General features: G+C 41.4%; 1 pseudogene; it reads right to left on the reverse strand.

Annotated features, from left to right (window-relative positions):
* Positions 1–27441: 27441 nt before the first annotated feature.
* LOC127690851 (glyceraldehyde-3-phosphate dehydrogenase-like) lies at positions 27442–56461 on the reverse strand (annotated as a pseudogene).
* Between the last annotated feature and the right edge of the window lie 15628 nt (positions 56462–72089).

Genomic DNA, 72089 nt, shown 5'->3' on the forward strand with positions numbered 1-72089 from the left:
GGGAAAGACACAATCAAATAAGAGATACACTGCACAACTCTAAAAGAGCTAGAAATCACTTCCCAAAACTGTGGAGGAGAAAAAGCCTCAGGATATTGCAAAGCCACAGATTTCCAAACTGATTCTGAACAACCAGTCCTATTGACATGGCTTTTGAAGGGAACCACACGGATAGATGCTCCTGGTCTTCCAACATTGGTGTGTTTTTTTTTTTACATGAAGTAATAGTGAAGCATGCCTTTCTACCCACTCATATTCATAACTAATAGAATCTGCCATTCAGCCATCACCCCTAAGCCCCAGCAAACAAGCCAAGGTCACTCCCCCTCATAGCTGTCACAGCTTTCATTGCAAGAAGTAGATTTGAAACACTGAATTATTTGATCAAACAACTGACTTTTCCCTAAGTAGTATTCCAACTATGAATTTGCTTTTAAGATAAAGAAATATGAGTTTTCATTTAAAATAATAACAATAATAATATGAAAGTTTAGAGCCATCCGAGAATAGAAATTGCTGCAATTATTTGTTCTCCTATTCTAGTTGCAAATGCACTCTAAAACTATTCTTTGTAGGAACTAAAAATAAATGTTATTTTTTAAAGATTTTTTCATGACACATTCTTACCAAATAAATGCAGAAGCAGAAAATATAAAACATGTTAGAGAATTACATTTCTTCCATAAAAGCAAATGACTAAACCAGTAATCATAAGTAATTAGAACAAAACCAAACCACAGGAGAATGCTCAGAGCTTGTAATAGTTCATCTCCACTGCCAACATCTCTGAATTGAGAATCATCTAGACCCACATCTCCAGGTATAGTTATGAGGGAGTTCCCAGAAAGATCTAATTTGAAAAATCCACCCTGACTATAACTAGCAGCAGATTGGGATCCCGGGCTGAATACCAAGGATAAAATGCATCTATCATTCAACTGTGGATACAATTTGACAATTGCCTCATGCTTCTAACCACCAAGACTTCTCTACTCTGATGGACATCTCCTCAAACTACAAGTCAAAATTATCCATCCTTCCTTCATTGTTTATGTCAGGTATTTTCTCAGAGCAAATGAAAAATATGTAACTTAACACGGTGCTTATAAAGAATCAAAAATGTAATCTCAAGCCCTACACATTGTATATATAGCACCTAATTTAGAGAAAGCCAGTTTTGTGTCTTATTGGGAAGTGACATAATCTTATTGAAAGCAAGAATCAATACAGTTGGATCTGTAAACAAATTTAGCCTGCCATCCATGTTTTGTAAATAAAGTTTTATTGACACAGTATTTTCATCTTTCAGTGCACTGCCAATGGCTCCTGCTATACAGCCACAGTTCTGAGTCCTGGTGACAGAAACTGTCCTGCAAGGCCTTAACGGGTGCAGTCTGGACTGCAGCCAGTAAAATCAACTAACTACCATTCTTCACTTTTTTCTGCATTCCCCCAAGTCTATTCCCCCAGTTTCATCCCCAGCTCTTCAGCAGACCACACACGGTGGCCTTCTCCTTCCTCTCTGCCTCTTACTCTCACTGATCATACAGATCTTCCTTTTTAAATCCCTTTACACCACTCATTGCTTTATTCTATCTCCACTCCAATAATCACTCCCTAGAAAGCTGTAGGTCACTTTGGTCAGCCAAGCAAGTAGGCTAATTGAAAATTGTCACCTCTCCCTCCATTCTTCCAAGTACAATCCTTCATTTTCTTCCCCAGCTCTATAGCAGACGTTCGGCTATGACCTCTCCTTACTCTCTGCCCCAATTCCCAGGAGGACTAAGCTGATCCTGGTGGAGCACCCTGATTTTCTCCTTCCTGTGGATGCCCTCAGTAACTACCTGCCTATTCCTAAGTGTCAGCTCCCAATACCTAGAACCATGCTTTACCTGGAACCACCCAGTAGCCATACCTATGAGAATCCCAGAAGAATTTTCTCACAGGTAACAAACAGCCACCACACTTTCTTAGGAACCAGAGAGGGTAACAAAAAACAAGGAGCAAAACATCCACCCAACAAAGACAAGACCAGATATCCCCACTAGAATTGCAATCTTCTTAAATCCAAAAGCCTGGACAACATCATCAAAACATAGTTGCTAGCTTCCAGGACAGTGTGTCCCCACTAGATGACAACAACTGTACCACAGCAGGCCCTATATCCCCACATAACTGAAGGACAGGGAAAAGACCTTAAAATGGCCTTTGTGAATATGATTGAGGTCCTTAAAGAGGAAATGAATAAATCTCTTAGAGAAATCTTGGAAAACACAAACAGACAAATCAATTCACATGAAAAAAAGAATCAAGTGAAAAAAAGAATACACAAACTAAAGCAAAATCTGAAAATGAAAATTTTAAGAACGCAAACAGAAACCTCAGAGACAAGATTGGAAAGAGAAGATCAAACATTAAAGACACAGTTGAAAATATGGATACTTCTACCAAAGAAAATGGTAAATCTAAAAAAATCCTGACCAAAAAAGATCCAGGAAATATAGAAGACTATAAAAATAACAAATCTAAGAATAAGAGGAGAATAAGGGGAAGGAATCAAATGAAAGGCCCAGAAAGTATTTTCAGTAAAATCATGGAAAATTTTCCTAACCTAAAGAAGGAAATGCCTATCAAGATACAAGAAGCATACAGAACACCAAATAGATTAGACGAGAAAAGAAAGTCTCCTCACAACAATAATATGAGACACTCAGTACTCCCAGAGCACCCAGGGACAAAAACCATCAACCAGAGAGTACACATGGAGTTACCCATGGCTCCAGGCACATAGGCAATAGAGGATGGCCTTGTTGGACATCAAAGGGAGGAGAGGCCCTTTTGTCCTGGAAAGGCTCAATGCCACCGTGTGAGGGAATACAAGGACAGGGAAGCAGGAGAGGGTTCATTGGGCAACAGGGGGAGGGGAGACAGGTTATGAGACTTTTGGGGGGACCAGGAAAGGGGACAACATTTTAAATGTAAATGAAGAATATATCTAATAAAAAAGTAAAAAAAAAAAACATAATTGTTTATATACTTTAAAATTAAATTCATATGAGGCGGCTTTTGTCTGCCAGCCCGCCGGGATGGGGCCCCGAATCCTGCCCAGGGAGCCGAAGCCTCGAGGCCATATCACTGCCTGCAGGGACACAAAAGGATCACTAGGTACTGTAACACACTGAGCTTTAGATTTCTGGTGGTGCAAACCGCCAGGGGTCTGCCTGCACTCAGGAACTAAGCACATAGGCGGTTCATCTGCAAGCCAGTCCATCGCAACACCTGTGTCCTATGTGAGAATCAACAGAGGGAGTGACCCCCACCACAACTTCTTCCCTCGATAACAGAGCAGACAGAGAACACCTGGTTGACCTTGACAACCTAAGTATAGCATTGCTTGAGGCAATACTGAGAAGGGCTCCAAAGACACAAAAGAGGAAGCCATCATATCAGTAATCTGTGCCAGAAGAAACACAGTCTTCCAGTGGTGCAGAGATAATCTTAAAGATCCATAGTAGGTTGAAGCACCAGCCAGTGACAATAAGACCATCTAACTCCTGGGAGAATCAGATGGCTAAAGGCAAACGTAGGAATGTTACTAACAGAAACCAAGGCATTATGGCAGCATCTGAACCCAATTCTCCAACATTAGCAAGTCCTGGATACCCCAACACACCAGAAAAACAAGATTTGGATTTAAAATCACTGGTCATGATGCTAGTACAGGAACACATGAAGGACATACTTAAAGAAATTCAGGAGAAAATGGATCAAAAATTAGAAGCCCTTACAAGGGAAACACAAAAATCATTGAAAGAAATTCAGGAGAATACAAAAGCCAATAAGGAGGAAATGCAAAAATCACTTAAAGAAATACAGGAGAACCTTGATCAACAGGCAGAAGTCATGAAAGAGGAAACACAAAAATTGCTTAAAGAATTAGAGGAAAATACAAACAAGCAAATGACAGAACTGAGCAAAAATTTCCAGGATCTAAAAACAGAAGTAGAAACAACTAAGAAAGCACAAAGGGAAACAACTTTGGAGATAGAAAACCTTGGGAAGAAATCAGGGGCCATAGGCCCAAATATCAAAAACAGAATACAAGAGATAGAGAAAGAATCTCAGATGCCGAAGATACCATAGAAACCATGGACTCAACAGTTAAAGAAAATGAAAAATGCAGAAAGCTTGTAACCCAAAATATCCAGGAAATACAGGACACAATGAGAAAGACAAATCTAAGGATTATGGGTATTTATGAGAGTGAAGATTTACAACTTAAAGGGCCAGCAAATATCTTCAACAAAATTATGGAAGAAAACTTCCCTAACCTAAAGAGAGAGATGCCCATGAATATACAAAAAGCCTACAGAACTCCAAACAGACTGGACCAGAACAGAAATACCTCCCGTCACATAATAATCAAAACCCCAAATGTACTAAACAAAGAAAGAATACTTAGGGCAGTAAGAGAAAAAGGGCAAGTAACATATAAAGGAAGACCTATCAGAATTACACCAGATTTCTCACCAGAGACCATGAAAGCTAGAAGATCCTGGGCGGAGCTCATGCAGACTCTAAGAGAACACAAATGCCAGCCAAGACTACTATACCCAGCAAAACTCTCAATTACTATAGATGGAGAAACCAAGATATTCCATGACAAAACCAAATTTACACAATAGCTTTCTACAAACCCAGCCCTACAAAGGATAATAGGGGGAAAGCACCAGTACAATGAGGGAAACTATACCCTGGAAAGAGCAGGATATTAAGCTTCTTTCATCAAACCCAAAGAGGATAACCACACATGTATAAAATTAAAATAAAAAATGTTAGGAAGAAATAACCACTACTCCTTGATATCTCTTAACATCAATGGACACTATTCCCCAATAAAAAGACATAGACTAACAGACTGGTTACGTAAACAGGACCCTACATTTTTCTGCATACAGGAAACACACCTCAATGTCAAAGACAAAAACTACCTTAGATAAAAGGCTGGAAGACAATTCTACAAGCAAATGGTCCCAGGAAACAAGCCAGAGTTGCCATTCTAATTTCAGATAAAATTGACTTTCAACCTAATGTCATCAAAAGAGACATGGAAGGTCACTACTTGCTGGTCAAAGGAAAAATCCATCAAGAAGAACTCTCAATCCTGAACATCTATGCCCCCAATACAAGGGTGCCCTCATTCATAAAAGAAACTTTACTAAAGCTCAAAGTACACATTGCACCTAACACAATAATTGTGGGTGACTTCAACACTCCACTTTCACCAATGGACTGATCAGGAAAACAGAAACTAAACAGGGAGACAATGAAACTAATTGAAGCTTTGAACCAATTGGAGTTAACAGATATATATAGAACTTTTTATCCCAAAGCAAAAGAATATACCTTTTTCTTAGCACCTTATGGTACCTTCTCCAAAATAGATCATATAGTTGGTCACAAGACAGACCTCAACAATATAAGAAGATTGAAATAATCCCATGCCTCCTATCAGATCACTATGGAATAAAAGTGGTCTTTAGTAACAGTAAAAACAACAGAAAGCCCACATACACATGGAAACTGAACAATACTCTACTCAATGATACCTTGGTCAAGGAAGAAATAAAGAAATCAAAGATTTCTTAGAATTTAATGAAAATGAAGGCACAACATACACAAATCTATGGGACACAATGAAAGCAGTGCTAAGAGGAAAACTCATAGCTTTGAGTGTCTCCAAAAAGAAATTCAAGAGAGCTTACACTAGAAGATTAACAGAACAACCAAAAACCCTGGAACAAGAAGAAGCTAATTCACCCAGGAGGAGGAGAAGACAGGAAATCATCAAACTCAGGGCTGAAATCAATCAAGTAGAAACAAAGAGAACCATACAAAGAATCAACAAGACCAAAAGCTAGTTCTTTGAAAAAATCAACAAGATAGATAAACCCTTAGCCAGACTAACCAAAGAGCACAGAGAAAGTATCCACATTAGCAAAATTAGAAATGAAAACGGAGATATTACAACAGAAACCAAGTAAATTCAAAAAATCATCAGATCCTACTACAAAAACCTGTACTCAACACAACTGGAGAATCCGGAGAAAATGGACATTTTCTTAGACAGATACAAATTACCAAAATTAAACCAGGATCTAATAGACCATCTAAACAGACCCATAACCCCTAAAGAAATAGAAGGGGTCATATATAGGCTTCCAACCAAAAAAAGCACAGGACCAGATGGTTTCAGTACAGAATTCTATCAGACTTTCAAAGAAGACTTAACACCAATACTCTTCAAACTTTTCCACCAAATAGAAACAGAAGGAACACTACCCAACTCCTTCTTCGAAGCCACTATTACGCTGATACCAAAACCACACAAAGACCCAACTAAGAAAGAGAATTTCAGGCCAATTTCCCTTATGAATATCGATGCAAAAATACTAAATAAAATTCTTGCCCACCGAATCCAAGAACACATCAAAACGATCATCCACCATGATCAAGTAGGCTTCATCCTAGGGATGCAGGGATGGTTCAATATAAGGAAATCCATAAATGCTATCCACTACATAAACAAACTCAAAGAAAAAAAACCACATGATCATTGCATTAGATGCTGAAAAAGCATTTAACAAAATTCAACATCCTTTCATGCTAAAAGTCTTGGAAAGGACAGGAATTCAAGGCCCATATCTAAACATTGTAACAGCAATATACAGCAAACCAGTAGCCAGCATCAAACTAAATGGAGAGAAACTTGAAGCAATCCGACTAAAATCAGGGACTAGACAAGGCTGCCCCCTCTCTCCATATCTTTTCAATATAGTTCTTGAAGTCCTAGCTAGAGCAATTAGACAACATAAGGAAGTCAAAGGGATACAAATTGAAAAGGAAGAAGTCAAACTATCACTAATTGCAGATGATATGATCGTATACTTAAGTGACCCTAAAAACTCTACTAGAGAACTCCTACAGCTGATAAACAACTTCAGCAAAGTGGCTGGCTACAAAATCAACGCAAGCAAATCAGTAGCCTTTATATATTCAAAGGATAAGCAGACTGAGAAAGAAATTAGGGAAATGACTCCCTTCACAATAGCTACAAAAGGCATAAAGTATCTTGGTGTGACTCTAACCAAACAAGTGAAAGACCTATATGACAAGAACTTCAGATCTCTGAAGAAGGAAATCGAAGAAGATCTCAGAAAATGGAAAAACCTTCCATGCTCGTGGATTGGCAGGATTAATATAGTTAAAATGCCCATCTTGCCAAAGGCAATATACAGATTCAATGCTATTCCAATAAGAATCCCAACCCAGTTCTTTATAGAGCTAGAAAGAGCAATTCTCAAATTCATCTGGAATAACAAAAAACCCAGGATAGCTAAAACTATTCTCAACAGTAAAAGAACTTCAGGGGGATTCAATATCCCAGATTTTAAACTCTACTACAGAGCAATAGTGATAAAAACTGCATGGTATTGGTACAATATCAGGCAAGCGGATCAATGGAATAGGATTGAAGACCCAGAAATGAACCAACACACCTATAGTCACTTGATCTTTGACAAAGGAGCTGAAAGCATCCAGTGGAAAAAAGATAGTCTTTTCAACAAATGGTGCTGGTTCAATTGGAGGTCAGCATGCAGAAGAATGCGCATCGATCCATTCTTATCTCCTTGTACCAAGCTCAACTCCAAATGGATCAAGGACCTCCACATAAAACCTGACACACTGAAACTAATTGAAAAGAAACTGGGGAAGACCCTGGAGGACATGGGCACAGGGGAAAAGTTCCTGAATAGAACACCAATAGCTTATGCTCTAAGATCAAGAATTGACAAATGGAACCGCATAAACCTACAAAGTTTTTGTAAGGCAAAGGACACCGTCAAAAGGACAAAACGTCAACCAACAGACTGGGAAAGAATCTTCACCAACCCTAAATCCGACAGAGGGCTAATATCTAATATATACAAAGGACTCAAGAAAGTAGAACCCAGAGAACCAAATAACCCCATTAAAAATTGGGGTACGGAGCTAAACAAAGAATTTTCACATGAAGAACTTCGGAGAGCTGAGAAACACCTTAAGAAATGTTCAACACCATTAATCATTAGGGAAATGCAAATCAAAACAACCCTGAGATGTCACCTCACACCAGTCAGAATGGCTAAAGTCAAAAATTCAGGAGACAGCAGGTGTTGGTGAGGATGTGGAGAAAGAGGAACACTCCTCCACTGCTGGTGGGATTGCAAGATGGTGCAACCACTTTGGAAATCAGTCTGGTGGTTCCTCAGAAAACTGGACATGTCACTTCCTGAGGACCCTGTTATACCACTACTGGGCATATATCCAGAGGATTCTTCAGCATGCAATAAGGACACATGCTCAACTATGTTCATAGCAGCCCTATTTGTAGTAGCCAGAAGCTGGAAAGAACCTAGGTGTCCTTCAACGGAGGAATGGATACAAAAAATGTGGTATATTTACACAATGGAGTACTTATTCAGCCATTAGAAACAATGAATTCATGAAATTCTTAGACAAATGGATGGAGCTGGAGAACATCATACTAAGTGAGGTAACCCAGTCTCAAAAGATCAATCATGGTATGCACTCACTGATAAGTGGATATTAGCCTAGAAACTTTGAATACCCAGGACATAATCCACAAATTAAATGATGTCCAAAAAGAGTGGAGGAGTGGCCCCTGGTTCTGGAAAGACTCAGTGCAAGAGTATAGGGGAATTCCAGAACAGAGAAGTGAGAAGGGGTGGATGGAAGAATAGGGGGCCGGAAAAGGACTTATGGGACTTGCGGGGAGTGGGGACCCAGAAAAGGGGAAATCATTTGCAATGTAAATAAATTTTAAAAAGAGAGAGAGATTAGGGAAGAGTGAAAAAATTAAATTCATATCCTTTTCTTGAAATGATAACATCAATTGTTTATAGACAAGTACATAAATAGATGACAAACTTTTCTGTCTTTTGAAATGGGCAAAGGAACAGATGAGAAACTGACAAAATTAGCTTCAGAGGCTTAATAAATGTAAGAGCCAATATTTAAGTCTTAGTTAAGTATACCCATTTTTACCTGTTTTTTAATAGTTGGTGTTTCAGGGGTAACAAATATAATATAATACTTAAATGAGAATTGAGAGCTGGAGAAACGAACATGGCTTGGGAAATTTGGGGGAAGGGGGAACCATTATGAACAACTTCAGCAGATTATGGTGAGAAAAAAATAAGAGGAAGGACGAGGCCATAATGTAATGCTGCCAGAGAATCAAAAACACATGAGACAATTTAAACTTAGTAGTATGTAAGAGGCAGGATAGGAGCAGAAACAGCTGGAAAAATTGCCTTCGTTAAGATAGAGAAATAAATTAACAGAGACACCAGAATGACCACATAGGGAAACAGAAGAAGGAGAAAGTCAGTAACACCAATGATGAAAATGACTGATGTTGGACATCAGTTACTAAGCATAAACCATTCTGACAATAGAATTTTACATTATTATAGACTGAGTACTACTTTCAGGGGCATTGCCATGAAGCTGGTCTCATTCCAGTGTTCAATGCACTCCCTAGGAATACTGGCAAGTGATTTCCCTCACGGGTTAATTCTCAAAAAAAACAAAGAAAGAAAGAAAGAAAGAAAGAAAGAAAGAAAGAAAGAAAGAAAGAAAGAAAGAAAGAAAGAAAGAAAGAAAGAAAGAAAGAAAGAAAGAAAGGGGGAGGGAGGGAGAGAGGGAGGGAGGGAGGGAGGGAGGGAGGGAAGGAAGGAAGGAAGGAAGGAAGGAAGGAAGGAAGGAAGGAAGGAAGGAAGGAAGGAAGAATGTCTCCTCACCATATAATGATCAAAACACTAAGTGTTCAAAACAAAGAAAGAATAATAAAAACTGCAAGGGAAAAAGATAAAGTAACATATAAACTAAACTTATTAGAATTACACCTGATTTCTCAATGGACACTTTAAAAGACAGAAAGGCCATGACAAAAGAGACCACAGATGCAAGCCTAGATTTTTATACCCAGCAAAACTTTTAATCACCATGGATGGAGAAAATAAGATATTTTGTCTTAGAGCCAAATTTAAAAAATATCTACAAACCCAGCCCTACAAAAGATGCTAAAGGTAAAACTCAAACCTAAGAAGGCTAACTGCAACCATGAAAAGCAAATCAAAAGAGGGTAAACACATACTAGCATGGATAGACACAATCACACACACACACATAACACCACTACCGCCACCACCACCAATAACAACAACAGCCAAATAACAGGAATTAATAAACACTGCTTATATCTCTCAACATCAGTAGACTCACATCTCAAAAACAAAAACATAAAATAACACAAGGGGAGCAAACATGAGATCCATACTATACATCCAAGAAACTCACCTTAGCATCAAGGACACACATTATCTCAGAGTAAAAAGACTGAAAGACATATTCCAAGCAAATAGACCTAAAAAACAAGCTTACATAGCCATGAAACAAAAACTAATTATAAGAGATGGGAGCACTACATACTCACCAAAAGAAAAAACAAAGTCTACCAATATGACATTGCAATTCTTTTTTATAATTTATTTATTTTTTTATTGAATATTGTCTTTATTTACATTGCCAGTGATAAAACCTTTCCCGATATGCCCCATCCCTTAAGACCCCCAACCCCTCCTCTTCCTTCTTCCCCCTGCCTCCACATATATGCTTCTCCACCCAACACACTCCCTCCTCCCCCAACCCCTCGGTTTCCCATTGTTCGGGCCTCTGTTGAGGCTTTACCTGACGAAGGACTGTTCCTCCCACTGATGCCCAACAAGGCCTTCCTCTGCCACATTTTTGGCTGGAACCATGTGTGCCCCTTGGTTGATGGTTCAGTCCCTGGGAGTCTTGGGGCATCTGGGTGGCTGAAATCATTGTTCTTCCTATGGAGCTGTAAACCCTTTCAGCTTCTCTGGACCATCCACCAGCTCCTCCATTGGGGAGCCCAGGCCCAGTCCAGTAGTTGTTGTTAGCATCTGCCTCTGTATTTCTAAGACTCTGGCAGTGCTCCTCCAGAGACCACCGTGGCATGCTCCTTTTGGTATATAATTCTTGTCATCCATAGTAGTGTCAGGGTTTGTTGACTGTTTATAGGATGAATCCCCAGGTAGGGCAGTCTCTTGGTGGCCTTTACTTCAGTCTCTGCTCCACACATTGTCTCCCTTATTGCTTCTGTGGTTATTTTGTTCCCTTTCTTAGAGGAAGAAGCACCCTCACTTAAGTCCTCCTTCTTGAGATTGGTGAATTGTAACTTGTTTATTTTGAGCTTTGGGGCTAACATTCCCTTATTAGTGAGTGCATACCATGTGTGTTCTTTTGTGACTGGGTTGCCTCACTCAGGATGACACTTTCTAGTTCCATCCATTTGCCTAAGAATTTCATGAATTTATAGTTTTTAATAGCTGAATAGTACTCCATTGTGTATATATACCACAGTTTCTGTATCCATTCCTCTGTTGAGGGACATCTGGGTTCTTTCCAGCTTCTAGCTATTATAAATAGGCAGCTATGAATGTAATGGAGCATGTGTCCATATTACATGTAGGAGCAACTTCTGGGTATATGCCCTATATAGCTGGGTCTGCTGGTAGTACTATGTCTGATTTTCTAAGGAATCACCAAACTGATTTCCAGAGTGGTTTTATCAGCTTGCCATCCCACCAACAATGAAGAAGTGTTCCTTTTTCCCCCACATCCTCTCCAGCAACTGCTGTCCCCTGAGTTTTTCATCTTAGCCATTCTGACTGGTATGAGGTGGAATCTCAGTGTTGTTTTGATTTGCATTTCCCTGATAACTAAGGATGCTGAACATTTCCTTAGGTGCTTTAGAGCCATTTGAGTTTCCTCAGTTGAGAATTCCCTGTTTAATGGGGTTAAATGTACCCCATTTTTAATAGGGTTATTTGGCTCTCTGGAGACTCACTTCTTGAGTTCTTTGTATACATTAGATCTTAGCCCTCTATCAGATGTAGCATTGGTAAAGATCTTTTCCAATTTGTTGGTTGCCATTTTGTTCTATTGACTGTGTCCTTTGCTTTACAGAAGCTTTGCAGTTTTATGAGGTCCCATTTCTCAATTCTTATTCTTAGAGCATAAGCCATTGGTGTTCTGTTCAGGAACATTTCCCCTGTGTCCATGTGTACAAGATTCTTCCCCACTTTCTGCTCTACAAGCTTCAGTGTGTCTGGTTTTATGTGTAGATTCTTGATCCACTTGGACTTGAGCTTTGCACAGGGAGATAAGAACGGGTCAATTTGCATTTTTCTGCATGCAGATCTCCAGTTGATGCAGCACCATTTGTTTAAAATGCTATCTTTTTTCTACTGGATGTTTTTAGCTCCTTTGTCAAATATCAAGTGACCATATGTGTGTGGGTTCATTTCTGGGTCTTCAATTCTATTCCATTGATTTTCCTTCCTGTCTGCATACCAATACCAAACAGTTTTTATCACTACTGCTCTGTAGTAGAGCTCGAGGTCAGGGATGGTGATTCCCCCAGAAGATCTTTTGTTGTGGAGAATAGTTTTTGCTATCCTGGGTTTTTTGTGATTCCAGATGAATTTGAGAATTGCTTTCAATATCTATGAAGAATTGATTTGGGATTTTGATGGGGATTGCAGTGAATCTGTAGATTTCTTAGGCAAGATGGCCATTTTTACTATATTGATTCTACCAAACCATGAACATGGGAGATCTTTCCAACTTCTGAGACTTTCTTCAATTTCTTTCTTCAGAGACTTAAAGTTCTTGTCATATAGATCTTTCACTTGCTTTGTTAGGGTCACACCTAGGTATCACATATTATTTGGGACTATTGTGAAGGGTGTCATTTCCCTAATTTCTTTCTCCTCTTGTTTATCCTTTGAGTAGAGGAAGGCTACTGATTTGCTTGAGTTAATTTCATATCCAGCCACTTTGCTAAAGTTGTGTATCAACCTTAAGAGTTCTCTGGTGGAAGTCTTGGGGTTGCTTAAGTATACTATCATATCATCTGCAAATAGTGATATTTTGACTTCTTCCTTTCCAATTTCCTTTCCTTCCTTTTACCTTTGACCTCTTTTTTGCTGCCTGATTGCTCTGGCTAGGACTTCAAGTACTATATTGAATAGATAGGGAGAGAGTGGGCAGCCTTGTCTGGTTCCCAATTTTAGTGGGATTGCTTCAAGTTTCTCTCCATTTAACTTGATGTTGGCTACCGGTTTGCAGTATATTGCTTTCACTATGTTTAGGTATGGGCCTTGGATTTCCAATCTCTCCAAGTCTTTTATCATGAAGGGATGCTGGATTTTGTCAAAAGCCTTTTCAGCATCTAATGAAATTACCATGTGTTTTTTTCCCCTTTAGTTTGTTTATGTAGTGGATTACATTGAGACATTTCCATATATTGAATGATCCCTGCATCCCTGGGATGAGGCCTACCTGATCGTTTTGATGCATTCTTGGATTTGTTTGGCCAGCATTTTGTTCAATATTTTTGCATCAATGTTTGTGAGGGAGATTGGTCTGAAGTTCTTCTTCCTTGTTTGGTCTTTTTTTGATTTAGGTATAAGAGTTATTGTGGCTTCATAGAATGAGTTGGGTAGTGTTCCTTGAGTTTCCATTTCATGGAAAACTTTGAAGACTATTGGTATTAACTCTTCTTTGAAGATTTGGTAGAATTCCCTGCTAAACCCATCTGGTCCTGGGCTTTTGTTGTTTGTTTGATGGGAGATTATTATTCTATTTCCTCAGGACTTATAGGACTATTTAAATGATTTATCTGATCCTGTTTTAATGTTGGCACCTGGTATGTATCTGGAAAGTAGTCAACTTCATCCAGGCTTTGAAAGCTTGTTGAGTATAAGCTCTTGTAGTAGGTTCTGATAATTTTTTGAATTTCCATAGTTTCTGTTGTTATGTCTCCCTTTTCATTTCTGATTTTACACAGACACAGGGTCTCTGTGCCCTCTGGTTAGTCTGGCTAAGGGTTTATCTATCTTGTTGATTTTTTTCAAAGAACCAACTCCTTGTTTTCTTGATTCTTTGTACAGTTCTTTTTGTTTCTGATTGGTTGATTTCAGCTCTAAGTTTATTTCCTGCCTTCTACTCGTCTTGGGGGTATTTGCTTCCTTTTGCTCTAGATCTTTCAAATACACTGTCAAGCTGTTAGTGTAAGCTCTCTCCATTCTCTTTTTGTAGGTACTCAGAGCTATGAGTTTCCTCTTAGCACTGCTTTCATTGTGTCCCATAAATTTTGGTATGATGTGTCTTCATTTTCATTAAATTCTAAAAAGTCTTTAATTTATTTCTTTATTTCTTCCTTGACCAAGCTATCATTGAGGAGTACATTGTTCAAGGTCCATGTGTATGTGTGTTTTCCATTGCTTTTGTTTGAGCTTGAGACCAGCCTTAGGCCATGGTGATCTGATAAAATACATAGAATAATTTCAATATTTCTGTATCTGTTGAGGCCCGTTTTGCAACCAATTATATAGTCAATTTTTGAGAAGGTACCATGAGTTGCTGAGAAGAAGGTATATTCCTTTGCTTTAGGGTAAAATGTTCTATAAATATCTGTAAGATCCATTTGTTCCATAACTTCAGTTAGTTTCACTGTATCTCTGTTTAGCTTCTGATTCCATGATTTGTCCATTTTTGAGAAAGGGGTGTTGAAGTCTCCCACTATAATTGTGTGGGGTGCAATGTGTGCTTTGAGCTTTATTAAAGTTTCTTTAATGAATGTGAGTGCCCTTGCGTTCAGAGCATAGATGTTCAGAATTGAGAGTTCGTCTTGGTATACTTTTCCTTTGACCAGTATCAAGTGACCCTTCTTATCTTTTTTGACAACTTTTGGTTGAAAGCCAATTTTATCAGATATAAGAATAGCCACTCCAGCTTGTTTCTTAGAACCATTTGCTTGGAATATTGTTTTCCAACCTTTGACTCTTATATAGTGACTGTCTTTGTCACTGAGGTGGGTTTCTTGTAAGCAGAAAAAGGTTGGGTCCTGTTTATGTATCCAGTCTTTTAGTCTATGTCTTTTTATAGGGGAATTGAGACCATTGATATTAAAAGATATTAAGAAAAAGTGATTGTTGCTTACTGTTATCTTCTTAGTTAAAGGTGAAATTCTGGTTGTGTATCTGTCTTCTATTGGGTTTGTTGAAAGATTACCTTGTTGATTTTTCTAAGGTGTGGTTTGCTTCCTTGTGTTGGTATTTTGTGGAAAGATATTGTGTAAATTTGCTTTTGTCATGGAATGTCTTGTTTTCTCCATCTATGGTAACTGAAAATTTTGCTGGGTATAGTAGTCTGGGCTGACATTTATGTTCTCTTGGGGTCTGTATGACATCTGCCCAGGCTCTTCTGGCTTTCATAGTCTCTGGTGAGAAGTCTGGTATAATTCTGATAGGTTTGCCTTTGTATGTTACTTGGCCTTTTCCTCTCACTGCTTTTAATATTCTTTCTTTGTTTAGTGCATTTGGTGTTTTGATTATTATGTGATGGGCGGTATTTCTGTTCTGGTCCAATCTGTTTGGAGTTCTGTAGGCTTCTTCTATGTTCATGGGCATCTCTTTCTTTAGGTTATGAAAGTTTTCATCTATAATTTTGTTGAAGATATTTACTGGGCCTTTAAGATGTAAATCCTCACATTCTTCTATACCTATAATCCTTAGTTCTGGTCTTCTCATTGTGTCCTGGATTTCCTGGATGTTTTGTGTTACAAGCTTTTTGCATTTTGCACTTTCTTTGACTGTTGAGTCAATGTTTTCTATGAAATCTTCCGCTACTGAGATTCTTTCTTCTATCTCTTGTATTCTGTTGTTGGTGATTGCATCTATGACTCCTGAATTCTTTACAAGGTTTTCTATCCTCAGAAATGTCTCACTTTGCGATATCTTTGTTGATTCTATTTCCAGTTTCAGATCCTGGATAGTTTTGTTCAGTTCCTTCACTTGTTTGTTTGTTTGTTTCTGAAATTCTTTAAGGAATTTTTGTGATTCCTCTTTAAGGGCTTCTGCATGTTGACCCATGTTCTCCCATAATTCCCTATGGGATTTTTGTATTGCCTCTTTAAGGGCTTCTACCTGTTGACCCAAGTTCTCCAGTATTTCTTTAAGAGATTCTTGTGTTTCCTCTTTAAGGGCTTCTATCTTTTCATCCATATTCTCTTGTCTTTCTTTAAGGGATTTTTGTGTTTCTACTGTTGACCCATGTTCTCCTGTGGTTCATAAAGGGAATTATATATGTCCTTCTTGAAGTCCTCCATCAACAATATGAGATATGATTTTAAATCTAGCTCTTGCTCTTCTGATGTGATGGAGTATGCAGGATTTGCTGTTGTGGGAGAACTAGGTTCTGATGGTGCCATGTTGCCTTGGTTACTATTGGAAATGATCTTGTGTTCACTTTTGGCCATCTTGTTATCTCCGGTGTCAGTTGATCTTGCTCTCTCTATCTTCTCTGTCCTGCTGGCCTGTGTTTCTGTACTCCTGGGATTCTTTTTCTCACCAATGCCCTGCAAACAGCTGGTTCTCCAGGAAGTATCAGGTGATGGGGGTCTTTCCTGTGGCAGACTTGGCAAGGGTTGAATGTCTTGCAGGCTACTATTTCTCAAATATTCTGTTGCTGGATTTCAAATGCTCTGCTGGTGCTGGTTCTCGAATGTCCTACTTCTACCAGTTTGAATGCACCTACTGGTGCCAGTTCTCGAATGACCTGCTCCTGCCAGTTCTTGAATGCTATGTTCCTGCCCATTCTCTAGAGAGTTTCATGAAGTAAGCTCTTCCTCATGTCAGAAGGTGCACAGGTCAAATAACCTATTCCTGCCAGTTCTTCAGAGAGTATCAGGAAGCAGGATCTTCCCCATGTCAGATGTGGCGCAGGTCTACCACATCCAATGAACTGGGGCAGTAGCAATTAACCTGATCCTGCCAGTTCTCTAGAAAGTATCAGGAAGTGAGATCTTCCCCGTGTCAGATGTGGCACAGGTCTCTAAGAGCAGGACTCCCTCTAAGCACAGGACTCCCTGCAGGTCAAATGCTCCCTTGCAGGTTATGTGCCCAGACAGCTGTAGAGCTGCCCAGCTCCTACGTGCAGAAGGAACCCAGGCAGACTGTGTCCCGAGTGATCATTCACTCTGTTGTTCCCTGGGTACCTGACTGAGCTGGCTGCTTGGTCACAGGAACCAAGATGGTGGCGACCTCAGAGTGCAGGACTCCCTCTAACAGCAGGACTCCCTGCTGGTCAGATGCACCCTTACAGGGTATGTGCCCAGACAGCTGTAGAGATGCCCAGCTCCTATGTGCAGAAGGAACCCAAATGGACTGTGTCCCAAGTGGTCTTTCATTCTGTTGTTCCCTGTGTACCTGGCTGAGCTGGCTGCTTGGTCACAGGAACCAAGATGGTGGTGACCTCAGATTGCAGGGCTCCCTGGACTTTGCAATTCTTAACATCTATGCTCTAAACACAAGGACGCTACTATAGCCTAAATATTGACCCTCACACATTGATCATGGAAGACTACAATATCACTCTCTCCCCAATACATAAGTCAGGCAAAAAAATGTTTGAGCTAACTGAAATTATAAACTAAATGGACCTAACAGATATTTACAGAACATTTCACCTAAAACAAAATTTTCTTTCTTCTCAGAACTGCATGGAACTTTCTCCAAAACTGACCACACACTGAGACACAAAACAAGCCTCAAAAAAAATACAAGAAAATTGAAATAACACCCTGAATCCTATGAGATCACCACTGGTTATAGCTGGTTATCAACTATAGATAAAAATTTTCCTCAAAAAATAAAAACAAAAGCAAAAAATAGGGTCAGATAGTTTTAGCACATAATTATACCAGGATTTTAAAGAAAATTTAATGTCAATACCTCAAAAAATCAGTCCAGTAGCTACAAATAGAAGGAACCCTACCCAACTAATTGTTATATAGTTACCTTGATACACAACCTTACAAAGACCCAACAAGGAAAGAGAATTACACACCAATTTCCCTTATGAACATATTTGCACATTTTTTCAACAAAATACTTGCAAAACAAATCAAAAATACTTCCAAGAACACATCAAAAATATAATCCACCATGGTCAAGTAGGCTTCATCCCAGAGGTACAGGAATGTTGAAACCTATGTAAATTGCTGAATGTAATCTACCATATAAACAAAACTGAAAGATAAAAATCACAGATGCAGAAAAGGCCTTTGACAAAAATCTAACACACTTTCATGATTTAAAAAGTCCTGGAAAGATCAGGGAAACAAGGAATAGTTTACACAAACCGATAGCCAACATTAACTTAAATGGAGAGAAATGCTAAGTGATTCCACTAAAATCAGGATCAAGACAAAGTTATCCACTCTCTCCATAACTATTCTGTACAGTACTTGAAGTCTTACCTAGAGCAATAAGACAACTGAATGAGATCAAGGAGATACACTTTGGAAGGGAAGAAGTCAAAGTATCTTCATCTGCATATTATATGATAGTACACACAAGTGACCCCAAACATTCCACTGGGAAACTCATACAGATGATAAATACTTTCGGCAAAGTAGGTGGATACAAAATTAACTCAAAATTCAGTAGCCCTTCTATATAAAAATAACAAATGAATTGACAAAGAAACCATGGAAACAACACCTTTCACAGTAGCCTCGAACTGTATAAAACATTTTAGGATAACTCTAACCAAGCAAGTGAAAGACTCATATGTTTAAAAACTTTAAGAAAGTGAAGAAATAAATTGAAGATCTCAGAAGATGGCAAGATTTCCCATGCTCATGGATCAGATTAACATAGTAAAAATGACCATCTTACCAAAATCAATCTACAGATTCAATATAAACCCTATCAAAATTCCAACACAATTATTCACAGATCTTGAAAGTACAATTCTCAGCTTCATGTGGAAAGACAAAAAATCCAGGACAGCTAAAATAAATTAAACAATAAAAAATTTGTTGGAGGACTTACCATTATCAATTTCTATAAAACTATATTAATAAAAAAGAAGCATGATGTCAACACAAAAGCAGACACATTTGTCAATGGGAGAGAATTAAAGGCCCAGACAGAAATCCGCATACCTATGGACAGACACCTGATTTCTGGGTAACAAACCCAGAAATACACACTGTAAAAAACACAAATGGTGCTGGTCAAACTGTATAACAGCATGTAGAAGACTGCAAATAGATCCATACTGATCACCCTCTCTAAAACTCAACTCCAAATTGATCAAAGACCTCAACATAAAAGCAGATATACTGAATCTGATAGAAGAGAAAGTGGGGAATGGCCTTGAGCTCATTTACATAGACTTTCTCTACAGTACACCTTTAGAGCAGGCAGTAAGATGAACACTAAATGAAATGCCATGAAACTGAAAACCATCTGCATGGCAAAGGACATCATCATTTGTACAAAGAAGGTTACAGAATGAAGAAAGGCTTTTTTTTCAGCAACTACAGATCCAATAAAAGGCTAATATTCAAAATATATAAAGAATTCAAGAAACTATGAACTAGATATGGAAAAAATAAGCCAATTTAAAATGGTGTATAGATCTAAATAGAAAACACAAATGGCTGACACTTTAAGAAATGTTCAGTGTCAGGCATACACCCAAAACATGCTCCAACATATAACAAGGGCACACGTTCCATTATGTTCATAGAAGCCTTATTTATAAAAGCCAGAAGCTGGAAAGAATGAAGATGTCCTTCAAGAGAGGAATGGATACAGAAAATGTGGTACATTTATACAATGAAATACTACGGATCTATTAAAAATTATGAATTCATGAAATTCTTAGACAAATGGATGGAACTAGAAAACATCTTCCTGAGTAAGGTAACCCAGTCACAAAAGAACACACATGGTATGCACTCACTGATAAGTAGATAATTGCCTGAAAGCTCCAAATACCCAAGATACAATTCACAGACTACATGAAGCTCAAGAAGAAGGAAGACCAAAGTGTGGGTGCTTCAGTCCTTCTTAGAAAGGGGAACAAAATACTCATGGGAGCAAATATGAACACAAAGTGCTGAGCAGAGTCTGAAAGGAAGGCCATCCAGAGATTGTCCTACCTGGGCATTCATCCCAGATACAGTCACCAAACTCTGACACTGTTGTGGATGCTAACAAAGGCTTGCTGAAAGGAGCCTGATATAGTTGTCTCCTGAGAGGCCCTGCCAGAGCCTTACAAATATAGAGTCGAATGCTCACATCCAACCATTGCTCTGAGCACGGGGGCCCCAGTGGAGGAGTTAGAGAAAGGACTGAGGAGCTGAAGGAATTTGCAACCCCACAGGAAGAACAATAATATCAACCAACCAGACCTGCTCCCCCTCCCCCCGCCCCCCAGAGCTCCCAAGGACTAAGCCACCAGCCAAGGAGTACTCATGGCTCTGGCTGCATATGTAGCAGAGGATGGCCTTGTCAGACATCAATGGGAGGAGAGGTTCTTGGTCCTATGAAGGTTTGATAGATGTACCAGTGTAGGGGAATCGAGGGTGAGGAGGTGGGAGTGGATGGGTGGGTGAAAGAACACCCCCATAGAAGCAGGGAGAGAGGGGATAGGAGAGGGGGGTTCTGGGAGAGTGGGAATCAGGGTAAGGGGATAACACTTGAAATGTAAATAAATAAAAATAAAATAAAGAAAAAAGAAATGTTCAGTGTCCTTAACTATCTAGAAATGCAAATCAAAACTACTTTGAGATTTCATCTTATACCTGTCAGGATGGCTAAGGCCAAAACACAAGTGACAGCTCATGCTTCCAAGATTGGGGAGCAAAGGGAACACTCATTTGTTGCAGGTAGATGTGCCAACTTGTCCAGCCATTACAGAAATCAGTGTGGAACCCACACCTGACAGTGCTTGGGTGACCAAGAACCTGAGCGTAGATAGTCCAAGAATCTAAGGCAAACCAAATAATACCGGCCTAAAATAAATATATAGTAATAAAATTACTCCTAATGCTATTCTGCTGTACTCATAGATCAGTGCCACATACAGCCCTCATAACAGAAGCTTCCGACAGCAGAAGGGAACAAATACAGCGACCCACAGCCAGACATTATGCAGAGAGACCTTGAATCGCTCAGCCTTAAATGGGATGTCTCATTCAAATCCCTCCCCAGCAGGGATCAGGAAAGCCTGTGGAAGAGGAGGTGTAAAGAATGTAAGAACCTTCTTGAGTTCTTTATATATATTGGATATTAGCCCTCTATCTGATGTAGGATTGGTGAAGATCTTTTCCCAATTTGTTGGTTGCCGATCTGTCCTCTTGATGGTGTCCTTTGCCTTACAGAAACTCTGTAACCTTATGAGGTCCCATTTGTCAATTCTTGCTCTTAGAGCATACGCTATTGGTGTTCTGTTCAGAAACTTTCTCCCTGTACCGATGTCCTCAAGGGTCTTCCCCAGTTTCTTTTCTATTAGCTTCAGAGTGTCTGGCTTTATGTGGAGGTCCTTGATCCATTTGGATTTGAGCTTAGTACAAGGAGACAAGGATGGATCAATTCGCATTCTTCTGCATGCTGACCTCCAGTTGAACCAGCACCATTTGTTGAAAAGGCTATCTTTTTTCCATTGGATGTTTTCAGCCTCTTTGTCGAGGATCAAGTGGCCATAGGTGTGTGGGTTCATTTCTGGATCTTCAATCCTGTTCCATTGATCCTCCTGCCTGTCACTGTACCAATACCATGCAGTTTTTAACACTATTGCTCTGTAGTATTGCTTGAGGTCAGGGATACTGATTCCCCCAGATTTTCTTTTGTTGCTGAGAATAGTTTTAGCTATCCTGGGTTTTTTGTTGTTCCAGATGAATTTGATAATTGCTCTTTCTAACTCTGTGAAGAATTGAGTTGGGATTTTGATGGGTATTGCATTGAATCTGTATAGAAGTTAGACTCCAGAAAACCGAACAACCCTATTAAAAAATGGGGTACAGAGTTAAACAAAGAATTCTCACCTGAAGAACTTTGGATGGCAGAGAAGCATCTTAAAAAATGCTCAACTTCATTAGTCATTAGGGAAATGCAAATCAAAACAACCCTAAGATTTCATCTTACACCAGTCAGAATGGCTAAGATTAAAAATTCAGGAGACAGCAGGTGTTGGAGAGGCTGTGGAGAAAGAGGAACACTCCTCCACTGCTGGTGGGGTTGCAAATTGGTACAACCACTCTGGAAATCAGTCTGGCGGTTCCTCTGAAAACTGGGCACCTCACTTCCAGAAGATCCTGCTATACCACTCCTGGGCATATACCCAGAGGATTCCCCACCATGTAATAAGGATATATGCTCTACTATGTTCATAGCAGCCCTATATATAATTGCCAGATGCTGGAAAGAACCCAGGTATCCCTCAACAGAAGAGTGGATGCAAAAAATGTGGTATATATACACAATGGAGTACTATTCAGCCATTAGAAACAATGAATTCATGAAATTCTTAGGCAAATGGATGGAGCTAGAGAACATCATACAAAGTGAGGTAACCCAGACTCAAAAGGTGAATCATGGTATGCACTCACTAATAAGTGGTTATTAACCTAGAAAACTGGAATACCCAAAACATAATCCACACATCAAATGAGGTACAAGAAGAAAGGAGGAGTGGCCCCTGGTTCTGGAAAGACTCAGTGAAACAGTATTCGGCAAAACCAGAACGGGGAAGTGGGAAGGGGTGGGAGGGAGGACAGGGGAAGAGAAGGGGGCTTACGGGACTTTCGGGGAGTGGGGGGGGGGCTAGAAAAGGGGAAATCATTTGAAATGTAAATAAATTATATCGAATAAAAAATAAAATAAAATAAAATAAAAAAGAATGTAAGAACCAAGGGGAATGGAGGACACCAGGAGACCCAGGCCCTCAAGATCAAGATGATCAAAGATCGAATGGCCTCACAGAGCCTGAAGCAGCATGCATGGGGCCTGCGTGGGTCGGCACCAGGTCCTCTGTACATGTTAAGGCTTCCAGTTTAGTGTTTTCATGGGGTTCCTGAGTGCATGAGTGAGTGGGTTCCTGTTCCTTGTGCTTTCTCTTGGGCTCTTTTAGTTCTATTTGTTTTGTCCAATTTTAGTGTATTAGTTCTCGTTTATCACATTTTACTTTATTCTTATCCCTTAGATGTCTATTTGTCTTCTAAGAGAGACAAAAAGAGTGTATCTGGATGGGTCGGGAGGTGGGAAGGAGCTGGGAGAAGTAGAGGGAGGGGAAACTCTAATCAGGATATATTATATGAGAAAAATCTACCTTCAATAAAAGCAAGGACGAGTGCAATCTGGCCTTTGCTTCAGAAGTTTTGGTGATGCTGTGAGAATAATGCAACCCTTCTTGATCCAAATGTGCTTGAGCCAAGGCTTAAGAAGTGGGAAACTAACTCAACAGCCATCAAAAGCCAGTCTGACACAGTGGCCCTTGCGTTTATTCTCTCGTGTCAATGAAAGTTAAGACACAGGTCCTCCTGGCAGTAAGCAAAGGGAAAATAAGCTTCATTAGGAGAAGTTTTATAAAAAATAAAAACTAAGGAAAATGAGAGCAAATTTCTATGAGTGGACAGGGTTCCTAAGAAAGGAAAAGGCCACTAAGCTTCTTTGTCCATAGGCTTTGTTGTCGAACTATATATCACTATGTGGCCTGGACTGGACTGGAACTATCTAGACCCAGCAGGCCTCAGATTCATCAGACATCTGCCTGCCTCTGCCTCCTGAGAGCTGGAGCGTGTAAATAGTGTGTACCATCATGCCTGACTTTGTGTGGGGAGTTTTATAGCACTTGAAACTGAAACTTGACAAAGACTAAGCAATTTCATTAATTGAGCAATTACAGGGTCCAGGTTCTCTCTTGTTCCATGGTTCCAACCAGGGAAATGGCTGTGCGTGGCTCGTGTGTTGCCCATCCTGCTAAAGGTAACTGGTGCCCTCTATTTCTATAGCCTGACTCCTATTTTATTAGCTACTTGTTAGCCCTGGCTACCATTGCCGTTGTCAGTCTTGCATGTGCCTTGTTGACTGATAATTGGAATAAGTTGTCTTTCTTCTACGTTCATGTGACTAGCTTACAGTTTTACCATGGCAGAGAATTGATTCTTTTACAGCTTTCACGATGTAGCTGCCATCTTTCTTGGTTAGTTCATATTTAGTTCCTTGACTATGGACGGATCTGGGGGGATCTGTTTGGAACAGGTGGGAGTTTCTTGTTAGAAGCCACTCACGCTCACTATGGACCTTGGTACCATTAACTGTTGCAAATGATAGCATTAGAATGGCTAGAGTACCTCATATGTGTTCTGTTGAAGGAGGAAGATCATGGGAGGCAGTTAGAAGGCAGACAGCTAGCCAGCCCACACCACCTTTGCCTCTCAGAGCCTGTCTGCCTCATACCAGGTGAGTTTGGCCATCTCATATCTAGCTGCTAGCCTTCTTAATGTACTTTTTCTGGGACTTCCCAACCTAGCTACTTTAACCCTATGTTTTGTTTTAACCCTAGCATCTGTTTTCATTGCAACATCTGTGAGCAATTTGTGGTCTTCAGCATAGGCCCTTTTCCTTACTGCCTACAGTAAACTGGCTCCTGACTTATTTTAACTTCTAGAACAAATTCAAAGAAGATGGAAATCTGTATGTTTTTCAGCCCACAGTCAGTTAACTAGAATCAGCAAAAATGGTGGTGGGATGAGGAACCCTGATGCTGGGAGCACTGACCTCAGTGGGGAGTGGGCTTGACCATATTGAGGGAGATCACTGAAATCTAGGAGTCCTGAGATTGTGTTATAGCTGAGTGGCATAAGAATCCACTTACCTTTGCCTTACAGACATTTTCCAGTTTCATGAGGTGCCATTTACCAATTCTTGGTCTTAGAGCATGATCATGGTATGTTCTCACTAATAAGTGGATGTTTAAAAGTACAGAATACCTGAGATACAGTCCACAGAACTCAAAAAGATCAACATGCTGAGGTGCCCAAGTGAGGATGCCTCATTCCCACTTGGGAGGAAGAAGAAGGCAATCACAAGAGGAGAGGGAGGGGGCTGGAGAGATGGCTCAGTGGTTAAGAGCACCGCCTGCTCTTCCAAAGGTCCTGAGTTCAAATCCCAGCAACCACATGGTGGCTCGCAACCATCGGTAACAAGATCAGATGCCCTCTTCTGGAGTGTCTGAAGACAGCTACAGTGTACTTACATATAATAAATAAATAAATAAATCTTTAAAAAAAAAAAGAGGAGAGGGAGGGAGGAAACTGGGAGGGAAAGCAGACAGACAGGGGGTGAGGAGAGAGAGGGGAACCTGATCTGGTGCTGGGTGAGGGAAAGGACTGAAGCCCTGAGGGCCATCAGAAAGAATGGAAATAGGCAACCTCAAGAGATAGGAAGTTGGGGGAACCCTCCAGAATGTACCAGAGACCTGGGAGGTGAGAGACTCTAGATGACCTTAGATGAAATGCCTGACAATAAGGAGAAGAAACTTACAGAGCCCACCTCCAGCAAGAAGACAGACAGACCATCAAGTGAGGGAGAGGGGGGCATCCCACAGTCACAACTCTGACCCATAATTGTGCCTCTCTGAAAGAATTGCAGGGATGGAAATAGAGAGGAGCCTGAGGAAAAGAAGGTCCAGAGACAAATCCAAAGTGGGAACCAGCTCAAGGGGAGGTCCCAAGGCCTGACACTATTACAGAGGCTATGGAGCTCTCACAAAAGGGGCCTAGCATGACCGCACCCTAGAAGACCCAACACGCAGCTGAAAAAGTCAGATGCAGATATTTGCATCCAACCAATGGACAGAAGCAGCTGACCCCTGCTGTTGAATTAGGGTCGGCTAAAAGAAGCTGAGGAGGAGGACAAATCTGTAGGAGGACCAGCAGTCTCATTTAATCGGATCCCTCAAGAAGTCCCAAACACTGGACCACCAAACAGGCAGCATATACCAGCTGATATGAGGCCCCCAACATACATACAGTAGAGGTCTATGTTCATTCAGAGATGATGCACCTAACCATCAAGAGACTGGAAGCCCCAGGGAGTTTAGAGGTCAGGGTGGGGGTGGGGACATCCATGTGGAGACAGGGGTTGGGGAGGAGGTATGGGATATGGAACAGTCAGAGGGTGGAAGGGGGTGAGGAGGAATAAAATATGGAGTGTAAAAAAATCAATTAATTAATTAATTAATTTAAAGAAAAAGAATCCCCTTACCTCAATACAAACAACTCTGAGGGCCACACCTCAGTGCACACTCCACACTCCACAGTCATAATGGTCACCTGAGCAGCAACAGTGTGCTTAGAGCTATTCCTTCAAATGATCAGCACCACAAGGTATCCGGTGCCAATTGCTGAGTAGCAAACTGACCCAAACTACAGTGACTTAACAGCAATGTATCATCTCTATGGTCTGTAATTTTGCAGTTTAGGTTGCACTCTGTCAGGTAGTTCTCTGCACTTCTTGCCTAGGCTCAGATGCAGGTACAAGCCCTAATGAAAAAAGTGTCTCCTTGGGACAAGATTGCTATGATGTCATTGGCCAGAGCAAGTTCTATCACCAAGCACAGAGCGTACAGAATACCGAAGGTTCTGATCGAAGAGAATTCTATTGATTAGTTTGTGCCCAACCCATTATCCCGTCCTGCAGGACCTAGTTATTCAGGAGTCAAGGAGGACCAGCCTGAAAGAAAAATGGGCAAGAAAAGAGAGCGAGGCAAAGCAAAAAAGGGGTGTCTTGTCAAGGCCTCTTTAATGAAAAGCTGAACACCTGGTTTTGAATGCACCATGGGAGGAAGTAGGGAGGGGCTGAGGGGGGATGCTAAAGGCACAGAAAGAGGAAAGGTCATCTGGGGCAGATGCTGACTGCAGCTTCTAGCAGCTTTTCTGGAATGCTGGTTCTGCTTAGACAACCCCAGGTGTCCGGCCAAGATAAGGACCAGTTGATCAGCTTTGTGTGAAGGAGGTGGTTCAGCTGTAAACCACAAGGTCAGTGGACTCTCAAGGTGAGAGCTATTGAAAGTCTTGTTTCCCACAGTTTGGTCTCCCACAACCCCTCATACTATCTATAAGTGTGGCAGGAAAAAAAAGACAAAACTGGAAGCCAGTTTCCATATAATTGAGGAATCACCTTCCCTAGCATTACAGAGCTCATTTATGTTGGATACTATATTTGTTATCATTCATCCCTGGGGAGAAACTGTCCTCATTTTTTGGAGCAATGAACTTTACTAATAGTATTCAACAGAATAGGTAGGGCTTTCTAGACCCCTCCTGTTGTTATGGGGGTCTGAGATGGAAATTGTGAGGGAGATGATCAGTGTTGGGGCTGATTTGGGTCAGGGACTCCTCAGCAACCAAGGGCCTCTCTCTTGCTCTCAGTGTCCTTGCTGGGGTGGGTGGTACAGGGTTTTTGACTCCTTGCCAGCCATATTGGCCATGAGGTCCACTGCCCTGTTGCTATAGCCGTATTCATTGTCATACCAGGAAATTAAATTTACAAAGTTGTCACTGAGAGCAATGCCAGCCCCAGCATCAAAGGTCGAAGAGTGGGAGTGGCTTGTGAAGTCAGAGAAGACAACCTTGTCCTCAGTGTAGCCCAAGATGCCCTTTAGTAGGTCCTTGGCTGCCTGCTTCACCACCTTCTTGATGTCATCATACTTGGCAGGTTTCTCCAGGTGGCATGTCAGATCTGTAACAGATACACAAGGGGTAGGAACACAGAAGACCATGCCAGTGAGCTTCCCATTCAGCTCTGGAATGGCCTTGCTCACAGCCTTGGCAGCAACAGTGGATACAGGGATGATGTTCTAGGCAGTCCCGTGGCGGTAATGCCACAGCTTTCCTGAGGAGCCATCCACAGTCTTCTGAATAACAGTGATGGCATGGACCATGGTTATGAGCCCTTCCACGATGTCAAAGTTGTCATGGATGACCTTGGCCAGGGGAGCTAAACAGTTGGTAGTACAGGCATTGCTGACAATCTTGAGTGAATTGTTATTTCTTCTCATGGTTCACACCCATCACAAACATGGGAGCATCCTTAGAAAGGGCGGAGATGATGACCCTTTTAGCCACACCCTTCAAGTGAGCCCCAGCCTTCTCCATGGTGATGAAGACACCAGTAGACTCCACAACATACTCAGTACCAGCATTACCCCATATAATATTAGCAGGATATCACTCCCGGAAGATGGTGATGAGCTTCCTGGTGTTGACAAGCTGCCTATTCTCAGCCTTGACTGTGTAGTTGAATGTGCCATGGGTAGATTCATACTGGAGCATATAGATCATGTAGTTGAGGTCAATGAAAGAATTGTTGATATCATCAGTCTCCACTTCACCAAGTGCAGAGCAGAAGACAATCCTGGTTACCAGATGCCCAATATGGCCAAATCCATTCCCACACCTTCACCATTTGTCTACAGGATGGCACTGCACAAAAAGATGTGACTGACTCTGGAACAGAGAGGAGCAGAGAGCAATTGCCCTCATTTTCAAATGAGAAAACTGGGGCTTTTGCCACAGTTATTCAGCAAATCACTAAAGGAACTGGAATGCAACCTGATTTCGTGGAATCACAGAACAAACACCCAGCCATCTGAGCTGCTGTCTTATGTGCCCATTTGTCAAGGGCTAATGGCAGAGATGATGATGATCTAGAAAGGAGGACATGAAAGTTAAGAAATAAAAGTGGCTCACAGATAGCCCAGACTGCATACCATCAAGGCAGGGAAAGCATGCAAATGAAAACCAGCCTTAAGTCAGAAGTCCCCCCAGAGCTGCGAGAGTCCAGATGATGCTGGGCATGCAAAGGCTGCCTGCCCAATGCAAGTGCAAATGATTCAGGATCATCTCTGACATGATTCAAGGAAAATGCCAGTCATCTATACAATTCAGCTCTTGATGATTCTCAAGACCTGAAAGATACAGGGACAAAGCTTAAGATAAATGGTCAAGGGTTCGCAGCTCCAAGCAGCTAACACAGAGGAAGACCCACTTGGGCTGACTCTTCACTTGATGGTCTTCCTCTCAGTCTATGCCACATCTGTCCACTTGAATGTTTGTTGAGAGTGGGCCTCTTATAAGCCATGCTGGCCTCGAATTCACTATAAAGCAAAGATGATGTTGGACTCCTGACCTCCTACCTCTACCTCCCAGATGCTAAAATTATAGGTATTGCCACACCTGGTTTTACGTATGTTGGGTATCCAGCCTATGACTTTGGGCATGCTAGGCAAGCATGCTACCAATTAAGCCTCATTCCCAACTTGCTCTTTCAGAACGCTCTAAATTGCTTTCTGACCAACTGCTTTGATGAGATCACAGCTAAGAAGCTGGAAGGACAGATACTCAGGCTCACACAAAGGAAATGATAAGCTCAGAGAAAGTACAATCCTGGGAGAAGTGGGGTAGGACTGTGACTACTTAGGATGCTGAGATAGGAGGATTGCAAGTTCAAGGCCTGCCCAGTGAGTCTGTCTATGATAAAAAATATCTTTTAAAGCTGCAGATATAGTTCAGTAAAATCCTGACCTAACATCTACCAGTAAAGAGACAGAAGTTTTGTAGGGACTCAGGGTTCAATGGTAGAGCACTTGCTAGTAAGTTCAAGGCCATAGGTTTGAATTCCAAGAATTTATTTGGAAATACTCTATTAGTAGTAGCACAAATGTGCTAGCAGATTAGGGGTAAACAAAGCAAGCACTATCCATCACACTGGACTGCAAGTGCCTTCACTAGCCTCACTTGCATAGTGTGACTTGAATGGTTCTCAAAGTCAGTCTGAAAGTCAGGGAGTCCGGTGGGGATGAGAGTACAGCCCCAGGATGAAATGAAATGCAGTTGCTCAGATCTAGTGTAGTGAGTCCTGGGGAACTCTTGTGGAACCCACAGTAGGAAGTGAGCCTGGGGCCATTGCAAAAGGAATCTTGCCCTAGAGAATGGCTTTCGATCTCTAAGGAACAAGCCAATGACAGGCTGGGCAATGCAGCTTGGAGAAAAAAGTTAGCATGGGACACACAGCTGCTAGCTAATACAAAAGTTCACACCAAGGTCAATCACCAAGGCACTCTGGCTATGGCTTAAAAAGAATGCCTGCAGAGGCGTTAGTCAAGAATCCCAACTTAGACACATACCCACTAAATAAGCCCAGTCCTCGGCCTGCTTCCTTCAGGCCTCCAGTTCCAGTGGATTAAGGAGTGACATGTGGGGAGCCCAGTGGGAACTCTGGGCTCAGAGAAGGACGAGCCAAAGTGAAAGCAAATGTCTAAAATGCATAGAGTGGATTATCCCATCTCTGTACCGACTACATTTGCAACAGCTCTCTACATCACACCATACTGATTAAAGAATCTCTCCTTTCCACTAGCCAAGATAGACCATCCATTCTAAAGGGCTTAAAAGAACTGGTAACAGTTCTGAAAATGACTTTCAAGTTGATTCCCAAGTGCTGCCAGTGTAACACATCAGTTAACAGAAATATAAGCAGCTAATTTGAAAGACTGCTTAAAAGACAGTGGCAGTGAGTTTGCTCCTTAGGAAGAGAGGCTGAGTCCAGTGACAAAAAAATATCCAAGTGGTGGAGGATGCAGGCAGTCATAGATAGCAAAGGCAGAAGGTAAATAGAGAGTGCGCTGGTGGTAAATGGTAACAGGCAATTTTTAAAGGCTGGTGGGATGATACATTACTAAAATTGTAGCATATGAAGCTATTGTGGTGTGTGTGGTTAGTCCAGGGCAAGCCTGAAGTACATAATATGACTATGAGTGGATGGTGGGCTCAAAAAAGCTGCTACAGTTAGTTCAGTAGTGTTGCGATTGCTGGACACTAGGGAGCCTTCTGAAGAGAAGAGGTGTCTGTGGTACATACCAGCTGTTGTCTTCTGCCAGTGATGCCCACCCAGGAGGCAGTCAAGCCAAGGCACTCTGATCTTAGTGCAGAGGATGGGACAGTACTGCAGTAGGAAAGGCAGTGAATGCTAGGAAAGGTCCACAGGCCAAGACCAAGAATCTAAATTAAAAACTCAGAGAAAGACGAGCAGAAGGGAAATCATGGCTCAAAGTCTTCAGCTCCCCAGCGTAACTCCCTTGCCAGCAGTCAGATGTAAAGATGAGCCATCTTTACAGCACCATCAACAGCATCAACATGGACAAAACCACAGCAGGAAGCTCCGCAAAGACAAATCCCAGTGAACTTGACCTGAGTCAGCCTGTGAGCCTGATGAAGCTGAAAAGTAAGGTGTGATGGCCTGCACATGCCCAGCCCAGGGAGTGGCACATTACAAGGTGTGGCCCTGCTGGAGTAGGTGTGCCACTGAGGGTGTGGACTTTAAGACCCTCATCCTAGCTGCCTGGAAGCCAGTATCCTGCAAGCAGCCTTCAGATGAAGATAGAACTCTCAGCTCCAGCTGTACCATGCCTGCCTGGCTGCCACCATGTTCCTGCCTTGAGAATAATGGACTGAACATCTGATACCTATAAGTCAGCCCCAATTAAATGTTGTCCCTATAAGAGTTGTCTTGGTCATGGTATCTGTTCACAGCAGTAAGACCCTAGCTAAGATATAAGGACTGTGTTTTTAAAGATTTCCCTATTTTTTTAAAAACCATATAACTTTTAAATTGGACACATTAAAGGTATTGCATCCAGCCAGACAGTCAGCGCACACGCTTTTAGCCTTTAATCCCAGCAGTTGGGTGACAAGGGCAGGCAGCCTGGTCTACAGAACAATTTCCAGGAGGGCTACACAGAGAAACCGTGTCTTGAAATCTTGAAGAAAAAAAGATGGGTAACTGCATTCCATCATCTCTGAAATCCTGTCTTCTTCAAACATGAGAAAGTGAAAAGCATTACTGGAATTGTTTAAGCTCTTCCAAATGGGTAGATGGCCAATACCAGGTATGGGAGAATGGGAATGCAAAGTTAAAGCTGTCAAAAGAAAGCACAACTGTGAGACTTTATTGGTTTCAAATGTCAGACGGTCCTGAACTAGTTTATCATTGTTTCCTCTGAGGCATGAATTGTTTTTTCCCTTGAGTTTCTGCTGTGTGTCAGACTCTGTAGATTTGGGAGGAAAAGAACCAAACAGTTTTTAGATAGGAGTTTAACTACTCAAGTCCAGCAGAGATTTGTATCTGGGTGGAAGATGATGCCAGACTTAGCAAATAAAAATACAAGATGCCTCAGTTAAATGTAAATTCAGATTAATAATGAAAACATTGCACAAATATCCCAAATAGCACACAAAATAGGTATACTAAAAGAAAACCATGCATGTCTGAAATGGAAGTTCAACTGGGTCTACATTTTTCTGACAACAATAATCCAGGCTTTTGTTTTCCATCCAGAGACACTCTAGAAACAAGAGTTGAAGATTCTGGGCTCTGCTCAATTTACCAAATTTTTCTATCAGTTTTAGTCACAGGAGACAAAGCCATTCATTCTACCTAACCTTTACCAAGCATACCTCATGGAACCAGTACTGACAGCATTCCTGTTTCCTTGTAGAAACCATTGATTGGAGATGTAAATCTACCCTGTCATATTAACAAAGGGAATAAGCTAGTAAGATTGCATCAATAACTTCCATCTCTGTCTGCTCAGACTGCCATCACTTCCTTGTGGTGGAAAAGGAGGGGAAAAAATCAAGTTGTCATCTTAGAGCTAGGACCTAAAAACCTGAAGTATTCTGCTGGTCAACCTATCTGCAAGGCAGCCAGAGAAAAGGTTGTCCCACCCCAAGAGCCACCCTTACAGAAAAGAGGAAAGAACAGATAGAGAGACAGAGTTCTACATGAACTGTGACCATGCCTGCCAACTTGATGATTCTCTGTATAATGTCAATAATTTCCCTTGACTTCTGTATAAGGTAGAAAATCTGTCCTAGTTCACCTATCTTTTGGGCTAGGCCTCTTTCTAAAACATTCCACAGAAGAGAGGAAAGGATTGAGGAAAAATATAGAAATCACTTTCTCCAGGTAGAGCCTCCTGGCCTCCCTGCCCTGGTTGAGGTTGCACAGTGCTTTGGCCCCCACTTTATTCTGCCCAGCTGGGATAATGAAGGACAGCATCAATCTCAACCACAGAGTCTCCACATCCCTCTGTGTGACTCCATGTGTCCAGACAGGCAAGAAGTTCAGCCTGCACTGCCTAGGTAATGACCAGCTCACAACTCCTATAATGGTCCATCTGTTTCTTGTTTGTTCAGTCTTGGAAACGTCACTGTAATCCTCTTAGCATCATGCAGGCTACCTGAGTAGAGACCTCATCTGCAGATAAGCAACTGAAACCTTACCCAAAATGCTGTTCTAACTCGATGACTACACCCTGAGACCAGTGCCCTGGTTTTGAAGAGGCTGGCAGAATATCTTTTTGACACTTCCTGTATTAGCATTCTATGGTGAGTGGAGTTTCCTAAATGCTGAAAACAACTGCCATGACCAACTTCAAAACACCTTGCAGCTGTGAAGAAGTACCAGATACCTGGAGTCAGACATCTTTGGGTTTACATACTGTCCTATTAGTTACGTGGCCTAAAGCAAGATACTTAATTGCTCTGAATCTACATCTTCTCAGCTATAAAACATTGAGAGTTATAGTAGTATGCTATTTCTTATGAGGTTGTGTGGGAATAAGTGAGTATATATGTCTAATACTGTGGAGTGTGGTTTATCATGGCCCCCTATGAGAGATGAAATCCGTGTCTTCTCCCATTGAGTGCCAATGGGTTGGGAACCGCTTTGACACAACCACTGTGTATGGTCAAGAGACCAGATCAGAAAAGCCACTCCCATCTGACAGTTTTCTTAGGAATCTTTACTAAGGAGTCAGCTCCAAGGTAACAGGCTGGTCCACCAGGATGGCATGCTGGACAGCTGCACGGGATATTCAGAAGCAAACCAGGCAGGGCCCCAGCAACAGGTTAGTCAACAGCCTGTCTCATCAAAGCCCAGAAGAGCCTTCAGGAGGTGACAATTCTGCCCAGCTCTTTCTAGATTCATCAGGACCCTGAGCACCAGAGTGTCTGGACCTGGCAGTGCCAGGGTAGCTTACCACGCAGCCACAGGAACCAGTAAGGATTCCTGATTTGATCACCTCCATCATCAGGGACATCCTAAATCAAGCAGATGCCCCTCACCTCCCTGTTGTGACTCCTAGGGAGTGTCATAGCTCAGATCTACCCCCGCCAAGTGGGTCCCCAGCCTTCCTCCTCCGGGAGCCTGGCTCCTTTCTGCTTTCAGCTGGGCTTCCTGTCTGGATAAACTTCAGATAAACACTTTAAAATTCTGTCCAGGAAGCTCACCAGCCTGAACATGTGAATCCTCCACCGTCTGCACAATTGAAAACAAGTTATATAATCTCCACTTTCTTAGGGTGGGACTGTGCAAGCTGGAGAGGCTGGGTTGCTTGGCGTCTGGAGTCCCATTTTAAGTAAATAGATGAGGTGATCTGTGAAGAAGGCAACTAATGAAGAGGGAGAGGCAGGAGCCCTGGGAAGCTATTTCTGTCTCTCACCAAGCACTCCTGTCGCTCGGGTTGCTGTTTAGTTCTAAGGAAGTGGATTATTTTTAATGTTTCTGAACAGAGCGTCTCCATGGCATCCATTATGTCCACATGCCTACAACTTGGGCCCCAAGTCTGAGTTCTCCAAAGCACGGGGACCAGCCCAAGCTGAGCCTGGAAGCGTGTTTTTCTTGCAATCATTTGTTCTTCAGCTACTGAAGCTATTTCTGGAACTCAATCTCCAGTGGAAATGTTAATTTTTGTGTCAGCTTCACTCCCCCTTTCTGCTTTGCTCTGAACCAATATGCTGGCCCATCCTTCTAGGACAATCAATGTCTTTGGGGTGGCATTTGCATCTTCAGGGAAATAGGTACAGACCAGAGATAAGCCCCCACAGGCATCATGATTGTGGCTGTGTCTTGTTCCCTGTCCCATACTCTCAGATGACACTGTGCCTGTGGTGTAAGTGGAAAACACTTACAGATTTAAAAGTATTTCAAAGACATTTAGGATTTTGAAATAGACATAACAACTGGTGTGCATGCTAAAAGCTGAGCGTAGCAGCACACACTGGGGATCCGAGCACTGTGGCACTTGAGGCAGTAGGACCGACAGTTTTAGGTCTCTAAAGAACCTGTCTCATGGCCAACAAATGGCTGGTCCAGCTTGAGGCCCATTCAATGAGAAGGAGCCTGCGCCTGACACTGTCTGGAGGGTCAGGACCCAGAGGCTGGACAGCCCAAGAGACTCAGTTAGAAAATGATTCCTAATGACATTTTGTTATACTGGTAGATTGGTGGCTGGCCCAACTGTCATCAGAGAGGCTTCATCTTATAATGGACAGAAACAGATGCAGAGATCCACAGGCAGACATTAGGTCTCGGGTAATCCTGCTGAAGTCGGGGAGGAATGGTTGTCAGAACCAGAGGGATTAAGGACATTCCAAGAAAACCCAAAGAATCAACCAACCTCTGCACATAGTGGGTCACAGAGACTGAAGAACTGACAGCAAAGCAGCCTGCAAGGGGCTGACCGAGGCTCTCTGTGGACAAGCTACAGTCCTGTAGCTCGGTCTTCTTGTGGGACTCCTAACGGAGAAAGGGGACTGTCTCTGAACCTTTTGCTTGCTAAAGGGGCCTTTCCTCCTACTGAGTTCCCTCATCTAGCCTCAATTCAAGAGGAGGAGCTTAGTCTTACTACAACTTGATATGCCATGGTTGGTTGATATCCACCGGAGCCCTGCCCTTTTCTGAAGAGAAACAGAGGAGTGGATGGGAGAGGCACAGAGGAGATGTAGGGAGACTGAGAGGAGGGAGGGGAAACCACAGTCAGGATGGAAAAAGAAAAAAAGAAAGGAATGAAGGAAAGAAGTGAGGAAGAAAGGAAGGAATGAAATGAATTAAAAAAATAAATAAAAAGAACTTGCCCCTCCCAAAACTTTCTGTGGGCCCAGAGAGATGACTCAGCAATGAAGGTGCTTGACACCAAGTCTGACAGCCATGTTTGCTTCCCAAGACCCATGAGGTAGAAAGATAGACTGACCTCAAAAACTCCCTAAAATGTATGCTATGACATAAGTGTATATACACATGTACACACACACACACACACACTTAATTCATTAACTATATCTCACTCAGCCTATCCATGAACCTCACAAGTGTCTCAATAGAGTCTTATAGACACAAGAAGATGCCTATGGCTAAAGTGTAGAAGCTATAAATCAGAGTTAGAGACTTGCTGGAGAGATGAAACCCTCCAGATGCAATTGACAGTCCGTGAACATGATTGGTTGCATGGCTGCTTCTCTCTGTGCTCAGCCTGCATCTATTTTAAGTTTGGGAAAACTTATTCTAATAGGAATGTGTTTTCTTGCCACTTTGAAGCACCTTAAAGGGTAAAGGGTTTGTGTGCACTCACAGTTTGAAGTCTGCATGGCCATCATGATGGGAAAGACAAAGAGATATGGGTCCAACCCGAGTAGTGGGAGCTCAAGACAAGGCTTGCTGCATCTCTCAGGACAAAAACTCAAAGGGCTCAAGTTGAAGCCAGAGGAAAATATGACCTTCAGATCCCAGCCCTGGAGACAGATTTCTGCTGTATGGGTGCCACGTACCCCAAGTTCTACAGCCTCCCAGAACAGTGCTATCAGCTAGGAACTAAGTGTGCAGATGTGTGAGCCTGTGGATGGTCTGAAACTTACTTAATAGAGTGCTTGCCTAGTGTAGTGGCTGGTTTTGTGTGTCAACTTGACACAAGCTACAGTCATCAGAGAGGAAGTCTCAGTTGAGTAAATGCTTCCATGAGATTCAGCTGTAAGACATTTTCTCAATTGGTAATCAATAGGGGAGGACCCAGTCCATGGTGGGTGGTGCCATCCCTGGGCTGGTGATTCTGGGCTCTGTAAGAAAGCAGACTGAGCAGGCTCTGAAGACCAAACCAGTAAGCAGAACTCCCATGGCCTCTGCATCAGCTTCTGCCTCCAGGATCCTCCCCTGCTTGAGTTTCTGTCCTGAATTCTTTCAGTAATAAACAACAATGTGGAAGTATAAGCTGAATAAACCCTTTCATTCCCAATTTGTTTCTTGGTCATGGTGTTTTGTTGCAACAATGACTGACTAGGGCACCTATCATGCACAAAGCCCTCATAAACCAGGCATTTCTGTAATCCTTCCTGCTCAAAATGTGGAGGTAAAGGGTCAGAAATTCAAGATCATGGGAAACCAGCCTGCTTCCATCTTAGGCTTAGAAGACACCTCATGGGCTGGAGAGATAGTTCAGTGGTTAAGAGCACTGACTGCTCTTCCAGAGGTCCTGAGTTCAATTCCCAGCAACCACATGGTGGCTCACAACCATCTGTAATGGGGTCTGGTGCCCTATTGTGGTGTGTATGAAGAGAGCAATGGTGGTGTACTCATATGCATGAAATAAATTAATAAATCTATTTAAAAAAAAAAGAGGAAGAAGACATCTCATAGTAAAAACAAACTAGGTTCATTCTTGTTTGTGATAAAACCGTTGTTTCTCAAGGGCAGGGCTATGCCCCACCTGCAACCTCAACTACAAACAGTTCTGTACTGACTATTCCAGAACTGGGAATCATGTCTTTGTTTTAAAAAGTTGTTTATAGCCATCTTGTAACCCTACCTTTGTGACGACCACCTCATTATGACCACCTTGTCCTTGCTTCAGGAGGTCCTTAGGACTAGCTTGTCATGCTTGTGTTCTGCCCCTATAACCCCACCTATGTCACCTGACAAATCCCCCCATTTGGAAACCCCTACCTCTATCTTTCTCACATCCCATGCTGACCTCTCAACCCTGCCTGAGGAGGACGAGGCCTGTGTACACAAATAAAAAAGCTTGTTTTAATTGCTTGCTTTAATTAATCTGGCCATGATGATTTGAGTCAGTGGTCTTCTTCTAACTTTGGGAACTAAGATACTTTAGTTTGTGGGAACTAGAAAGAAAATCAAGTGGAAAAAGCAAATTTTACTCTCTTAGAGAACCCTTGTTAAGTTCCCAGCATAGACAGGAGAGTTCTCAAACATCTGTAATGGGTGATTCAGTGACACCTTCTTTGGTCTCCATAGCTATGATGGTTTTATTATGCTTGGCCTAGGGAGTGGCAAAATTAAGAGGTGCGGCCTTGTTGGAGTAGGTATGGCTTGCTGGAGGAAGTGTGTCATTGCAGGTGGGGGCTTTAAGACCCTCATCCTAGAGAGACCCTAAGGGATTTTCCAGTCCCACACCTCCTTACAGATTCCCCCTCCCACCTGGGGTCAAGGCAAGACCAATGTTCCATTCTCCACCCTCAGGAACATTCTTGAGTAAAAAATTCTCAGAAGCCGGGCAGTGGTGGCGCATGCCTGTAATCCCAGCACTTGGGAGGCAGAGGCAGGTGGATTTCTGAGTTCGAGGCCAACCTGGTCTACAGAGTGAGTTCCAAGACAACCAGGGCTACACAGAGAAACCCTGTCTCGACAAAACCAAATCCAAAAAAAAAATTCTCAGAATACTCACTGACCCTCTGGAAAGTCCCATGTAGAATTCAAATGTCTGTCAGGCTTACTAGCCTGATTTAAAGGTCAATATGTTTAGCCAATAAGTTTGAATTGTAACCTTGCTGATGTAACCTGTGCCCCTAAAAAGTATAAAAACTGCTTATAATAGCCATTCATGGTCGCCTTTTTGTCACTTGCCTGGGGAGACTGATTGAGGGTTGACCCTGACATCAGGGGGGAAAAAGAGAGAGAGAAAAAAAGACCCTCATCCTAGCTCCATGGAAGCCAGCCTTCTAGAAGACCTCAGATGAAGATGTAGAACTCTCAGCTCCTCCTGTACCATGCCTGCCTGGATGCTGCCATACTCCAGCCTTGATGATAATGGACTGAACTTCTGAACCTGTATGCCAGTCCCAGCTAAATGTTGTCCTTATAAGAGTGGCCTTAGGCATTCTGACTGGTATTAGGTGAAATCTCAGGGTTGTTTTGATTTGCATTTCCCTCATGATTAATGACGTTGAACATTTCTTAAGGTGCTTCTCAGCCATTCAAAATTCTTCAGGTGAAAATTCTTTGTTTAGCTCTGTATCCCATTTTTTAATAGGGTTATTTTACTCTCTGGAGTCTACCTTCTTGAGTTCTTTGTATATATTGGATATTAGCCCTCTGTCGGATGTAGGGTTGATGAAGATCTTTTCCCAATTTGTTGTTTGCCATTTTGTCCTTTTGACAGTGTCCTTTTCCTTATAGAAACTTTGTAATTTTATGAGGTCCCATTTATCAATTCTTGATCTTAGAGCATAAGCTAAAAACTCAGGAGTCAGCAGGTGTTGGCGAGGATATGGAGAGAGAGGAACACTCCTCCACTGCTGATGGGATTGCAAGTTGGTACAACCACTCTGGAAATCAGTCTGACGGTTCCTCAGAAAACTGAGCATGACACTTCCGGAGGACCCTGCTATACCACTCCTGGGCATATACTCAGAGTATTTCCCAGCATGCAGTAAGGACACATGTTCCACTATGTTCATAGTAGCCTTATTTATAATAGCCAGAAGCTAGAAAGAACCCAGATGTCCCTCAATGGAGGAATGGATACAGAAAATGTGGTATATTTACACAGTGGAATACTACTTGGCAATTAAAAACAATGAATTCATGAAATTTTTAGGCAAATGGTTGGAACTGGAAAATATCATCCTAAGTGAGGTAGCCCAATCACAAAAGAATATACATGGAATGAAGTCACTGATAAGTGGATATTAATTAGCCCATAAGCTCTGAATACTCAAGACACAATTAACATATCAAATGATTCTTAAGAAGAAGGAAGGAGAGGTCCCTGGTCCTGGAAAGGCTTGATCCAGCATTGTAGGGGAATACCAGGACAGGGAAATGGGAGGGGGTGATTGGGGAATGGGCAGAGGGAAGAGAGCTTATGAGATTTATAGGGAGATGGGAACCGGGAAAGGGGAAAGCATTTGGAATGTAAACAAAGAATACGGAAAATAAAATAAAATAAAATAAAATAAAATAAAATAAAATAAGAACACATGAGGTACACCACTATTTAAGAGAGAGAGAGAGAGAGAGAGAGAGAGAGAGAGAGAGAGAGAGAAAGAAAGAAAGAAAGAAAGAAAGAAAGAAAGAAAGAAAGAAAGAAAGAAAGAAATAACAAAGAAACAAAGAAAGAAACAAAGAAAGAAAATATAAATCCAGAGAGTACAGTGTGAGTCCAGTCCTGGCTGGAGTGTTTTCTAGCTGGGTGGCATCTGGTGGGATGTCACATATCTCCAGGACAGAATTCTCGGTTGTAAATTGGGAGGATTGGACTCTTGTTGTAACCCGGAAACCTTAGAAAACTCTCCTCCTTTCTAATTAAACCCCTGATTAAGAAGGAAAAAAAAAGAGTTGCCTTAGTCAAGGTGTCTGATCACACAGCAATAAAACCCTTTAAGGCAATGGCCAAACCAACTTTTTAGACAAAAACCATATCCTATTAAAATATGATATGAATAAAAAATTAAAAACCCTTAAAATCCATGAATCTGTGGGCTGTATGTCATATTACCACCAGGTGCACATGGTGCTGGGAAAAAAGAATTTGAAACCAAGAGACAAAGGCCTCCTAGCGATTTTGATGTTATTAATATTTTTAAAAGGCAGCAACCTAAGCAGTCAGACTTTGGTGCCCAAGGATACAGGGAAGCGAGGAAAAAAAAAAAAAAAAAAACTCAGGAATGCCACACTGGGAAGTCCAATTACACTCTCTGTATACCATATGTAAGCCGTACCTAAGGAGGCCAGAAGAGAGCATTGAACCCCTGGAACTGAGTTACTGATGATAATGAGCTGCCACAGAGGTGCTAGGAGTCAAACCTTACAGAATACAGCTGTTACATTCCAACAATGGGTGTTTACTCTCAGAGAAGTTGAGAACCTGGTAATTGATCCATCCATCTGCTGGGTGCCTGGACAATCCCATTCTGACACCAGGGGCCTGGAGGATTCCTGGAGAGCTCCTGGTCTTCCATCCACATCAGAAGCCCATGGGGCTAGAGAGATGGCTCAGTGGTTAAGAGCACTGTCTGTAGACATTGGAAATTAGCCCTCTATCAGATGTAGGGTTAGTAAAGCTCTTTCCCCAATTTGTTGGTTGTGGTTTTGTTCTATTGACTGTGTCCTTTGCAGTTTTATGAGGTCCCATTTGTCGATTCTAGTTCTTAGAGCATAAGCCATTGGTGTTCTGTTCAGGAACAAGATTGGTCCCCACTTTTTCTGCTCTATAAGCTTCAGTGTGTCTGGTTTTATGTGTAGATCCTTGATCCACTTGGACTTGAGCTTTGTACAAGGAGATAAGAATGGGTCGATTTGCATTTTTCTGCATGCAGACCTCTAGTTGATCCAGCACCATTTGTTAAAAATGCTGTCTTTTTTCTCACTGGATGTTTTTAGCTCCTTTGTCAAATATCAAGTGACCGTATGTGTGTGGGTTCTTTTCTGGGTCTTTACTAACCCTACATCCGATAGAGGGCTAATATCCAATGTATACAAAGAATTCAAGAAGTTAGTCTCCAGAGAGTCAAATAACCCTATTAAGAAAATGGGGTACAGTGCTAAACAGGGAATTCTCAACTGAGGAAACTCAAATGGCTCTAAAGCACCTAAAGAAATGTTCAGCACCCTTAGTTATCAGGGAAATGCAAATCAAAACAACACTGAGATTCCACCTCACACCAGTCAGAATGGCTAAGATGAAAAACTTAGGGAACAGCAGTTGCTAGAGAGGATGTGGGGGAAAGGGAACACTTCTCCATTGTTGGTGGGATTGCAAGCTGGTAAAACCACTCTGGAAATCAGTTTGGCAATTCCTCAGAAAATTAGACATAGTACTACCTGCATACCCAGCTATACTACTCATGGGCATATACCCAGAAGATGCTCCACATGTAATAAGGACACATTTCCACTATGTTCATAGCTGCCTTATTTATAATAGCCAGAAGCTGGAAAGAACCCAGATGTCCCTCAACAGAGGAATGGATACAGAAACTGTGATATATATACAAAAACAATGAATTCATGAAATTCTTAGGCAAATGGATGGAACTAGAAAGTGTCATCCTGAGCGAGGTAACCCAATCACAAAAGAACGCACATGGTATGCACTCACTAATAAGCAGATATTAGCTCAAAAGCTCAAAATAAACAAGTTACAATTCACCCAGCACAGGAAGCTCAAGAGGAAGGAGGACTTAAGTGAGGGTGCTTTGGTTCCTCTGAGAAAGAGAACAAATACTCACAGGAGCAATAAGGGAGACAATGTGTGGAGCAGAGACTGAAGTAAAAGTCACCCAGAGACTGCCCTACCTGAGGATTCATCCTATAAACAGTCAACAAATCCCAACACTATGACAAGAAACATATACCAAAAGGAGCATGCCATGGTTGTCTCCAGAGGGGCCCTGCTAGAGCCTTACAAATACAGAGGCAGAAGCTAGCAACCAACTATTGGGCTGGGCGTGGGGTCCCCAATGGAGGAGCTGGAGGCATGGTCCGGAGAAGCTGAAGGAGTTTACAGCCCCATGGGAAGAACAATGACTTCAGCCACCCAGTTGCCCCAAGACTCCCAGGGACTGGACCATCAACCAAGGGGTACACATGGTTCCAGACAAAAATGTGGCAGAGGTAGGCCTTGTTGGACATCAGTGGGGGGAGTGGTCCTTGGTCAGGTAAATGCTCAATAGAGGCCCCAACAAAGGGAAACCAAGGGGGGGAGGTGAGAGTGTGTCGGGTGGAGGGGCATACATGTGGAGGCAGGGGGTGGGAGGAGGGGTTGGGGGGATCTTTGGGGAGGGGAGTAATCAGGAAAGGTTTTACCATTGGCAATGTAAATGAAGATATATTCAACAACAACAAAAAAAACAAGTGCCAGCCCTAGACAAGTCACTTGTACCACCCACTCTAAGGGGTGCTTGTAGAAGAGAGAGACTATGGGACATGGGAAACAGGGACAGCAGTGAAACACCACCCCCAAACTTGATCTAGCTACTGTGGTCATTAACTCACAGCACCTGCTCTGAGCCCACCTGCCCACAACTGGCCAGAGCAACAATCAGTCATGGAAGAAGAAGGAGCTCCTGGAGCCTCCCCTGGACCCCTGAACTATGGCTGCTGAAGGTTCTGGAAGAGGATTCAATGGCTTTAATGTTGGCTCCACCTGACAGCAGCAAACCCATGGTCACAACAATGGCAGAGGTTAATCTTGCTGGGCCACAAAGTTAATGAACTAAAAATTTAAATGAATTGTAAAAGCATGTGAATTCGATAGAGGCCTGTGTAAGGGTTGGAGTGTGAATCAAGGGTTCAGAGGGTGAGAAATGGGGTCATCAACATACAAAGTATGAACATGTAACTTTTAAAATATTGGTAAAAATTTAAATCCTCACAAAATACTGTTAAATGTATGTCAAAGAAACACCTACATGCCACGTTTAATGTGTCACTATGCATAATAGCCAAGACATTGATTCAACCAGTGTCCACATTATATACAATGTAATGCCACTCTTCCATAAAATATTAGAAACCTATCACTTGTATAGTAGACAGAGCTAGATGGTGCTACAATAAGTAATATAATTCAGCATAGAAAGACAAACACTGAATATTCTCGCACATGGACGCTTGGATAGTTTAGCTCATGAAAATAGAAAATAGAATAAATGTTAGCAGACCCTGGTAAGGGTGTGTGATGGTGGACAGAGATGGCCATATGTCCCTGGGAGCAGTGGGTAAAAGGAGCATGTCTAATGATCTATATAGAACATGGCTGGTAACTGGTAAGGAGCATGTCTAATGATCTATATAGGATGTGTCCTGATAGCTATATAGAACATGACTGGTAACTGGTAAGGAGCATGTCTAATGATCTATATAGGATGTGTCCTGGTAACTATATAGAACGTGGTCTGGTAACTAGTAAGGAGTGTGTCTAATGATCTATATAGGATGTGTCCTGGTAACTATATAGAACGTGGTCTGGCAACTATATAGAATGTGGTCTGGTAACTATATAGAACGTGGTCTGGTAACTGGTAAGGAGCATGTCTAATGATCTATATAGGATGTGTCCTGGTAGCTATATAGAACATGGCTGGTAACTGGTAAGGAGTGTGTCTAATGATCTATATAGGATATGTCCTGGTAACTATATAGAACGTGGTCTGGTAACTGGTAAGGAGTGTGTCTAATGATCTATATAGGATATGTCCTGGTAACTATATAGAACATGGTCTGGTAACTGGTAAGGAGCATGTCTAATGATCTATAAAGAATGTGGTCTGGTAACTGTTTGCCCACAGGTGGTTCTGTGTTTTTAAACAGCCTACAAAGGATTCTGAATGTTCATCAAACAAGGAAATGAAGATATCTGCAGTAAGGATCTGCCAGTCTCCCAGATCTGATCATGACACTATGTGGAAATACAGCATCATAAGCAGGTAGAATTATCATGTGTCAGTCTTTTAAAATCAGTAGTAAATACTTACTCCATGGTTGGTATCTAGTTAGGAAAACAGAACTATTTCAAAATCATGACCTTTGCTATGCCTGATAATTTTCTAAAAAGAAATATAGAACATTTGAACAAAACAATTAACAAATTTAATCTCCTGGATATATAAAAGAACATTAAACATGGTGTCCCTGAAGACCTGTTCTTTCTGAGAAGAGGTAAATTGGGGATGGCTGTGGATGTGGTGGAAAGGAGAGGAAGACAGAGGGATTGGGGGAAGGGAAAGGAAACTACAGTGAGGGTGTAATACTTGAGAGAAAAAGAAATATAAGACAAAATTCAAGCCCAATGAGTAGAAACATGAATTCTTGCTGGGTATGATGGTGTGCATCTATACTCCCAGCCTGTGGAAGTTGAGGCAGGAGGATCACTAGCTCTAAGCCATCCTCTCCCTCACACTAAATTTTAAAACTGCAACTGCAACCAAAAAGAAATGGAACTAGGACATAGCTCATTGGTAGAGCACTTGCCCAGTGAGCACAACCTTCATTCATGAAAGAAGGAAGAAGCTGGGTGGTGGTGGTGCACTCCGTTAGCTCCAGAAGTCAGGAGGCAAAGGCAGGCAGATTTCTGTAAGTTCAAGGCTACCCTAGTCTACAGAGCTAGGACTAGGACAGCTAGGACTATACAGAGAAACTCTTTCTTAAAAAAGAAAGAACGAAAGAAGAGATCAATAAACTTAATAATAATGATGATAATGATACTAATACTATTATTAGAGACTGGAGACATGCAGAAATTTTAAGAAAAACAAAAGTACATAATAAAGTTAAACTGATTCTTGGAGAAAATATTACAAATACAAGAAACAAAAAATGTCAAAATGTCTCAGTACATGCATTAAAATGATACAATAGCATCCAACACAATTCAACTGCCATCAATATTTGTAGTTACATTATTCAAATTGAAAAGAAGGATTAAGCATGGCAGACTTTATTGAGCAGATAGCCTCACAGCCAACACAAAAGACTCTGGATATAACCCACAGAAAACTGCAGGGAAGAAAAGGTTATTTTAATAAATGCTACTGGAAACAAAGCCAAATAGAAAAAGGTAAACCAAGTCATCCCTTCCTTTTCTTTGAAAAGCATGCTCTTTTATTGAAAAGGGAAGTAAAAACATTTTACGATAAAATTGAAGATTTATGTGGAAAATATTTCTGATAAAATTATAGAAAAATGTAGAGCAACATGTTAAACTTGAAGATTATCATGGAAATTTTTATATAGATATAATAATGGTAGGCATAAAAAATATTCCTAAGTTGATTGAAAGTGAAATTATAAACATTTTCTGATAAACTTGAAGATTTATATGAAAATGTTTCTGATATAATTGAAGATATATATAGAAAAACATGTTAAAATTGAAGATTATCATGGAAAATATACAGATAAAATGGTAGGCATAAAAATAATTATAAGTTGATTGAAAGTGGAATTATAAACATTTTCAGGTAAAATTGAAGATTTACATGGAAAATATTTCTCATAAAATTCAAGAAATATATAGAAAAACAGGTTAATATTGACTATTTCATGAAAAATTATACAGATAAAATGGTAGACATAATAAACCTTTCTAAATTAATTGAAGGTAGAATTAAAAACATTTTTTGATAAAATTGGAGATTTCCATGGAAAACATTTCTGATAAAATAGAAGAAATATATAGAAAAACATGTTAAAATTAAAGATTAACATAAAAATAATGAAGATAAAATGGTAGACATAAAAATAAATTACTAAGTTAATTGAAAGGAATTACAAACATTTTCTGGTAAAACTGAAGATTTACATGAAAAATATTTCTGTTAGTCTATGTCTTTTTATTGGGGAATTGAGTCTGTTGATGTTAAGAGATATTAAGGAATAGTGATTGTTGCTTCCTGTTATTTTTAATGTTATTTTTATGTTTGTGTGGGTATCTTATTTTGGGTTTGTTGGAAGAAAATTACTTTCTTGCTTTTTCTAGTGTGTAGTTTCCCTCCTTGTGTTGGCATTTTCCATTTTTTATCCTTTGTAAGGCTGGATTTGTGGAAAGATGTTGTGTAAATTTGGTTTTATCATGGAATATCTTGGTTTCTCCATCTATGGTGAATGAGAGTTTTACTGGGATGGCATATGTGTTCTCTTAGGGTCTGTATGAGATCTGCCCAGGATCGTCTAGATTTTATCGTCTCTGGTATAATTTTGATAGGTCTGCCTTTATGTTATTTGACCTTTTTCCCTTACTGCTTTCAATATTCTTACTTCATTTGCCTTAGGGTAGAATGTTCTATAAATATCTGTTAGATCCATTTGGTCCACAACTTCAGTTAGTTTCACTGTGTCTCTGTTTAGTTTCTGTTTCCATGATTTGTCCATTGTTGAGAGTGGGGTGTTGAAGTCTCCCACTATTATTGTGTGGTGTGCAATGTGTGCTTTGAGCTTTAGTAAAGTTTCATTTATGAATGTGGGTGCCCTTGTCTTCAGAGCACAGATGTTCAAAATTGAGAGTTCATCTTGGTAGACTTTTCCTTTGACCAGTATGAGGTGTCCCTCCTCATCTTTTTTGACAACTTTTGGTTGAAAGTCAATTTTATCCAATATAAGAATGTCCACTCCAGCTTGTTTCTTGGGACCATTTGCTCGGAAATTTGTTTTCCAACCTTTGACTCTGAAATAGTGACTGCCTTTGTCACTGAGGTGGGTTTCTTGTATGCTGCAATATGTTGGGTCCTGTTTATGTATCCAGTCTGTTAGTCTATGTTTTTATTGAAGAATTGAGACCATTGATGCTAAGAGATATTAAGAAAAAGTGATTGTTGCTTACTGTTATCTTCTTTGTTAAAGGTGAAATTTTGTTTGTGTAGCTATCTTCTTTTTCGGTTTGTTGAAAGAAGATTACTTTATTGCTTTTTCTAGGGTGTGGCTTCCCACCTTGTGTTGGTATTTTCCACCTATTATCCTTTGTAGAGCTATATTTGTCAAAAGATATTGTGTAAATTTGCTTCTGTCATGTAATGTCTTGTCTTCTCTGTCTATGGTAATTGAAAGTTTTGCTGGGTATAATAGTCTGGGCTGACATTTATGTTCTCTTAGGGTCTGTATGACATCTGCCCAGGATCTTCTAGCTTTCATAGTGTCTGGTAAGGAGTCTGATGTAATTCTAATATGTCTGTCTTTATATGTTTCTTGACCTTTTTCCCTTACTGCTTTTAATATTCTTTCTTTGTTTAGTGAATTTGGTATTTTGATTATTATGTGATGGGAGGACTTTCTGTTCTGGTCCAGTCTGTTCTGAGTTCTGTAGGCTTTTTGTATGTTCATGGGCATCTCTTTCTTTAGGTTAGGGAAGTTTTCTTCTATAATTTTATTGAAGATATTTATTGGCCCTTTAAGATGCAAATCCTCACTCTCTTCTATACCTATAATCCTTAGGTTTGTTCTTCTCATTGTGTCCTGGATTTCCTGGAAGTTTTTGGTTACAAGCTTTTTGCATTTTGCATTTTCTTTGATTGTTGAGTCAATGTTTTCTATGGAATCTTCAACATCTGAGATTCTTTCTTCTATCTCTTGTATTCTGTTGTTGATACATACTTCTATGACTCCTGTATTCTTTCCAAGGTTTTCTATCTCACTTTGTGATTTCTTTATTGCTTCTACTTCCATTTTTAGATCCTGGATAGTTTTGTTCAGTTCCTTCACTTGTGTTTTCCTGAAATTCTTTAAGGGATTTTGTGTTTCCTTTTTAAGGACTTCTATCTGTTGTCCCATGCTCTCCTGTGTTTCTTTTAGGGATGTTTTTGATTCTTCTTTAAGGGCTTCTGCCTATTGACCCATGTTCTCCAGTAATTCCCTATGGGATTTTTGTGTTGCCTCTTTAAGGGCTTCTACCTGTTGACTCATGTTCTCCCGTATTTAAGGGAATTTTGTGTTTCCTCTTTAAGTGCTTCTACATATTGACCCATATTCTCCTGTATTTCTTTAAGGGAGTTACTTATGTCCTTCTTGAAATCCTCTATCAGCAACATGAGATGTGATTTTTAAATCTAGCTCTTGTTTTTTTGTTTGTTTGTTTGTTTGTTTGTTTGTTTGTTTTTTGGTGTGTTGGAGTATCCAGGATTTGTTGTTGTGGGAGAACTGGGTTCTGAAGGTGCCATGTTGCCTTGGTTTCTGTTCGTAATGATCTTGCATTTGCCTTTTGCCATCTAGTTTTCTCTGGTGTTAGCTGGTCTTGCTGTCTCTGATCTTGGCTTATCTGTGTATATGTACTCTTGGGATTCCCATTGTCTCTATGCACACAGGTATGTAGGCTACCCTGGGAGACCAGCTCTTCTGTGTTCCCAGGCCTCTCCACACTCCAAATGACCTGCATGCGGTTAGTTCTCTAGACAGTATTAGGAGATGGTGTCTTCACTATGGCAGACATGGCAAGATGCTACCACAGCAGAAAGAGTAAATGGCCTGAGTGGCTAGTTCTCTAGGAAGTATTAGGAGATGGTGTCTTCATTGTGGCAGACCTGGCAAGATTCTACCACAGCAGAAAGAACAAATGTCCTGAGTGCAGATGGTTTTCTCAGAAGTATCAGGAGATGGTGTCTTCACTGTGGCAGACCTGGCAAGATTCTGCCACAGCAGAAAGGGTAAATGCCCTGGGTGGCTGGATCTCAAATGCCCTGGGTGGCTGGTTCTCAAATGCTGTGGGTGGCTGGTTCTCTAGGAAGTACCAGGAGATGGAATATTCACTGCAGCAGACCTGGCAAGGTTCTTCCCCAGCAGAAAGGAGGGAAAGGTTCTTACCAGCAAGCCTGATGACATGAGTTCAATCCTTAGGATGCAGTTGGTAGAAGGAGAGAACCAACGCTGACCTCACAAAGGCTCCCTAGCAGGTGCCTTCCCTTATCAACCCCTTACACATACATGCACACAAATAAAATATATAAATGTAATTTTCAACTATTAAAAATAAGAAATCAAGGCTACATTGTGCTTTAATTAGTATAACTAGAAAATACTGTGAAGTATGTCTTCAGGTGTACATCCGTCTGTATACAGGCCTAAATGTATCTTTATATTTTATTTAGTGAACACCTGCTTCAGATCAGTTCCTAGAGTTAGAGCCTAAGGAAAGGTATGTATTAGCATATAGGTGAGCTTCAGAAAAGGCCTGACGTGTATTTCTCCCATTCTAAGAGCATTTCTCTACGTTCTCTCCACACTGAGTGCTCTTGTTGTTGCCAATTTTGGATCATTACTTCATAATTGGCACACAATTCAGTGATCTGCTCTCTCCATGAAACCCATTCTCCTAATCATAGATAGAACAGTCGATTTTCTTCTGCAGTGTAAGAGACAGAACTCCCTGCCTACTGTGCAAAACCATTCCATCCTCAGGAGACACTATCTCCCCTGTAGTGGCTTCCGCAGGGATTTTCAGAAATACAATGTGTACAGACATCTGGGATGAACCACTCTGTTAAAAGACAGCACTGTCCAACACGTGGCTACCCCATTTCCTTTCTCCCAAATACCTGCAATAGACCTTAATGCATAAGCAGAGCTAAATATTTAACATTCCCTCTCCAGAGTGACTCCTAAGGGTTCAGAAACAGACAGGCAGAATGCAATCAGCTACAGATGGGCATCCTCCCATCCCACTCAACTGCTTCTCATTCCAGGTCATCTAGACTATGTATGTCTAGAGTCTAGTCCTTACCCTCCTAGTGTCTGTTGCTCCTGAAGATGCTACACCTCAAAGTAGCAGAGAGATAGCAGATGAAGTTGGCAACCATATCTGAAGCGCCCAGCCCTGATGCACCAGCACTCTATCAAACTTGACTTCCCTGTCTTGAATTGGCATTATAAGGACTGAGCACAGCTAGTTCGAAATGGAGCAAGCACATAACCCCAAGTGTGGTGGTTCCAGAATCAATGCCTGATTCACTGTATTATGAACTTCAAAGTAAAAGCAATATACAGCAAACCAGTACCCAACATCAAACTAAATAGAGAGGAACTTGAAGCAATCCTACTAAAATCAGGGACTAGACAAGGCTGCCCTCTCTCTCCATATCTATCCAATATAGTACTTGAAGTTCTAGCTAGAGCAATAAGACAACAAAAGGAGGTCAAAGGGATACAAATTGGAAAGGAAGAAGTCAAATTATCACTATTTGCAGATGATATGATAGTATACTTAAACGACCCAAAAAATTCTACTGGAGAACTCCTACAGCTGATAAACAACTTCAGCAAAGTGACTGGATATAAAATTAACGCAAACAAATTAGTAGCCTTCCTATAGCCAAAGGATAAAAAGACTGAGAAAGAAATTAAGGAAATGACACCTTTCACAATAGTTACAAACAATATAAAGTTTATTGGTTTGATTCTAACCAAACAAGTGAAAGATCTGTATGACAAGAACTTCAAGTCTCTGAACAAAGAAATTGAAGAAGACCTCAGAAAATGGAAATATTTCCCATGCTCATGGATTGGCAGGATTAATATAGTAAAAATGGCCATCTTGCCAAAAGCAATCTACAGATTCAATGCAATCCTCATTAAAATTCGAACTCTGTTCTTCACAGAGTTAGAAAGAGCAATTCTCAAATGCATCTAGAATTACAAAAAAACCCAGGATAACTAAAACTATTCTCAACAGTAAAAGAACTTCTGGGGGTATCCTGGACCTCAAGCAATACTACAGAGCAATAGTGATAAAAACTGCATGGCATTGGTACAGTGACAGGCAGGTAGATCAATGGAATAGAATTGAAGACCCAAAAAAGGAACCCACACACCTATGGTCACTTGATATTTGACAAAGGAGCTAAAACCATCCAATGGGAAAAAAAAGATAGCCTTCTCAAATGCTGCTCATTCAACTAGCGGTTAGCATGCAGAAGAATATAATTGGATCCATTCTTATCTCCTTGTACAAATCTCAAGTCCAAGTGGATCAAGGATCTACACATAAAACCAGATGCACTGAAACTAATAAAAATTAAAGTGGGGAAGAGCCTCTAGCACATAAGCACGGGGGAAAATTTCCTGAACAGAACAGCAATTGCTTATGCTCTAAGATCAAGAATTGACAAATGGTATATTTGTTTGATTCTCATAAAATAGCAAAGTTTCTGTAAAGCAAAGAACACTGTCAATCAAACAAAATGGCAACCAACAAATTGGGATAAGATCTTTACCAACCCTACATCAGACAGAGGGCAAATATCCAATACACACAAGGAACTCAAGAAGTTAGACTGCAGAGAACCAAATAACCCTATTAAAAATGGGGTTCAGAGCTAAACAAAGTATTTTCAACTGAAGAATATCGAATGGCTGAGAAGCACCTAAAGAAATGTTCAACATCCTTAGTCATCAGGGTAATGCAAATCAAAACATCCCTGAGATTTCACCTCACACCAGTCAGAATGGCTAAGATAAAAAAAAATCAGGAGACAGCAGGTGCTGTCAAGGATGTGGAGAAAAATAAACACTCCTTCACTGCTGGTGGGATTGCAAACTGTTACAACCACTCTGGAAATCAGTTTGGCAGTTCCTCAGAATACCGGACATTGTACTACCCGAGGACCCTGCTGTACTACTTCTGGGCATATATCCAGAGGATTCTCCAGCATGTAATAAGGATACATGTTCCACTATGTTCATAGCAGCCCTATTTATAATAGCCAGAATCTGGAAAGAACCCAGGTGTCCCTCAACAGAGGAATAGATACAGAAAATGTGGTACATTTACACAATGGAATACTACTTTGCTATTAAAAACAATGAATTTATCAAATTCTTTGGCAAATGGATGGAACTAGAAAATATCATCCTGAGTGAGGTAACCCAGTCACAAAAGAAGGCACATGGTATGCACTCACTGATAAGTAGATATTAGCTCAGAAGCTTGGAATACCCAAGACACAATTCACAGATCAAATGAAGCTCAAGAAGAAGAAAGACCAAAGTATGGATACTCTGGTCCTTCTTAGAAGGGGGAACAAAATGCCCACAGGAGGAGATACAGAGACAAAGTGTGGAGCAGAGACTGAGGGAAAGATCTTCCAGAGACTGCCCCACCTAGGGATCCATCCCATATACAGTTACCAAACCCAGACACTATTGTGGATGCCAAGAAGTGCTTGCTGACAGGAGCCTGATGTAGCTGTCACCTGGGAGGTTCTGACAGTGCCTGACAATACAGAGGGGACACTCTCAGCCAAACATTGAACTGAGCACAGAGTCCCCAATGGAGGAGCTAGAGAAAGGACCCAAGGAGCTGAAGGGGTTTGCAGCACCATAGGATGAACAACTATTTGAACTACCCAGTACCCAAAAGCTTCCAGGAACTAAACCACTAACCAAAGAGTACACATGGAGGGACCCATGGCTCCAGATGCATAGGCAGCAGAGGATGGCCTTGCTGGACATCAAAGGGAGGAGAGGCCCTTGGTCCTGAGAAGGCTAGGTGACCCAGTATAGGGGAATGCCAGGACAGGGAAGCGGGAGTGGGTGGATTGATGGGAAACAGCAGGGGTGGAGAGATGGGTTAGGGGATTTTGGGGGTTGGGAACCAGGAAAGGAAACAACATTTGAAATGTACATAAAGAATATATCTAATAAAAAATTTTAAAAAATAAAGTAAATCAAGTAAAAACAAAAACATGAAAAACAATGGAAACTGTTCTTATGACTGGAAATGCCTCAAGTAGTAAAAATCAGCCTGGTTCTGTTCCCTTGAGAATATCTGAGAGATTTTTCAAAAGTACAAGGGGTTTTTCCTCTGTCTCTGGTGCTGAGTGGCTTGTTAAAAGTTTGCTAAACTTAATGCGATATAAACCTTGCTGGAGGTTCTAACATGACAGAACCTAAAGCCAAAACTAAAGGCTGGCCTGGAGGACCACGAACACCAATTCTCTAACAATACAAAGGCTCAACTCTAAAAACAAAATGCTTGGCAAATAGCATCCAACAATCCCCACAGGTACCAATTCAGCTGTAAAAGTGTGCTTCAACGTTTAAAACAACAAAAATCAACTTAGGAATCAACCATCCAGACAGCACTCAGGTTCCAGGGTGTTGACTCACAATACATCATTTGATCCACTGCTGACTTCCAAGAAACAAAACTCAACAATGTGATTACTATAAAAATAACATAAAAACTCTAATCAAACCAGATGTGGTGACTTAGGTCAGTAATCCCAGCACTCGGAGACTAAGAATGTACAAGCTGAAGGTGACTTGAGAGAGCTCTCTTTAAAAAGCCAAGGTCAGAATCAGGGCAAGCCAATGCTAGAGGTAGTTCAGAGGGAGCGCTTGTGCAGCAACTGCAAAGCCCTGGGCAGATGCAAGGCTGTCAAGAAAAAAAATCTAACCAGAAGAGAATGGATTGATTTAAGTTTTGAAATTTATTTAACCTTTGAAAGGTTTGGTTTTGTTTTTGCTACTGTTGCAACAGTTTCACTTTACTTTTGTTTGGAAGTTTTAGTGAAGTTGGTGTTCATTTCCTCATTTGTTAGAGAGGAGTCTGTGCTGAGCCCTCTAAGCAGTGCCAGGACCATGGAGGAACTAGCTTGTCCTTCCAGTGTGTTACAATTGATTGAATAACAATAAATGTACAAGGTATAGTGTTAGGACCCAGTGGTTGCCTCACCAACCACGTGAACACCGAAGTCAGTCAGACAGAGATAGTTTATTGAGCATTAGCCCCAGGACCGATTGGTTAGGGCCGTAGACCAGACTCAGGAGCTGATTACAACCCCAAGTCATAATCCTACAGAGCTTCTGAGCCTGAAACGCACAAACACCTGTGCCTTTCAAAGAAGCCAAACAAGTTATTCCACCAATCGGAATTTAGGGGCGGGAGACTTCCTGAGGAAGTCTTTGTGGTACACTTCTTCTGCTCCCATTGGTTGGGTTATTCAACTGTGAGGGGAGTGACTTGCCTTGCCTAGCATTCTTGTCCCAACTTGCCAATTGGAATGTCAGTTCCATGTACATATATCTTTCTGCCAAGCAGGATGTCAGTTCCTTGACAGTCTTAGGTCCAAAGCATTTCTAACTGACCTCTATTGTGGTTGGCTTCCACGGCCACCAAAGCTTAACAGAATTTGGGTGAAGAAGTCCCTAGTAACAGTACATGAGAGGGTTTCCTAGTAACAGTAGTAACAACATATGAAATAGTTTCCCTTATAACATTAGTAACAACATAAAATGGCTTGCTAGGCAGGCAACAGTTACCCACACCTAAACAATAGCAGTTTTAATGACATGAAATTGTTGTAAAAAAAATCTACCTACAATAGCAGGCACAAGTTCTTTATTCCAATTTTAATTAATATTAATACCTCTCATCACATCACACAGTAAATATATCTGTATGTCTGTGTATGTCTGTATGGGTCACAGAGTAACGCATGTCGAAGAGGCTGCAGCACGCTCAGGAGGCCTCAGAAGTGAGAAAGAGTCTGTGTAGAGGAGAAAAGCACCAGCTCGCCAGGGCTCAGCAGTTACTGGCTGCCAGTGTGGGAGGAGCTGAAGGAGGGGGCAGATGATCAAAATACGGGAGGAAAAAGGCTTAAAAAAGGAAGTGTGAAATGATTACCATGAAACTTTGATCACTCTTACTCCAGAAGGTAAAGTCAGCTTGAATCTATAAAATCCTTTTGACAAACAGAAAATCAAATCATCATAAATGATTTTTTAAAAAGAAAAAACTAAGCCTTTAATCCTGCGCTCAGGGTTCTGGAGAGATGACTTGGCGGCTAAGAGCAGTGACTGCTCTTCCAGAGGTCCTGAGTTCAATTCCCAGCAGCCACTTGGTGGCTCACAACCATCTGTAAAGGGATCCGATATACTCTTCTGGAGTGTCTGAAGACAGCTACAGTGTGCTCATATAAGTAAAAATAAATAAATCTTTCTTTAAAAAAAAAAAATCCTGCACTCAGGAGGTAGAAGGCAGATCTGAGTTCAAGGCCAACCTCGAATTCAGAATGAGTTCCAGAACACCCAGGGCTACACAGAGAAACCTTGTCTCAAAAACAAAAACAAAACAAAACAAAAAATGTAGAGAGTATCAGCAGGCACCGAAAGCAGGTGAAAAACCCGGAGAGGCCCTTCAGCCATGCCTGCCACCGCGATGTGCAAGTGTGTGGTGGAGAGATGGGAAAGAGAGGCGGAATCAATCATTTGAGCACTAAGAAGAGAGGTGGAACCGGAAACGAGGGTGGGACAGAATGACCCAATGTTAGCAGCCTGTGCTGCCCCCTGAGGCCATAGCCAAGCCTGCCAGTCCTGCCGCTGAGGGTCATGTCTGAGTCCATGGCCCTGTAGCAGCAGGGGCATGAATCAACGTCATGGCTCTTGTTACCACCAAAGGTCATGCAGACATCCTGGTCTGAGCTGCCTCCTGAGACCATGTTGATGTCCAAGGACAGTGCAGAGCTGGGCCTGCCCTTCACTGGCTGCAGCACTCAGGAGAGGGCCCCTCACCTCCCCTGGGCAACACAGTAGAGCGTGACCTGGTAGTGGGGACCCAGGTGAGCTGGCCCCACCTCTCATCTGCCGTAGGGTGGTGAGGGCATATAAGTAGGAGAGCTGGCCCTACACCTTGCTTGAGCAAAGCAGGAAAGCTGTACCTGTTGGGAGGGGTGCAGGAATACTGGCAGCTGACCAACGCAGCTACCACCCAGGCCCAGATCCAGAACTTTGAGTCGGCCCACACCAACATCTACCCCGTCTATAAACTGCTGGAGCTCATGAAGGGTCTGATCCTGCAGACTCTGCAGACCCTGAAGATCCTGCAGGATCTCCATGACACAAGGCAACAACAGGAGATCTGAGAGGAGTCCCAGTGAGGATAGAGTATTAATAGTGTAGTATAACTAGAGGCTTCGAAGGAGACCAGTGACTCCTCCCAATGAACATTCGAAAGTAAAGATGTGTGGACAAAAGGGTATATACTCTGTGACACTCTGTTACACACTACAGTTTCCACTACAACATCTTTTCATTCAACTTTATTTTATTTCTTGGGGGGAACATTACAGAGTGGAAGGCAGATACACAGGGACGGGGAGATGACTGGGATTGGGGTGCATAATGTGAAATTCAGATCGAATCAACAAAAAGTAAATGATAGACAGACAGACAGATAGACAGACAGATAAAAGTACTGAAAAGTACTGACTGTTCTTCCAGAGGACCTGGATTCAATTTTCAGCTCCCACATGACAACTCACACCATCTGTAACTCAAAATTCAAAGGGATCTTCCTGGGCACTACACGCAGGTTTTACAGAGACATACACGCAGTCAAACACCCAAACACATGAAACTAAAAATAGATAGGTTAACCGGACCAGTGCCACAAGGGAGCTGACGGTAGAAACTGCGGGTATCAGACTTGAGATCGAGGTTGCAGAACCCAAGGCGAAAAGGACATACTGAGTCCAAAGCAGGAATTGACCAGCCTGGTTCAAACAAGCAAGCAAGTGGAGAGACAGTCAGCCAGGTAGGTTGTGTCAATAGTGAGGACCAGCTGAGTCAGGGAGACACACACCGGGTCTCAGATGATGCGTTGATATGGAACATCAGTCACTTTATGGGTTCTGGCCCAGAGAATCCCACTTTCTTCAGTCGTTCTTGAGCCTGGTTTCCCTGATGCAGTTTTAATGTACTCATGTGTCCCCATGGTTTCACTTCTCTCCAGTGACCTTACATTCTCAGGAGTATGTCATTTGTCAGTTGGTGTTGGATGGATGGTTCTGATGGTGCCTGAATGTCTGGGATGTGGTCATTTCTCCCTCACAATGGGCTCAAAGGCTGCTTGTAAGATGGAGTCCCCTAGGACAGTGGACAGCATGGGAAGCCATTATTTCATATAATATAAACTCAGGACATAGCTTGATCTTGAGGAAGTCTTACTCTGTAGTTCATATAATCCTCCTGCCTCACCACCCCCAATTGCTGGAATTGTAAGCACCATACCCAGCTTAAAATGTACTTTTCTAATGCCTTGTTTGACTCAAATTGAGACCAGTTTCCTTTCTTCTGCTCTTTTATCCCCAGGACCACCGACTTTCCTCTAAGATTGTCTCATTGACCTTTCAGAATATTGTTCTCATTTGAAGTAGCAATCCACTGTAGTCTGTGGCAGCCTTACATGGACAAATGAAATAGTGCAGTAGTGAAACCTAAGCCATGGACTTCTGCAAGTGCCTGGGCCAAAACACACATCCGTACAGAATTCCAAGACTGCCTTAGACATCCATTGCCACAGGAAGGTGTCTGGCCATTGTAAGAGGTGAATTCCAGTCTTGGAAAGGGAGCCAGGCCTAGCATCATAGCACATGCTGATACTGGGAAGGGAGTGGTAAAATAACAGCCGTGCTAGAAACAAAGCTAATAGGCAGGAATAGCTTGAGCACGGCAGGGCAGAGTGGAAGGATCTTTCCCCCACTTCCTGTTATTCCAGATCATCGTTCTGAATAATCTGCAGATGTGCAGAGAGCCTAAAGCAGCTACAGTTTTTCTATGACCCACACTGAGCATGAGCAAATCACATGATTTCTGCTTACCGCTTCAGTAACTCTCCTGACAAAGTGAATATTGACATTTCATATTACCACCACCACCCCAGAACGCGCTGCTCATCAGGGTGGAGGTCCGCCGCTGGACAAGCATGCTGACAATGCTTTTGTGCCATGACCCCTTTGGATGTCTTATGAACTCTATGGATCCAGTCTCAGAATTGTTTTTGATTCTGAGACAGGTTCTAATGCTCCCCTAGTGGTCTTAGAGCTGACTCAGGCCAAGGATGGGTTTGAAATCCTGAACTCATTATAGGCCTCAGTAACTTAATTTAGGCAGTGTTGAGAATTGAACCTAGGTCTTCTGGTATGCTGCGTAGCACTCTCTCCACATCTCTAGCTCAGAATTGGTTTTAAATACAAATAATAAGATATATAGGATTAAAAAGGAAATCAATTACTTTTACTCACAGCTTCATCCATGGATTTCGCAAAACCATGGAGACACATAGAATCTAATGTTAAAGACATACATGAAACTGCAGAATGACTGTGCCAAAAACCAAAAGAGGTGTTGCCTGGGTTTAACCACTATGTAGCCAACACTAATAGGATTCTACCCTTGTGATTAGAATTCCAAGCTTGTTTAATATATGTAAAAAGTTGTGTCTCCTACAATTTGGTGTCTATTCTAGGTTTTCAACTCATTCTGCATGGAGAACTGCCATTTATCTCATCTCCATTAGAGAAGTGTCAAGAATTTCAATTTCTCCAACTTAGAAGGTCAACAGCCTCAAGTCACGTACACTGCAATTCTAGAAGTCAGACATTTACCCTTCAGCTCCCCTTTAAGATGAAATCCTGTGGGAACACTCATGATGGACTCTCACACTCTGTAACCTATCACACACACCCTCCTCCTTCCTTATTATGTACAGAGTGTGTCTGTCTCTCATCCCCCATCAATCACCCCCTCATACCCCATCCTCTTCCATCTCCCTTGTTATCTATAGCATGTGTCTGCCCCTCACCCCCTCCTTCATCAGTGGGTGAAAACCTCCCAATAAGATATAATGCCAGGACATCTTTTGGGATACACAGACCACTGATATATATCTCACAGGGGGAAATACCTCCAACCATCAAGAAGTGAATTGAAAACAACAGGAATAAAATGACATGCTCCTGACTAAGACATGGATTCCTCCAAGAAGCCAATATGGAGTTAGTTTCCCCAACCAGTGTTGCTCTTCCGCCCTCCCACTCTTCTCTCCAACTGAAAGATTTGTAATGTGTTGGGGTGTGGAGTTCCTGGCAAGGCAGGTGGGGGAAGAATCCTATACACAAAGTATGTGTCCAGGACTAAAAACAATTTGCTATGTAATCACATAACCCTGTTAAGTGTAGGGGAGTCGGATTTCTCCTTCTGCCTTGTGGTCTTGGGAGGTTAACTCAAGTTGTCCAGTTTGTCACAAGCATCTTTTACCACTAAGCATTTTGCTGGCCCTGGACAGCATATGTATTATTTTAAATTTATTTTTATTTTATATCATTGTATGAATGTATCACGTGTATGTATGTCTGTGCACCACATTCATGCAGTAGCTATGGAGGCCAGAAGAGAGCAATTAATCCCCTGGAACTGGAACTATGGACAGCCATGAGATTCTATGTGGGTGCTGCGAACTAAACCTGGGTCCTTTGAAAAATCATTTGGAGATTTTCATGTAAAACCCTTTAAGGAGAATCACAAACTCCCATGTGAACATGAGAAGTACAGAAAATGTTCTGGATAGACCAAAAATAAGACACAAAAATAGAAGAGTCCAGTTTTCAGGTTCCATGATGAGGATGAGGCAGAGTTTCTGAGTAGAGAAGGAAAGAATTCTACTCTCAGACTCTGGGCCTGGAGCAGCAAGCCAAAGGGAGGCACCTTCCTGCCCGTAGCAACTATTCCCAAAAGGAATGCAGTCTGGGTTTACTAGACTCCACAGAGAAAGCCAAGTTCACGAACTGACTTTACTTCCCTCGTGACCATGGATCAACAATGATACTTCTGGGCGCCTCTCCTGTTTTCACGGTCCAGAGAAGATGAGTTAGCCTTAGGTCCTGCCTCCACTCGGGGCAGGGCTGAATGAGATACACATCTTTTTTTCCCTTCTTTGTCCTATGTTCATGCGTGTGTGTTTGTGTGCGTACTGCACATGGGAGCACCTGTAGGAGGCTGTCCAGCCGATGTCAGAAATAATCCTCCATTGCTCTTCCACATTACCTCTTGAATCAGGCCCTCTCAATCAAACTCAGAGTGCAATTATATAGCTAGTTTGAGAGACAGCTTTCTCTGGAGAATTCCCTTATTTCCACCTGCTGAGGTCACTATAGCAACCAAGAATTTACATGGGTTCTGGGGACTCACACTCGAGCTCTCACACCTTCCCAGACCTGGAACACTTATTTCAAAAGAAGCAATAGGAGATAGCCCTGTCTCCAGCAAGGACTTACATTATGGACAAGTGGATGGATGACAGGTGAATTCTGGCCTTCTTGCCTATGTCACTGGGATATTCTGAGGAGAAGAACTTATGAAACTATGAAAACCTTTTAAAGAACTGGGAGAGCAGTCTTGGCTGCCTCTGTTTGTAGGAAGAGAATGTCATGTGTACTTCAAGATAAGGGGGAAATGTAAAATTCAAAATCAAGCTACACAAGTTTTTAACACCCAGATGTGTAGTCTTCAAGTTTTGTACAAACTTGGAATGGGTGGAGGCAGCCACAGCTGCTTCCAGCCCTGGGTAGGTTGCTCTTCATAGCTCCTGTCTTTATACACCACTGAGAAAGCACTTTATGTCTCATTTGACTCCTTCTGCAATCCTTGCTTGACTTAACCCCTTTTTATTTTATTTTTTTTTATTTACATTTCAAATGATTTCCCCGTTTCTGGGTCCTCACTCCCCACAAGTCCCATAAGCCCTCTTCCAGCCCCCTATTCTTCCATCCACCCCTTCCCACTTCCCTGTTCTGGAATTCCCCTATACTCTTGCACTGAGTCTTTCCAGAACCAGGGGCCACTCCTCCACTCTTTTTGGATCTCATTTAATTTGTGGATTATGTCCTGGGTATTCAAAGCTTCTAGGCTAATATCACTTATCAGTGAGTGCATACCATGATTGATCTTTTGAGACTGGGTTACCTCACTTAGTATGATGTTCTCCAGCTCCATCCATTTGTCTAAGAATTTCATGAATTCATTGTTTCTAATGGCTGAATAATACTCCATTGTGTAAATATACCACATTTTTTGTATCCATTCCTCCGTTGAAGGACATCTAGGTTCTTTCCAGCTTCTGGCTACTACAAATAGGGCTGCTATGAACATAGTGGAGCATGTGTCCTTATTGCATGCTGAAGAATCCTCTGGATATATGCCCAGTAGTGGTATAACAGGGTCCTCAGGAAGTGACATGCCCAGTTTTCTGAGGAACCACCAGACTGATTTCCAAAGTGGTTGCACCATCTTGCAATCCCACCAGCAGTGGAGGAGTGTTCCTCTTTCTCCACATTCTCGCCAACACCTGCTGTCTCCTGAGTTTTTGACCTTAGCCATTCTGACTGGTGTGAGGTGAAATCTCAGGGTTGTTTTGATTTGCATTTCCCTAATGATTAATGATGTTAAACAATTCTTAAGGTGTTTCTCAGTTCTCCATAGTTCTTCATGTGAAAAGTCTTTATTTAGCTCCGTACCCCACTTTTAATGGGGTTATTTGGATCTCTGGGTTCTACTTTCTTGAGTTCTTTGTATATATTAGATATTAGCACTCTGTCGGATTTAGGGTTGGTGAAGATTCTTTCCCAGTCTGTTGGTTGACGTTTTGTCCTTTTGACGGTGTCCTTTGCCTTACAGAAACTTTGTAGTTTTATGAGGTCCCATTTGTCCATTCTTGATCTTAGAGCATAAGCTATTGGTGTTCTATTCAGGAACTTTTCCCCTGTGTCCATGTCCTCCAGGGTCTTCCCCAGTTTTTTTTTTCAATTAGTTTCAGTGTGTCAGGTTTTATGTGGAGGTCCTTGATCCATTTGGAGTTGAGCTTGGTACAAGGAGATAAGAATGGATCGATGCGCATTCTTCTGCATGCTGACCTCCAATTGAACCAGAAGTCCTAGCTAGAGCAATTAGACAACAGAAGGAAGTCAAAGGGATACAAATTGGAAAGGAAGAAGTCAAATTATCACTATTTGCAGATGATATGATTGTATACTTACGTGACCCTAAAAACTCTACTAGAGAACTCCTACAGCTGATAAACAACTTCAGCAAAGTGGCTGGCTACAAAATCAACGCAAGCAAATCAGTAGCCTTTATATATTCAAAGGATAAGCAGACTGAGAAAGAAATTAGGGAAATGACCCCCTTCACAATAGCTACAAACAACATAAAGTATCTTGGGGTGACTCTAACCAAACAAGTAAAAGATCTATATGACAAGAACTTCAGATCTCTGAAGAAGGAAATCGAAGAAGATCTCAGAAAATGGAAAAAAACCTTCCATTCTCGTGGATTGGCAGGATTAATATAGTTAAAATGGCCATCTTGCCAAAGGCAATCTACAGATTCAATGCTATTCCCATAAAAATCCCAACCCAGTTCTTCATAGAGCTAGAAAGAGCAATTCTCAAATGCATCTGGAATAACAAAAAACCCAGGATAGCTAAAACTATTCTCAACAGTAAAAGAACTTCAGGGGGATTCAATATCCCAGACTTTAAACTCTACTACAGAGCAATAGTGATAAAAACTTCATGGTATTGGTACAATATCAGGCAAGCGGATCAATGGAATAGGATTGAAGACCCAGAAATGAACCAACACACCTATGGTCACTTGGTCTTCGACAAAGGGGCGGAAAGCATCCAGTGGAAAAAAGATAGTCTTTTCGACTTAACCCCTTTTTTATTGTTGGGTTTTTTGTTGTTGTCATGGGTGGTGGCGGTGAAACCTAGGGCCTTGGAAATACTACACACTCACTCTCCCACCATGCCACCCTAGCATCCCTATGACTTCTTTTTCTTGATCATCCCCTGTTCAGAGTGCCGTGTGCACTCTCTCTCAGTTGGATTCAGACATGTCATTTCTCAATTACATGTTTTAGCAGACCATTATTTACACCAATTCACTGGAGGCTGACAAGGTCGGTAGGAAAAGGCACTTACTTGTCCTGAAGCCTGATGCTCTGAGTCTGATCTGCATGTCCCATGTAATGGTGGAAGGAGAGAACCAACTCCACAAGGGTGACATTCGCCTCCATACACATGTTCTGGTGTGTCTGCTGCCACAAAACACATCACGCTCACACACTAATTGTCCTGATTAGCTTGGTTTTGTCATTTGTTTTTCTAGGCTTAATAAAAGCTAAAGTTATCAGAGAAGAGGAATCCCAACTGAGAAAATAGCTCTATAAAATTGTCTGTAGGCAAGTCTGCAGAGCTTTTTCTTGACGATCTATGTGAGAGAGCCCAGCGCACTGTTAGCAGGTGCAACCCGTGAGCAAGTGATTCTGACTTCTATAAGAAAGCAGGCTGAGTGCCCAAGGGGAGTAAGACAGTGAGCAGCACGCCTCCATGGACTCTGCTCCAGTTCCTGCCGACCTTGAGTTCCTGTCCTGGCCCCCGTAGCGATAAGAGTGTGACCTGAAAAGTGTAAGGTAAAATAAGCCCTTTCCTCCCCATGTTTTGTTGTTTTGTTGTTGTTTGTTTTCTGTTTTGTTTTGTTTTTGTTTGTTTGTTCATTTGTTTGTTGTTTTACCAGGACCTTTCATCACAGCCATAGAAACCCTAGGACAGAAACTGGTACCAAGTCATGGAGTCTTGCTCTAGCAGACATCAACATGTGTTTTTGAGAGGATTGTGGTACTATTTGAACTTTGGGCTAGAAAAGCCATTGAGTGCTCAGAAGTTAGAAGGTGGTTCTGTGAGAGAGCTTGGAAGATAAGAACACTAGGAGCAAGCTGGGCGTGGCAGTGCACACCTTTGATCTCAGAGCTTAGCCAGGCAGATTTCTGAGTCTGAGGCCAGTCTGGCCTTCATAGCAAGTTCCAGACTGCAGATAGAGACCCTGTCTCAAAAACAGAAGGAAACAGTGAGAGCAATGAAGGTGGTGGAGGCCTGGACTGTGACATTTCAGAGGAAATACCTTATTAAGTCCATTTATTTAATATTTTAATTTAAAACCTGTGGTGGTCATCTGAGTCTGAAGAATCAGCTATGACTAAAATAATCCCAAATCCACCAAAGTGAAGACTCACTTTGTTTGGATAATACCTACTTCTGGGATTGTGGTTAAAGAGAGAAGAATATGGGAAATGTTTCCTCAGGGTCAGCACACAGAAGTCATTCCAGAGAGAGTCAAAGATGCACCACATGCTGGCAGCTGAACTTGGCAATGTGTAAGAAATCCCAATTAATACTAAATTTGAAGGGATGAAGGGGTTGTGGAGAACAACTGAGCCTTGGCCCCTGGAGAGACCAGAGTAGGTCAGCAAATCCTATTGAATTAAAAGTGTCTTAAGGTGTCATTGTTGTGAAGAGACACCATGACCATGGCAACACTTAGAAAGAAAAACATTTAACTAGGGCTGTCTCACAGTTTCAAAGGTTTAATCCATGATCTTCATGGCAGGAAGCATGGCAGCATACAGACAGCATGGTTCTAGAGGAGCCATCTTGACATGGCTGTGACACTGGATGTAGCTTAAGCATAGGAGATCTCAAAGCCCACCCCACAGTGACAGACTTCCTCCAACAAGGCCACACCTCCTAATAGTGCCACTTCCTGTGGGCCAAGCATATTCAAACACATGAGTCTATAGGGACCATACCTATTCAAACCACCACAGAAGGGGTCATATTAATTAACTGAGGTTTTTAGCCATATAGCAGGGTCAGAGTCTCTGAAGAGAGCCCAGAAAAGGCTACTGGTGAAGGTGCAACCCAGTTGCAGAAGAGACCCCAGCTCTGGAATAGAGTCAGACTAAGCCTATGAGATGCACTGTGTGTGCTATGGAGAGCAGAACCAGAGAAATGAGGCTGCTTAAACTCTTGCAGGCCAGAGATGATGAGTCCCAGGAGTCTGACTCTGAGCAGCACACTGTTGACAGGATGTGGGTTCTGCTTTGATTTGACCTTGACTGTGCCCTGGTTCTTCCCTCTTGAAATAGGGAAGTGTTTGGTTTGGTTTGGTTTGGTTTGGTTTGGTTTGGTTTGGTTTGGTTTGGTTTGGTTTGGTTTGGTTTGGTTTGGTTTTAATTACACAAACCCACAGTACCTTGGTTAACTTTCTATTGCTGTAACAAAACACCATGACCAAAAGCAATTTGGGGAAAAAATGTTTATTTCCATATCCAAGTCAGCATCATAGTTCATCATTAAAGGAAGGCAGAGCAAAAATTCCAGGCAGGAAGTTGGAGGCAGGAGCTGGTGCAGAGGCATCGAGAGATGCTGCTTATTGCTTCTCGTGGCTTGCTCAGCCTGCTTTCTTTTAAAAACCAGGACCACCAGCCAAGAGGTGGCACCACCCACAACAAGGGTAGGTCCTCCACATCATCACTGGTTTAATTTTAGTTAGGTGATTCTTTAGTTACTTTTCGATTGCCATGACAAAACATTATGACCAAGACAATTTTCCAAAGAAAGCATTTAGGCTGAGCATGGTAGAACACACCTTTAACCTCAGCACTGGGGAGGCAGAGACTGGTAGATTTCTGTGAGCTCAAGAGCATTCTGGTCTTCAATAACCAGTTGCAGAACAGCCAGAACTATATAATAGAGAGACCTTGTCTCAAAAACAAACAATACAAAACAGTTCCAAAGGTTAGTTCATGGTCATCATGGCAGGAAAACAAGGCAGCGGGCAGGTAGGCAGACATGGCACTGGAGCAGTAGCTGAAAGCTTACGTCTCATCTACAAGAATCAGGCAGAGAGAGTCGGGGGAACATATGGTGTGGACTTTTAAAACCTCAAAGCCCACCCACAGTGACAAACCTCCTCCAAGAAGGCCACACCTCCCAACCCTTCCCAAACACTTTCACCAACTAGGAACCAAGCATTCGAGTACATGAGCCTACGAAGGCCATTCTCATTCAAACCACCATAATCACTAATAACTGATTAAGCACTAATTGATGCTTCACAGCCTTGTCTAGCCAAGTTGGGAAGAGTGTTTTCTTGTGCTTTCCTCTTCCCATACGACTCTAGATTATGTCTATCCAGCACAAAGTTATGAGACCTTGAATATTTTCCAGAGATTTTAAACTTTTGTTTTTTGTTTTATTTTTTCTGTTTTTTAAATTAGATATATTCTTAATTTACATTTCAAATGACTTCCCCTTTCATGGTTCGTGACACCCCCCAAAGTCCCATGTGCCATTTCACCTCCCCCATTCCACAATCAATCCCCTCCTACTTCCCTGTCCTGGTATTCTCCTTCACTGCTACATCAAGCCTTCCAGAACCAGGAGCCTCTCCTCCTTTGATGTCCAACAAGGCCATCCTCTGCTGCCTCTAGGTATTTTGTTCCCCCTTTTAAGAAGGACCAGAGTATCCATTCCTTCTTATTGGGCATCATTTGATCTGTGAATTGTTTCTTGGGTATTCCAAGCTTATGAGTTAATATCCATTTAACAGTGACTGCATACCATGTGTTTTCTTTTGTTATTAGGTTACCTCACTTAGGATGATAATTTCCAGTTTCACCCATTAGCCTAAGAAATTCATGAATTCATTGTTTTTTTAATTAGGTATATTCTTTATTTACACGTCAAATGTTGTGCTCTTTCCTGGTCCCCTCCTCACCCAAAAATCCCTTAAGCCATCTCCCCTTGCCCAATCAACCCAGTCCTGCTTCCCTGTCCCAATATTCCTCTACACTACGGTATCAAGTCTTTCCAGGACGAAGGGCCTCTCCTCCATTTGGTGTCCAACAAGATCATCCTCTGCTATAGCTGAGTAGTATTGCATTGTGCAAATATACCACAATTTCTGTATACATTCCTCTGTTGAGGGACATCTGGGTTCTTTCCAGCTTCTGGCTATTATAAATAGGGCTGCTATAAGCGTAGTGGAGCATGTGCCCTTATTACATGCTGGAGAACTCTGGGTGTAGGTCCAGGAGTGGTATAACAGGGTCCTCTGATAGTATCACACACAGTTTTCTGAGGAACTGCCAGACTGATTTCCAAAGTGGTTGTATCAGCTTGTAATACCACAAGCAGTGGAGGAGAGTTCCTTTTTCTCCACATCCTCACCAACACATGCTGTCTCCTGAGGTTTAGATCTTAGCCATTCTGACTATTGTGATGTGAAATGTCAGGATTGTTTTGATTTGCATTTCCCTGATGACTAAGGATGTTGAACATTTCTTAAGGTGCTTCTCAGCCATTCGATATTCCTCAGGTGACAATTATTTGCTTAACTCTGTACCCTATTTTTAATAAGGTTATTTGGCTCTCTGGAGTCTACCTTCCTGAGTTCTTTGTATATATTGGATATTAGCCCTCTGTTGGATGTAGGGATGGTAAAGATCTTTTCCCAATTTGTTGGTTGCCATTTTGCCTATTATCCTTTTCCTTACAGAAACTTTGTAATTTTATGAGGTCCCATTTGTCAATTCTTGATCCTAGAGCATAAGCTATTGGTGTTCTGTTCAGGAAATATTCCCCTGTACCCATGTGCTCAAGGGTCTTCCCCAGTTTCTTTTCTATTAGTTTCAATGTGTTTGGTTTTATGTGGAGGTCCTTGATCCACTTAGACTTGAGTGTAGCACAAGGGGATAAGAATGGATCAATTTGCATTCTTCTGCATGCTACCCACCAGTTGAGCCAGCATCATTTGTTGAAAATGCTATTTTTTTGCCACTGAATGGTTTTAGCTTCTTTGTCAAAGATCAATTGACCATAGGTGTGTGGGTTCATTTCTGGATCTTCAATCCTATTCCATTGATCTGCCTGCCTGTCACTGTACCAATACCATGCACTTTTTATCACTATTGCTCTGTAGTACTGCTTGAGGTCTGGGATACTGATTCTCCCAGAAGTTCTTTTACTGTTGAGAATAGTTTTAGCTATCCTGGGTTTTTTTTTGTTATTCCAGATGAATTTGAGAATTGTTCTTTCTAAATCTGTGAAGAACTGAGTTGGGATTTTGATGGGGATTGCATTGAATCTGTAGATTGCTTTTGGCAAGATGGCCATTTTTACTATATTAATCCTGCCAATTCATGAACATGGGAGATCTTTCCATTTGTTGAGACTTGAAGTTCTTGTCATACAGATCTTTCACTTGTTTGGTTAGAGTCAAACCAAGATACTTTATATTGTTTGTGACTATTGTGAAGGGTATCATTTCCATAATTTCTTTCTCAGCCTGTTTATCCTTTGAGTTTAGGAAGGCTACCAATTTGTTTGAGTTAATTTTATATCCAGTCACTTTACTGAAGTTGTTTATCAGCTGTAGGAATTCTCTAGTGGAGTTTTTTTGGTCACTTAAGTATACTATCATATCGTCTGCAAATAGTGATAATTTGACTTCTTCCTTTCCAATTTGTATCCATTTGACCTCCTTTTGTTGTCTAATTTCTCTAGCTAGAACTTCAAGTGCTATATTGAATAAATATGGAGAGAGAGGGTAGGCTTGTCTAGTCCCTGATTTTAGTGGGATTCCTTCAAGTTTCTTTCTATTTAGTTTGATGTTGGGTACTGATTTGCTGTATATTGCTTTTTTTAAGATTTATTTATTTATGTGTGTATACGAGTACATTGTAGCTGTACAGATGGTTGTAAGACATCATGTAGTTGTTGGGACTTGAACTCAGGCCCTGCTGGCTCCGGCCCCGCTGGCTCTGGCCCAAAGATTTATTTATTGTTTATGTAAGTACACTGTAGCTGTCTTCAGACACCCCAGAAGGGGACGTCAGATCTCATTATGGATGGGTATTAGCCACCATGTGGCTTCTGGGATTTGAACTCAGGACCTTCGGAAGAGCAGTCAGTGTTCTTAACCCCTGAGCCATCTCTCCAGCCCTGTATATTGCTTTTAATATGTTTAGATATGGGCCTTGAATTCTTTCCAAGACTTTTAAAATGAAAGGATGCTGAATTTTGTCAAATGCTTTTTTCAGCATCTAATGAAATAACCATGTGTTTTTTTTCTTTGAGTTTGTTTATGTAGTGGATAGCATTGATGGATTTCCATATATTGAACCATCCCTACATCCCTGGTATGAAGCCTACTTGATCATGGTGAATGATCGTTTTGATGTGTTCTTGAATTTGGTTGGCAAGAATTTTATTATTTTTGCATTGACATTCATAAGGGAAATTGGTCTGAAGTTCTCTTTCTTAGTGGGGTCTTTGTGTGGTTTTGGTATCAGTATAACTGTGGCTTCCTAGAATGACTTGGGTAATGTTCCTTCTGTTTCTATTTTGTGGAATAGTTTGAAGAGTGTCAGTGTCAGGTCTTCTTTGAAAGTGTGATAGAATTCTGCACTAAAACCATCTGGTCCTGTGGGGTTTTTTTGTTTTGTTTTGTTTTGGTTTTGGGTTTTTGTTTTTGTTTTTGTTTTTTTGGTTGGTTGGTTGGTTGGTTGGTTGGTTGGTTGGTTGGTTGGTTGGTTGGGAGACTTTCAATGACCGATTCTATTTCTTTAGGGGTTATGGGACCATTTAGATGGTCTAGCTGATCCTGATTTTAACTTTGGTATTTGGTATCTATCTAGGAAATTGTCCATTTCCTCCAGATTTTCCAGTTGTGTTGAGTATAGGCTTTTGTAGTAGGATCTGATGATTTTTTTGAATTTCCTCAGTTTCTGTTATATCTCCCTTTTTATTTCTGATCCTGTTAATCTAGACACTGTCTCTGTGCCCTCTCGTTAGTCTGGCTAAAGGTTTATCTATCTTGTTGATTTTCTCAAAGAACCAGCTCCTAGTTTTGTTGATTCTTTGTATAGTTCTTTTTGTTTCTACTTGGTTGACTTCAGCCCTGAGTTTGATGATTTCCTGCTGTCTACTCCTCTTTGGTGTATTAGCTTCTTTCTGTTCCAGAGCTTTCAGGTGTGCCATTGAGCTGCTAGTGTATGCTCTCTCCACTTTCTTTTTGGAGGCACTCAGGGCTATGAGTTTTCCTCTTAGCACTGCTTTCATTGTGTCCCATAGATTTGGGTATGTTGTGCCTTCATTTTCATTAAATTCTAAAAAGTCTTTTATTTCTTTCCTTATTTCTTCCTTGACCAAGGTATCATTGAGTAGAGCATTGTTCCGTTTCCATGTGTATGTGGTCTTTCTGTTGTTTTTGTTGCTATTGAAGACCACCCTTACTCCATAGTGATCTGATAGGAGGAATGGGACTAGTTCAATCTTGTATCTATTGAGATCTGTTTTGTGACCGATTATATGATCCATTTTGGAGAAGGTACCATTAGTGCTGAGAAGAAAGTATATTCTTTTGATTTAGGATGAATGTTTTATATATATATATATATATATATATATATATATATATATATATTCCACTTGATCCAAAACTTCTGTTAGTCTCACTGTGTCTCTGTTTAGTTTGTGCTTCCCTCATCGGTCCAGTGAGTAGAGTGGAGTGTTGAAGTCACCCACAATTACTGTGTGAGATGCAATGTATGCTTTGAGCTATAGTAAAGTTTCTCTTACAAATGAGAGTGCTCTTGCATTTGAAGCATAGATGTTCAGAATTTAGAGTTCGTCTTGGTAGACTTTTCCTTTGATGAGCATAAAGTGTCCTTCTGTGTCTTTTTTGATGACTTTTGGTTGAAAGTCTATATTATTAGAATGGTTACTCCAGCTTGTTTCCTGGGACCATTTGCTTAGAAAATTGTTTTCCAGCCTTTTACTCTGAGGTAGTGTTTGTCTTTGACACTGAGGTGCGTTTCCTGTATGCAGCAAAATGCTGGGTCCTGTGTACGTATCCAGTCTGTTAATCTATGTCTTTTTAATGTGGAATTGAGTCCATTGATGTTAAGAGATATTAAGGAATAGTGATTGTTGCTCCCTGTTAATTTTGATGTAATTTTTATGTTTGTGTAGTTATCTTCTTTTGTGTTTGTTGAAAGAAGATTAATTTCTTGATTTTTCTAATGTGTAGTTTCCCTCCTTTTGTTGGTGCTTTTCATTTATTATCCTTTGAAGGACTGGATTTGTGGAAAGATATTGTCTAAATTTGTTTTTGTCATGGAATACCTTGTTTTCTCCATCTATAGTAATTGAGATATTTGCTGGATATAGCAAAATCCAGCTATATTGACAATTGTTTTTCCCTTAGGGTCTGTATGACATCTACCCAGGCTCTTCTGGCTTTCATAGTCTCTGGTGAGAAATCTGGTGTAATTCTAATAGGTTAACCTTTATATATTACTTGACCTTTTTCCCTTACTGTTTTTAATATTCTTTCTTTGTTTAGTGCATTTAGCATTTTAATTATTATGTGACAGGAGGAATTTCTTTTCTGGTCAAATCTGTTTGGAGTTCTGTAGGCTTCTTGTATGTTCATGGGCATCTCTTTCTTTAGGTTAGGGAAGTTTTCTTCTATAATTTTGTTGAAGACATTTATTGGCCCTTTAAGTTGGAAATTTTCGCTCTCTTCTATACCTATGATCCTTAGGTTTGGTCTTCTCATTTTGTCCTGGATTTCCTGGATGTTTTGGATTTTGCATTTTCTTTGGCTGTTATGTCAATTCTTTCTATGGTATCTTTGCATCTCAGATTCTCTCTTTTATCTCTTGTATTCTGTTGTTGATGCTTGCATCCATGATTCCTGACTTCTATCCTAGATTTTCTATGTCCAGTGTTGTTTCCCTTCGTGATTTCTTTATTGTTTCTTCCTCCATTTTTAGATCCT

This window comes from Apodemus sylvaticus, chromosome 8, assembly GCF_947179515.1.
Source record: "Apodemus sylvaticus chromosome 8, mApoSyl1.1, whole genome shotgun sequence".
Classification (NCBI taxonomy): Eukaryota; Metazoa; Chordata; class Mammalia; order Rodentia; family Muridae; genus Apodemus; species Apodemus sylvaticus.